Genomic DNA, 56,056 nt, shown 5'->3' with positions numbered 1-56,056 from the left:
GGGCTTAGTGACTCGCTCTCACCCCACATGTTTGATCCATCATTTATTTATTTATTATAGATCTGGAATCTTCTGTATTAATGCGAGACAGGGTATAATGATAAGTGTACGAGACAGGTGGCGGGGGGTAGGGGGGGAGACAATTCTCAAATTCGGGCAAAATCGATAGATATATTAGGGCAAAATTAATTACATTAAATTTTTTTACCATGTATTTTCATGATGCTACCCACAATATTATTTGTAATGTATGTAAAAATGTGTTTTGATTAATTTGCTACCCTATATAGCTGTTTGATATTAATGATAATATGAATAAATGTTGTTATCCAGATTCGGGTATTTTCGTTTAATTCGGGTAAAAAATAGCTTGCCCCCTACACAAATGGCAACCTATGTGTGTAATTCAATATTAGAACGCTCGCCTTAAGTGCAACGAGTCACGGGATCGATCGCCCTCGATAGTCTCGGGTTTTCCATTGTCTCATCCACGTCTGGTACACCAAAGGCCGTAGTATGCACTGTCCTGTCTATGGAAAAGTGCATATAAAATACCCCTTGCTGGTACCTATGTGGTGTCAGCGGGTATCCTTTCTCTTTCGATAAAATGTAGAAATAACTATATTATGTTAGACACCCAAAATAGCCATAGTTTAAAATGTGTTCAGGTATCATTAAACAAACATTACTTTCCTTTCCTTTCTTTATCGATGACATTGAACTACATTACTTCAATATTGTGCATTGACTCCACGTCCCAATTGACAACCTTAGATCCGCATAAAGTGAAATTCAAGATTGCTGACGACACATGTACACCAGCAACAGGTAAGCTGCGTGCCGCAAAGTGCTGACTGTAAAACTCAAGGCTGAATTCAAAAGAGCTGAAAATAGACACTCACGTGACAAACAGCTAGAAAATATGTTTAAAAAGAGACGGTTATATTATATATCAAAGTCAAAAGAAAAGCTAAATCATCGAATAACAGAAAGTTGAGACTATATTGTGCCCGATTGCGAACTCGCCGCAAGACTAGTTGTTAGATGGGGGGGGGGGGGGGGGGGGGGGGGGGGGTGTTATTAAAGCCCCCCCCAAAAAAAAAAAAAAAAAAAAATAATAAATTAAAAAAATTAAAAATTCTGAATCAAAAATATTATTGGTAGTGAATCTTAAGGCAGAGATTAATTGTACTTGTAGAATGCAAGAAATTGCAGATTAATTGTACTTGTAGAATGCAGGAAATTGCATTTCAAGACATCTAGTTTTCAATAATTTACGCGGAAGCATGCCCCTAAACCCACACCCCACCCCCCGAAACTTTGCTTTGCACCCTCGAACTCAGTCAGGCCCCCACCCCAGCCCTCCTTCTAATGTCTACTTGCTTCCGCCGTGCCTGGTAAATACAGTATTACATTAGAAAGTTTTCTTGTTCAGTTCAGCCATTTATCAAATACTAATTTAAATACTACTAATGACTACGATAATTATTTCGACGATGCAAATTACTTAAAGGGACATTCCCGAGTGTGCTGCATTGTAAGATGTTTCCGACTAATAAAATATTTCTACGATTAAACTTGCATATTAAATATATTTTCTTGTTTAGAATATCAGTGTCTGTATATTCTATGTGTTTCTGGTCGTCTTAATATTTGTAAGAAGCCCAAACTGGATTTTGTCTTCAAATAATTTCGTACGTACGAAAAAATCTTTTTTTAGAAAATAAAATGAATTTAACCTAGTACAAATATTAGAACGATCAGAAACACGTTTAGTATACAGCCACTAATATTTTATGCAGAAAAATATATTTGATATGTAATTACAGTCGTCAAAAAGTCTCTTAAACATTGCAGCAAACTCGGGAATGTCCCTTTAAATGAATTACATTAACGAAATAAATACAGTTACTGCGTTGGATGTGTTCATTGCAGATACATGTATTCAGTGTTTGTATAAATAATATTATTTTAGGTCGTATATATTTATTTATTTTTGAAAGAGAGAAATATTTATTTAATGGCACCACAAGGCATTTTAAATAGAGCTATTTGGTCCTAACCACTGGTTATTTAGATAATTGGTCTAAATAGTAGGAGTAAATCTGTTTCCCGTCACACGGGCAATTTCTACTGCGTAATAGTTTACGGTAGTCGGTGAGGTACATTGGCGACATCTTTCCCTGGATCATCAGTCGTCGGCCATAACACGTCGGGTGGTCTGTCGTTAACCTGCTGATCATCAGTCATGGCTCACTGCCCCCATTGCCAATCAGGCGGTGACACACTGGGTGACTAGAGGTAGGCGACAAACAGACGATGGAAGTTCATAAATTCTGACGACTGGAGATCATTTCTGGCGATTTGCGGAACCAGTTGCATATATACTAGTATTGCAACCCCACCCCACTCAACACATGTTCCAGACACATATTTCCTTTCAAACTGTATAAAAGGCGTTTTAAACTGAGCAGCACATTTTAACTTTCTTATATGCTTGGTTAAAAAATAATCAAAGTTAGTTGACATTATGTTCTTAGTAAAACAATAAAATCCAACATTTCGACAGTTCTACTACTGTTCGCTCCGGATATTCAAATATTCGCTCGCTAATTTGCTATTCGAAATTTTTGAATAGTATTTTCATGTATAAAAATATCTGGGGTTTAGGTCATATTGGGGAAATGTTTCTAAATAAGATGAATACGTTTTATGAATTTCATCCACCCGCATCGGTATTTACGATAACACGGAATTGTGGTTCATCTACACTAATTTCAAATCCTATAAACAAGAATTAAAACAAAAAATCTTCGATCAATTCACACAACGGCGATTTTTCCGATATTACAAACTCTTCTAGGGGCCAATTGTATACATGATTTAAAACTAAATTTACTTCGAAACATATTTAACGAGATTAGTGTGCCAAAATAGATACTGGAACTAAATTTCGTACGTCATATTTAAGATTAACGCTCGAAACAGGTAGATGGTATAACATTCGTAAAAGAAACACATGTTTTGTAAACTTTGTAATACTGATATTGGAGATGAATACTATTATACATGGGGGGGGGGGGGGTATTCCTTTTATCATCCATTATCATTCTTTTCATTTGCGACAGTTGTAAACAATGTCAGTAATGTGGATTGAAAGTCAGTGGTAGACTCGTTAACTAGCAGAACGGCAGTGGCGCGACGTCATTAATGGTAGGTTTTAGCGCTGAAACAAACACAGTGACGAAACAAAACATTATCTTGTGATTAAAATTTGACCTATCAAGATTATAAGAGATATCGCAGGAGATATCGCAAATTATAGTGCCAGCGATATCTCCTACAAAAGCCTTTAATGGATGATAATATTATATATATATATATATATTCAACTGATAAAACATTATTGAAAACAATAGAAGAAAAAATATTTTAAAATATCACAGAACTAATCCTAGCGTTTTTTAAAATGAAAGGTATGCTGTCTTTGGGTAATGCACCATTATTGAAAAACCTTGCTTTATTTATTAAACAATAGACAACTTTGTAATATTTCTCCTTCGCACCTTTAGCTATTTTGATTACGTACTCGATGTTCGTTGTTAACAATAGATATTCTGTGTTGATACGTGTTCTTGTTATGTATGTTATTGTTCTCTTGTTCCATATTGTACATAATGCGTCTGAGTGCTGTAAATATACTCTTCAAAAAAAGTAGAGGAACCTGAAATATTAATGTTATTAACATTATTATTAATGATATTAACTTAATATCAACTATTAGACCGAATATACGTTTTGACCACAGACATCCTAGTAAAGAACGACCAGGTCTGTTTATCAACACACCGAAACACATTCCATAGTTTGCACGTGCATCACGCAGTTGCCCCGTGCATGTACGTGGGGTGTCATTCTCGACTTTTTACAATTTCCAGGAAGGTCGATTAATCACTGTGGAACATTATTTCTGTAAATCTTTCTTTCATTTTGTTGACCATACAGTTGTTATTGTTTTGTTTTTAGTCATTTTTATTGTTTGAATTTACTATTTACTGATAAAAAAAACACACGTCAACTTTCAAATTTTACTTTTGACCCCAATCGTCCTTCAAGATCTTTGGTGGTCATAAAACCTTCTGTAATACTGAACTACCGGTTGTAATGTTTTCCCAATTAATTCACTATTATTATATAACCATTCCTCACAGCTAATATACCTTACAATTTTGGCAATTGTAAATTCTTATTAGAGTTCATCTACTTGTTTTGAAGAGTATTTATTCATCCGAATCATTTTCGTCAGCAGTCTTGTGCGCATATCGACATCGTTTATTAAGCACTGTCAGAACGCTAAAACATTTTGCCAAAACAAACAGAAACCAAAACGAAACAAAACGAACCAACAACGTGATAGTTTCCTGTATGATTTCCCGCCGCATATTCGCTTTCAATCATACTGTTTTAGTGTTTCTCATAATTTGACATTGATAATTTAGTAATATGTGACGGAACATGCCCTTAATTTTGTTTTCGCCTGTGGCGATATTAATTGTTTTAGAGGGCCGTGTGCAGTTCCAAATGCACTTAGTCCAGGTGGGCACCTTGTTACGTAAAACCTTCGCGCGACCGTGCATTCCAATATGCACTTAGTCTAGATGTGGAGGCCAGGTGGCCAGTAGTTACGTAATACCTCTGCGAGTGCGGTTTCGACGACCGTGATTTTGGTGACTGGCGACAGAATGTCTGGTCATCTAAGAAAATATACCGACTCTGGGAGAGGTGGAAATATCTGATGATAGGTGAGGTACCGCGTTGTGCCCCCAGGCGATATTCGCTGTCTCTGAGAGTTTTGAATAAATAGCTAGGATTTTAGATATATGAGGGAGAAACATAAGGAAGGCTCTAGGGGATCGCTGTCCGTCCGGACTGGTAATTATATATTTTCTGCTCTGTGTATAACCTTGATGTGATTGATGTGACTTTAAATATTTTAATACTGTATTATACCAATATTATTTAGACGGTGCTGCCGGTCATCTGACGCAGTAATCTGTAGGCTCACTGATCTAATATATATATAAAGCTTAGCCAGTCATCCTAGAGGACCTAGGTAAACTGTAGGTTATTGTCTTTATTGTGATAGGTACCAGTATTAAGTCTGTATTACAAGGTTATTGAATGAGTATTTACAGTTAATTAAAAATTAACCAGGTAGGAATAGAGTTGTAATTCCTTTATTAACTAAGTTCCCCTGGAAGCGTTTCTCAATTATCACACGTGTGGGTGTTGTGTCACGGTGAAGTGATTAGCTTATTGTGTAAACTAGACACCTAGAGATTAACTAATTAAGTGATCAGTTCTGGGTTGTTATTATTTGTTGTTGTTAATTAACTACTGCGGCAGTACATTTGTCAGCGTAGGTTAATACAGATTCCTAAGTGTATTGTGTTTTTGTTGTGTTTTCTAGTGAACTAAACGTGCTATAATAATATATACTTTATATAAGATCTTATCTCTGATCATACCTAGACGAGCCAGCGGGTATAACTGCCTGTTACAGAGAGATCTAATAGATATACAGTTAGGAGAGATATTTGGACAATCGTGTTTCATTCAGTAACGGGTATTATAGGATCCCCGTGACATAATACTAGACAAGAAGTTAAAATATTTAGCTAGGTTAACTACCAGTCACTACTGCAATTTATGACTTTTATTTGTTTTACTGTCGTAACTTGCTTTCTGGGTGTTATTTAAAGTATATTGTGCATTTCAAACTATTTGTTAAAAAATGTTAGTTTAATGAGTCCATTGTTATTTAGTTAGTATTCGAATATTGTCTTGTTATTTCCATCGAATATTCGAATATCATACTCAAAAGAATTTAAGTGTCAAAAATTTATAACCAAATAAGTTTCAGAGTGTATTAGATTGATGATGTAAACTACACCAAAAATTTAATTTATTGTTCCATATTTACAAAAAAACACATATAAACGTCACTGTATACAAGAAAGTCACATGACATGCTGTCAAAGTTGAAGGTTGTCAAACATAGATTTTACACATTAGAACATTCGTTTAATAGTGTGTGAATCCACCCCTGGCGCGAATACACTCGACACATCGTTGCCTCATGCTGTTCATCAGACGTCTGAAGAACTCTTGGGGAATGGCCTGCCACTCTGCCATAAGAAGTTGACCCAGATCATGAAGGTTGGCCGGAGGGGCATGGTTATCCCGAACTCTCCTGCCTAATTCGTCCCAGGCGTTCTCTATTGGGGCCAAGTCAGGCGAATATGCTGGCCAATCCATCCTGGCGATACCTTGTTGTCTGAGAAAGTCCGTTACCACCCTGGCGCGGTGGGGTCTGGCATTGTCATCCTGCAGAACTGCCCCGCCGCCAATCTGCTGAAGGCCTGGGAGAACCAACGGCCGGATAATCTCATTCAGATAGCGGATTCCATTCAGATTGCCATCCACCACATAGAGGGGGGTCCTGTGGTGGATAGAGATGCCGCCCCACACCATGACGCTGCCACCACCGAACCGGTGACGTTGTCTAACGTTAACGTCAGCGAAGCGCTCCCCAGGACGTCTGTAGACACGAACCCGACCGTCGTTGAACTGGAGACTAAACCTGGACTCATCAGTGAACATCACTCGACCCCACTGAACACGTTGCCACCGCAGATGAAGTGTGCACCAGTGACGTCTGGCCGTTCTGTGATGTGGTAGGAGTGGTGGTCGAACAGCCTGGCGACGGCAGCGTAGATTATTGGCTCTCAGACGATTGCGTATGGTTTGATCAGACACTCGAGTTCCAGTCGCAGTCCGCAGATTGTCACGTAATCGGCGTGCAGTGGTTGTGCGTTGACGTAGAGCCATATTGGTGATGTAGCGGTCCTCTCTATTTGTAGTGCTTCAGGGTCTTCCCGAACGTGGACGATTTCGAACAGAATTCGTTGCTTGGTACCGTTGCCACAGTCGGCCAACGACACTCTGACTGACACCAAGTCTCAGAGCAACATTTCTTTGCGTATTGCCATCCTGAAGCCAAGCAATAGCCCTTCCTCGATCTTCGATAGTCAGTTGACGTCGTACCATTGTCGAATTTGGAGTGTGCACCGTACACGAACGCAAGATCCAATTATACGGAAATTCAGCATTGGGAACATGGAATACACATGCAAAGCGTGCAAATGAAGCTCTTTGTGAAAAAGCAAGTTATGGGCACTTAGCAGATCTTTCGCTTTCGCCCTAATTTACGTGCAAATGTAAGCATGTTTCCGCCATTAGAACTAGTCGACAGTGTCAATGACAATGGATTTTAATTCATTTATGGGTTGCTTAGACCCACTTTCGTCAAAATGGAACAATACCATGCGTGACATTATGGTCTAGCTAATATAATTGACATTCAGAAAATAATGTCGAAAATATCGTCTGACCCTTAAATTCTTTTGAGTAGTATATATTAAACTGTTATGTAATAAAATTTAATATGGTGGAGAATTGGAGTACAGTAGTGTCGGAAATGGAATAAAACTGATTTTCCTCAGTTATGTCTTTCATATTAAACTGACAATTAAAAGAATGATGTCGGTAAAACAGGTGATTTGTGCACTTTATTTTGAAGAGTAAACACCACCTTGTACATCACTGAGAACCCAAACAAGTAAATGCTAAGTTAGGTAGAGTATCATTAAACAGATATTTAAAAAATATTTACTTGTTAGTTTAATATGAAAGAAATAATCGACGAAAATCAGTTTTATTCTATTTCTGACACTACTTTAGTATATATGTATTGTTTTCATTTTAAAAAAGGGGTATGGCGTAGCTCGATGGTATCTAGCGCTCGTCTGAGGTTCCATAAGTCGAAGGCTCGGCCGCCCGCTATGGACTAAGACATCATCAAAGGCCGTGGTATGTCCTGGCCTGTCTGGGAGAATGTGTATATTAAAGATCCCTTACTGCTTTATTAATACGAGTTGCCAAAGTGGCGGCTGCTAAGTTCCTCGTTTTCGCTATCGACCAAATGTTCATACAACGACTGTTTTGTTTAACGACATAACTAGAGCACATTGAATTATTAATCATCGACTACTGGGTGTTAAACATTTTGTAATTTTGACTCGTAGTCTTCAGAGAAAACCTGCCATATTGTTTCCATAGAAGCATGGGATATTTAATATGCACTTTCCCACATCCAGAACAACACATACCACGGCCTTTGATATATCAGTCGTGAGGCAAAACAAAAATCAAAGAATGGGTCCAACAAGGAGATTCGATCTTACGACGAAAGAACCTGAGGCAAGCGTTACACAAACATTCTCTTTGTTGGCCTTTTGAAAGTTTGTGATTTTAAGGGCGGGGGGAGAGTGGGAGCAAAAATACACGACCACAAGAATGTATGGATTGGTTAGCCGACCGAACATGCACATGTCGTTTAACTGTAATATGCAAGGAGTGCCACACTGCATGTCTACGTGCATGGATGCAAGGGAGTAACAAATTGTGTGGCTAATCATCAAGAATATCAAACATGTTTGATTTTGACGACTAGCTGAAGACAAGTTTGTATACTAGTATTTTGATCAGTACATACCACGCGATTATCGGCAGGCGATTTGTGGCACGCTTTCCTTGTCATCGGGTCGGCGATCGCTGCCTCAAGTCATTTAATGTGAATTTGCCGTAACAAATTTTAACTTCATTTTTAGTGAATGTATCCTCAAGGGTCCAATTCTTTTCTTTTTGTTAAAAAAACAAACAAAACAAAAACAAAACATGATCAAACAGATCGTAATAACTACAGCTGTATGACTATTATGAGTTATTTTACAAAATATTATCATATTGGTGCATACTTTGCCATATATTGTTCTGTGGCAGAAGTTGAGATGATGAGATTATCATCTCATATCCGCTGAAGATTCAGGCGGTTTTTCCTTCTGGAGCCCTAGTTGACTTACCTTAGTCAGCTAGGATTTCATGCATCAGTAATAAAGAACATGGTGCGAGTGCAAAGGCAAATTCGTGCAGTTTATTTACAGTTAGGTGTGGTGGGGTTCTTGATCCGTGATTGGTTGGATTGGACCACTGAGGGGTGCTGCCAAAAAAATAGGTGATATTTAGTGGTGTTCTATCCTGGTTGATGTTGATTGGCTGGTTATTAGCCAATTGGGTTGTTGCGATTTCGATCCTGTCTTAGTGGGGAAAAAAATAAATCTAATGTATCGCTAACGGACGTGGGGTATGCCAGTTGTCAATCACGGGTTTCAGAACATTAACACATTTACAGTGTTCTGTTCCCACCAAAGACTGAGAGAGATAAAGTTTTAGGAGCATATGAAATGCTGACTGGGCTGAACGGTTATTGGTGCTAATCCTATGGCGTATTTAACGTTTCATATGTTGTAGTATTGTGTAGTTTTATTAATTGATAATTATAATCACAAAGATTTGGAATGCAAAACAGATGCTATTATCTGTGATCAGTTTTGTGTTGTTGTATTTTTTTCCTGCTGTTTCTTCTTCTTCTTTTTTAAAGACCTTCACCTTTAGCACACATATTCTATTTTCTTAAAAGTTATAAATTATTAAAATCGTCCAATGGTTTCAAAAATAAATTTGTAACGCATGTTGTTAACTTATTTTTGTCTGGTCAGATGAATATTAGTATATAAATGTTTGCATTTTATAAAATGGTGTACAAATTTTGCTGTATGATTTAGACGAGTTTTGAAAATATATATTTTGGATCTAGAAAATATCCTATTGAAATTTCATAAAATCATTTTTAAAGCCACTGGCCCTTATTACGTACCTTTTCTGAAATGCATAAAATGCAGTTGGCGCTATTATATAAGGACACATAGAAACAATGAATTTGCAAAAAAATATTCATTTAAGCACGAAGTATTGTGTAGTTAAAGGGACATTCCTGAGTTTGCTGCATTTTTAAAGATGTTATCGACTAACAGAGAATTTTTAACGATTGTAATTACATATCAAATGTATTTTACTGCATACAATACTAGTGCCTGTATATTAAACGTGTTTCTGGTCGTTCTAATATTTGTATTAGGTTAAATTTCATTTTATTTCCTAAAACAAATTGTTTTTTTCGTACGTACGAAATTATTTGAAGACAAAATTTAGTTTGGGCTTGTTACAAATATTAAGACGACCAGAATCACATTGAATATACAGACACTGATATTCTAAACAAGAAAATATATTTAATATGTAAGTTTATTCGTAGAAATATTTTATTAGTCGGAAACATCTTACAATGTAGCAAACTCAGGAATGTCCCTTTAAAAGGGTAACAAAAAGTAGCAGTTATCGAAAATATTGTGCACTGTTTGTGATCAATGTTTCTAGCGCAGAGAAAGGTATACCAAACAAAGTTCTACTTTTAGAGTTCAGAAGATTTATGCAAGCCACGAATATTAATGTATTAGGTGAAGATAATGTGCAATAACAATTTAATATCACTGCTTTTTTAATTGCAACTATGAGTGAATAGAGTGGGCATTGTAAGTTCAAAGAATTTTATGGCCAATCCGTTTATATAATATTATATACAATAAAAAGTGTTTTGTTTTATTGTTGGTTCTTTCTTTTTTCTTATTGTTTCCTTCTTTTTTTGGTGGGGGGTGTTTTGAGGTGTTTTTTGGTGTTTTGTTGTCGTTGTTTTTGTTTTTGTTTTTCTAGTAAAACAATAGAACTGCACACATAACGTACAAGCGATACCAAATATCCTGCTGCTTAAAGTTGAACAAGCTGGAAGTTTTGGTCAAGTTCCTTTTGTGTGCAAAGAGTTATATCCCTTCCGGTGATATTGCGATGTGTTATAAAATGCATACGTGAAGGTTTTATGTTTTCCTGGGGGGGGTTAATGTAGGTCAGTGGTAGAACGTTTTCTGTGGTGTAATTGGTCGTAGGATCGGTCGCCGTCAGTGGATCCGTTTCTTCCAATGATCTATGGCTGGTACTAGTATTCCAAAGACCATGGTATGTGCTATTCTGTCTGTGATAAAAGATCCCTTGCTGCTAGTAGGTATAAGTAACCAATCTAGAGACTGCTGGTTTCCATTCTATCTAGACAAAGGTGCTGAAATAACCATATTTTAGACACAAAGTAGTAGGTCTTATTTTAAATAATTAATTGTTTCTTGTCTTTTTGTTATGCACAAAGGGAAGTAACTGTTGTGAAAACACGGTAAAACAAATAGAGATTACAGAGTTGTATCTCCGTACAGTATTGTTTCATTCAAAATAATATCTATCTATCTGTCTATCTATCTATCTATCGACCGATCGATCTATCAGTCTATATATCTATTTTAACCAAACCGAATTTTACATGTTTTGAAAGTTATAGAACGAAACGTAATGTGAATAGAGTCACAAGACAGGTAATGAGAAACACCTAAAACTAAACATAATATGCAGGTGATTTAGACCCGTCGCTATGAATTTTAAAATAAAAGTGAGGTATATATATATAAATAATGTTTAATGTTAATAACCGAAAGCCACAAACTACTGATGTGGACGGAGACGGGGAAGCATTTTCTTTTGTTTGTTTTTGTTTTGTTTTGTTGTTTGTTCGTTTTTGAAGCCTAGTTTACTTTTTGATACATTCAGGGACATTTAGCTTTCTATTATTTTAAAACTGGGGAAAACATGAAAGGTTTCAGTCATTGATTAATAATGATCATGAAACCGTATTGTTTGTCCTTGAATTTTCTTAAGTCGTTCATGCTCACGCTTTCACACTTCCATTCAATATTTCGTATATATATATATATGTATGTATGTATGTATGTATGTATGTATGTATATATGTATGTATATATATATATATATATATATATGTATATATATATGTATATATATGTATATATGTGTATATATGTTACAGTCAATCTATGAAACCAGTCATTACGCGTAATGCCTAAACAAATCAATCATTTTGAGAAGTGCCTGTGACCACCAGGCAATACACGAAATGACTGAAAATTCCAGGCATTTCGCGAAATGACTGAAAATCATGGCCAGCCATTACGCAAAATGACTAAAGTGCTATCTATTATACCACACCATTCAAGTTCTAATGTAAAGCTTTATTTAAACTCGAATCAAATCATTTCAGAAGTTGTACATGAAGATGAAGTTGAATGTTACCAAGTAGTCGGTGTCAAATCATGAAAGTAACATATTGGTATAGAAAGGTCACTTGTTTTTGCACACAAGACTACCATGACAACGGCTGGAACATTGAATTTTGCTTTTGAAACATTTTGCATCGACTGGACTCGCATCTCTTAGGACCAGCACAGTTACACCTAACATATCCCTGTCCACCACAGTTGGATTCGTGATTAACAGCTTGGTGTAAGGTCACTGACTTTGTACGGTTTACATGAGCATCAGTAAGTAAACGATGGGGGCACAAATCAAACTGATTGCGTGTAAACCTCCCTTTTAGAATCCCTGCTTTCACACAAATTGCGTACATATCGTTCTCATCACGGTCTATAATATGCAAAAATCCATGGAAATCATATAAATCTTCAATATGCACATTTTATTTAGTTTCTAGGTGAAGATTAGACTTTTGAAAAAAAATCCTCTCACTAAAAGGTTATTGATCAATCATAGTCATAATTTGGACATACATAGATTTATAATCAAGAAATATTTATCCTCTAAATATTTAGGTATAAAGTCTATTGTATGGAAGAACAGGCAGACTGTACAATTATTTAAACAGTACTAATCTTGATAGACACACACACAATCATCGTCATCTAGAAAAGTGATAAATATAATATTTGTAAAGATGAAAAGAAGCTCCTAGATGACAAGACGTCAGTAATATAGCAGATTCTGTGTTGTTTGTTTAAGAATAAAAAAGAGAAACATTAATTACCAGAACCTTTTGTTAGTAATATTCAAGTGTCATTAAGCATACTTTCTATAAGATTCTTTAATCTGAAACTATAGCAAAAGGTGAATATTAAGTTATTGTATAATAATAAATAATTAATATTAAATAGTATTTTAAATCGTATAATCAATACACTTATCCTTGTTTATTCTTAAAATGTGATTTTATCAATATTTAAGACCAAAAGCCTGAATACAAGTGTCAACAATAAGACTTGAATCACTTTAGTTATTTTGCGTAATGGCTGGCCATGATTTTCAGTCATTTCGTGAAATGCCTGGAATGTTCAGTCATTTCGCGTATTACCTGGTGGTCACAGGCACTTCTCGAAATGACTGATTTGTTTAGGCATTACGCGTAATGACTGGTTTCACAGACTGACTGTAACATATATATATATATATATATCTCTTCAAAAGAAGAAACGCAAAACCACATTGTCGTAACATTTGGAGAATTGATTTAATTATTGAATGGTGAGTCCGATAATTACCAAATGTTGCAGGATTGTTCACAATTCACTCTAGTCCATTGTGAGTAAGTGAATGGACACACCACCAAGGTCAAGGTCATCTGGAGTCAATACCGGGTGTGGCCTCCGCGTGTGTTGACAACTGCCTGGCACCGCCTGCCCATTGAAGCAACCAGAGTACGGATGACGTCCCGGGGGATGGTGGCCCACTCGGCCTGCAAGGCTGCTGCCAGCTCGGGCAGGGTCTGGGGCTGTGGTTGTCGCTGTCGGAGGCGTCGGTCCAACTCGTCCCATAGATGCTCAATTGGGTTCAAATCCGGTGATGTCGATGGCCAAGGAAGGACATTAATGTTGTTGTTCTGTAGGAAAGCCGTTGTGAGACGTGCTGTGTGAGGCCTGGCGTTGTCATGTTGGAACACTGCGTTGGCGTTGGCCATAACTGGAACGATGTGTGGCCGGAGGATCTGGTCAATGTAGCCCTGTGCATTCAGGTTGCCCTGCACGTGGACCAGGTCAGTTCTGCCAGTGTGTGAGATGGCTGCCCACACCATGACACTACCCCCGCCGAATCTGTCCACTTCCTGCACGCAGTTTGCCGCATAACGTTCACCACGACGCCTATACACGCGACATCTTCCATCATGACGTCGGAGCAGAAATCGGGACTCGTCACTGAACCACACCTGTCTCCATCGCAGTTGAGGCCATTGTCGATGAATCTGGCACCACTGCAGTCGGAGTCACCTCGAACTGGACAACACCTGTCTCCATCGCAGTTGAGGCCATTGTCGATGAATCTGGCACCACTGCAGTCGGAGTCACCTCGAACTGGACGTCTGGCACGAATTCCTACCTCACGTAGGCGGTTCCGTACGGTCTGGTCGGATATCCTGCGCAATCCTGGTATTGCTGCGGCTGTGGAGGTGGCAGTAGTCAATCGTTCCCGAAGGTGGCGTACCCGGATGTAGCGGTCCTGCCCGGGGGTAGTGACCCGTGGTCGACCGGATCTAGGGAGGTCACGTGTTGATCCATGTTGCTGGTAACGGTCCCACAGTCTGGAGATGGTGCTTGGGGACACATGGAATGCCCTGGCAACGGCCGTTCTGGATTCGCCTGCGTCTAGTCGGCCGATGGCATTGTTTCTCTGCGGTTCACTGAGACGTGGCATGTCCTGGATTGTCAACTGTCGGCCAGATACAGAGGCCAGGCAAGCGAACACCCTGCACTTTTATACTGTCGGTGTTCATGTTGCACGTGCAGACAACGCACGTGCAGTGGTGACATGGTTTGCACGTGGCTGCGTTTTTGCGAATATTCACATTTTGGAACTTTATTGTACAGTAGCTGCGTTTTATCGAATGTAACCGTGGGAATGTGTTTGGGACATGCAATGACCTTATATTCACAAAGCATGAACCGGTAGGAAACATAAAATCGGAGTTATAACCCATTTGTACCCTTTTGCGGTTCTTTTTTTGAAGAGTATATATATATATATATATATATACACACACAGACAGACAGACAGACAGGTAGACAGATAAATAGATAGACAGGTAGATAGACAGATAGATAGATAGATAGATTAGATAGATTAGATAGATAGATAGATAGATAGATAGATAGATAGATAGATAGATAGATTAGATAGATAGATAGATAGATAGATAGATAGATAGATAGATAGATAGATAGATAGATAGATAGATAGATAGATAGATAGATAGATGGGTGGGTGGGTAGGTAGGTAGGCAGTAGGTGGATGGGTGGATGGATGGATGGATGGATGGATGGATGTATGGATGGATAGATAGATAGATAGATAGATAGATAGATAGATAGATATAGTCGACCTAGACTAAAATAATTAGCGGGCAGTAACAAGTAACTTGGGCACAGTAATGAATGATAGGGTTTCCTTCAGGTAGACATTAAAGAGTACTTCTTATTTTCCGGGGGGGGGGGGGGGCAACTACCCCCTTGTCAATCGCTAGTTACGGCTCTGATATTATTTAATATGTCCGGGCGCTTCGAAACCCGGAGGTGGTCCGAGCCTGTCTGAATCCATTAAGAAGTCCTGTCAATATCTTCCAGAACTTCCTTTGTGTTTGTGCATCCACAGTTACACACACCCGCAACATCTCACGCTGTCAACGACGAATTGTAGGTCTTCCCTTGAGACCAGCACTGGACCCGCCATTGATTATGTGATTATTATGCATAGCCTAACACTGACCTCCTCAACGACGGCATTGTGTGGATATTTTCTCCTGGCTAAGCAAACGTAAACAATCGCCTCGAACAATAAGAAAAGAACATTTTAGCAGTAGGTTTTAGGTCGCACACGTTTTTTTCGTTTTGCTCTGCTGCTCCAGTCTGGCGACGCTATATATAATATTATAAAAGTCCTTCACATGTTTATACGTTCCTATATGCAGGCACCGCATGACGTGCGTTACGATTTTTCAAGGTCTTTTTCCTAAACACCGCAATAGTCGGAGAGTGCGTGTTTTGGTTTTTACGAAAACAAGATGAATGGAAAACTTAGGTGTCACGTGATATGTCTTATAACTGTGTCCTAGTTATACGTTAGTTTATGTTATCCCTTAAATTGTCCGTATCGTCTGCTCATTCATCCATGACAAATTTACACGGATGCACGGAAGCTTTTGTCAGTATCTTCTTCCAGATCGGTGTTCGCAGGAGGCAACGGTGGACCAGGGTTATCATATGAAGCGTTAACCGAAAGGAAACCAATCAAAACAGAACAGGATTTTCTTCTTTTATATAATCTTTTCGGACGTTGACCGAAAGACCTAGCTATTTGAATATTTATCAACTGGAAACCCAGTTGTCCGAATTTCAGAAAATCCAGAAGAAAGTTGCTCAATGGCATGATGTCTGGTAATCAGGCGGGGGACTCCGGATCAACACAGAGTGATTCACCAGCTCTGGATCGCGGGGATTCGCGGGAAACAAGACCTAAGTTAAGTCTTAAACTGACATGTAATAACGTTTCCAACAATGAGCGAGAGACTGTGAGTACCGTGGATTCCGAACTTTCGGCGATGATTCCTGAAGTTCCAAGCAGAGATTTAGGTAAGTATACATATAACGCCTGCTTTAGCCTGTGTACAAAATATGTTCCTTTCAAAACGTGATAAACGTATTGGAGATATATACTAAAGCCTCAGCATTTACTAGGGATGCCAAAATTGCTCTGGTCAAATGGACTCCAGCTATGTAAGTGACACATGCCACGCAAAGCCAATTCCGGGGTGTGGGGGTTATGAGGTGTAACATGGTCCCTCTGGAATTCATTAGACCGTGCTAGTATGCTTTGCATAACCCATTCCCCTCTCAACCCCCCCCCCCCCACCCCCACCCCCATCATCTCGCAAATTTATTTTTATTTTATCTGATTATACAAACACGTTACGATTGCGGTGAAAGGTAGTAATTTATAATGTGAATTGGTGTCACAAAACATCGTAAACTCTTTCTAAAATTCGATTGCGAAATGTGGGTCTAGCCCTTTTCGATTTGCTTTAGGCTGCTCTGGTTTACTATACTGGGAGCTGTTCTTGTTTTTACCTGGCATTGTAAAAATGCTACTCATGTTACACCCCCCAAAATCATTGAATCCAAATGGAAAGTAGTTGAGAATGCATCTTAGAGCATTCAAACTCTTTTCGGTGGGTCTTGTCCTTACCGCTCGAAATTGAATCCTGGTAATTTTTAAATAGTTTTTGGCGACTCAGGTTTACAGTTCTCGGTTTTTAGTCAGTCATCTAAACAAGTACAAACATAACTGACAGGAGTACTACGTTTAAGCAATAAAACACGTCAACAACAAAAAATAAAAATACAGAATGCCATGCTGTCAACCGACCTATTTAAAATGTGGTCAACACATTCGGTATGCATATAAATGTACTTGTTTATACACATGCACTTAACGGCATTCCATTGACAGATCACCACACATGCATCATGAAGTCTTGTATGTTGTCAGGTGAAAGAGATGACCGCTTGTAAACTTCGTTTAATAAATTGTGAACAGCTCCTGAGACCGATTACGTTCGTTTATTCAAGAAACAACAGGTCCCAGCATTCACAGTTCAGTGGCCACCATTAGAAAAACGACACCACTAGAGCACACATATTTATTAATCATCGGCTATTGTATGTCAAACATTTGGTCATTGTGACACGTAGTCCAAACAAAACGCTATATTTTTTCCATTAGCAGCAAGTGATCATTTATATGCACGTTCCACAGACAGGACAGGACATACCACGGCCTTTGTTATACCAGTCGTGAGACCATGTTTATTAAGGGGATGCAATCCTTCGACCAAAGCTAGAACCCACCCCTTTGTTATTATTATATTCAAGGGCGGTAGGTAATGGGATCGCACCTCAATACCGGCTCTAATCCTTAGTTATTGTACAGGTCTAGGCAGGGTTTTGTACTAACTGGGTGTGGCATCCATATATAATTTACAGACATTTTCCAGTTGAAATTGAACTGAATACATAATTAACGGCATTCCAGCAACAACAAAAACAAAAATTGACTATCGATTGCTAAACAAAGGTAAATAACAACCATTTCCTAGGTTAGGTGCAATTCATAAATTTACAGAAATTGCGATTTGTTTTCTAATGGGAATGGATGTATGTAGTGGTGTCATTAAAACTACTAAACAGCTTTGTATTGGTTCAAGTGGAACCATCTTCTTTTCAAATATATTTAATTAAGGTGATCGTACTTTTTTGTTCGTTAGTTCGGCACTTGCAGCCTCTGAGAGATGGTTGCTCACACCCCTCTTTATCAACCCCTGACTCAGTGACACATGAACTTAGAGCACCGATACAATAAGAAAAAGGTTGTTAGGTATTCTTGATTCCTTACAAAATCGTCACTCATGATTTGAATCATTGTAGCGATAAGTGGGAGCTTACTTGTAATTTCATGAGTGACAGGCAATGAACTACAGAGGGCATTTATTACATCGTCTCATCGTGCGAGTCCAAGGGCACTGGTGTACGCAGCTACTGAACCTCGAAATGCCCTCAAAATTCAGTGTGTTTAACAGATGTATATGATGCATTTATTTCCTATTTAAGGGATATGCTTTGTTGTTGTTGTTGTTGTTGTTTTCCAGGATGAGTAGCGTTTGGTGGCAGCAGGTACTCACTCTAGACAAAGTGTCAAAATAACCATATGTTAGATCCCAACTAACCGTAGTTTAAAATGTGATGGGGTGTTGTTAACACTATTATTTTCCTTCCCTATCCTTTTCCCCCCGAAACACTGCCTTAAATATTTGTATTTCATCACTTGATAGTCTGAACGTCGTTATTATGTTAGTGCGATGACAGGTTAGTGAAAATGTCAACTCGGTTACGACAGAACTAGGAAAACATCTTCTGTTACAGACCAGTCAGCATGAACAGGCTGTTTAGTACGTACATAATTACACCCATTGTCAGAAGTAGTCATTACTGGTACAAAAAGCCCTTGATTGGACGTCTATTCTGAAATGTCAAAGCTCGGGTATCTGAAGGCGTCCTTATATCTTATTAATTCATAGATTTTGATATATAGACTTGAATATCTTTAGAGCATCAGGCTATCTCCGTCGACCGTCCCACTGGACATATCTCGTTCCAGCCAGTGTACCACGACTTGTATATCAAAGGCCGTGGTATGTGTTATCCTGTCTGTGGGATTGTGCATATAAAAGAACCCTTGCTACTAATGAAAAAATCTAACGGGTTCCTCTCTAATACTATATGTCAGAATTTTCAAACATTTGACATTCAATAGCCGATGATTAATAAATCAATGTACTCTAGTGGTGTATTTAAATAAACAAAACAAAAACCTCTTTGAGTGTCCTTAGACATAAGGATATAACGTACCTTAAAGTACGCAAAGGACGTAAAGTGCATTTACCAGTAATTAACAATTGTTCTTAAATAACACACAAAACCAGTTGTAAATATTTGGATCAATTCGACCACAGCAAAATAGTTTTCAAGAACCGGAGAGACAACCCATTTAATCCCGCCTCTTAGGGACCCACAATGAGTAGGATCCACCGGCCTTGGCGGCGCAGTGATTAAGCCATCGAACTACAGGCTAGTAGGTACAGGGTTCGCAGCCCGGTATCGGCTCCAACCCAGAGCAAGTTCTTAAGGGCTCAATGGGTAGGTGTAAGGTTACTACACCCTCTTCTCTCTCACTAACCACTAACCGACTGTCCTGGACAGACAGCCCAGATAGCTCAGGTGTGTGTGCATGTGTCCAGGACAGCGTGCTTGAACCTTAATTGGATATAAGCACGAAAATAAGTTGAAATGAAATGAAATGAGGAGGATCCACGAGCCACATACCGATCACCCATAATAATTTCTCAGCCTTCTTAGTTTCTTTTAGATGGCAACTCCAATACGGTACCGTAAAAGTGTGGTCTGCACTGGTTCCTCAGTAGTAGTCCCCAATATAATTAGTATTAATAACAATAATTTATAACCCTCCCCTCCACTGTACGGGGTAAGGGGTAAATAGGGTCAATTATGCTCGTAAGCTAGGGTCAGTCTCATTTTCATCTATATATCCATTTTAGCATACCACATATACAACTGTTATTAATTTCATAACAGAAATTACAGATATCTTCAAAAGATTGGTTAATTTCAATAACTGTAATTGTCCAACAATGGCAAAGGCATTAATGGATTAATGAATGAATGAATGAATGAATGTTTAACAACACCCCAGCACGAAAAATACATCGGCTATTGGGTGTCAAACTATGGTAAATGGGAAAACATTAATGGATTATATCATAATATTTTCAAGCCGCTAACCCTAGTTTCCGAAGTACGTACCTTTTTTCTTTTTTTATGTTTTTATTTCGCATAAAATTTTTAGCTACTTGAAACACCAGGATAATCAGAAACACGTTGCATTTGCAAAAAAAACTTGTAAGCAATGTGCAAATTAACGGTGAATGAAATACTGTAAAGTCGAACAGAACCAGCGGCTTTACGTTTAATGAACACTTATTTCATACACCTATAGTCCGTCCCATCCTCAGTTTTGTTTGGCGTAAAAAGAAAAGTAAAAGTACTACCACAAAATACTATTTTTGTGTCCAATTTAGAAAATAATCGGTTCAGAAACAAATAACTTGTAGTAAATTCCATAACATGAAAAAAAGGCGTCCCCTCTGTACTATAAGTACACCTCGGACTAGTTCAGTAAATGGTGTAAAAATATTATATGCCTATCAATTCACACACATTTACTTTTATGGAGGATATGACACGGGTTCTTCTGTCATTATCGTATTACGACATGAGTGCCAAAACGTATTGTATAGTATTAAAACAGAGTATGATAAAAAATACAATTACAATATAGTGTGTACACTACCGTAAAGCAGATGTTTATAATCATTAGTAAACGCTGTAAATAAAAATGGCGAATGCTGTAAATAAAAATGGCGAATGATGAGACGTCGACTATAATAACATTTTAAAAATTGTATTACGACTCAAATTAACAAAATAAATAATAAATTAACTTTCGGCGTAAATGTTTTAAGAGTATGATTAATTAATTATATTTCGAAATACTTTATTACTAATTAACAATTCAATAATTTTATATCATGTTAAAAACTCACTTATTTGGCAGACAGTTGGTGGAGAAATCGAGGAAGGAATCTGAAACCGGTCTTCGACTGGAAGTTCATCTCTCTCTCTTACTTCCGCTGTTTGTAACATCATTTTGTTATGCATTCATATATATATATTTCTTTGGAAATCTCCTGTATACACGCTTACTTTAGTGTGGAATCAATGGATTTGCCATAGCTTATCACAAATAATAATAATAATAGATGAACGGTGATATGGTAACATTAAGTACATGTAGCTATAAACAAAGATGCCGTGATAGTAACATAATAACATAAGTGCAATATATTTGTTTTGTTACTTTTTTCATATGACTTTTTATCTGTTATAATGTTATCTTTATGTAACAGAATCGAATACGTTACTGGGATAATTATTTATATTTACTAGTACTAACATGTTCCTCCGTGGTGACTAGATATAGAAGTACAAAGGACGTGGTATGTGCTATCCTGTCTATGGGATGGTGCATATAAAAGATCCCTTGCTGCTAATCGAAAAGAGTAGCCCATGAAGTGGTGACAGCGGGTTTCCTCCCTCAATATCTGTGCGGTCCTTAACCATATGCCCGACGCCATACAACTGTAAATAAAATCTGCTGAGTGCGTCGTTAAATAAAACATTTCCTTCCAGATATAGAAGTAAAACAAATAATAATATTGTAAAATTAAAAATAAATAAATAAAGCAAAAAAACACAACATTGCAAATATAACATTGTTAGATTCCCTTACCCCTATTCGGTCCAGTGCGCTTTGCCGACAACCTTCACCCTACACCAACCCCTAATTAAACCACATCGTGTATATACTGAATGGATGACCCTTGCGAAGAAAATAAACAAAGCGTTGCTCTGCCTGTTCTCGTAAACGATCAAGTAGACGAATGTAACGCTACTCCAAACATGTATCACCTTAATAAGAACAAAATACTACTTACGAAAGATTCATCGGAATTTTTTTTAAGTACGTGTACAAAAATGCGTATACATGTATATACCTACAACACGAGTGCCAAAATGTCTAATATTACAGGAGTACAGCTATAGTGTGACAAACACACATATGAACTGTCTAAATTTATATCACGGAGCACGTTACGACCTACAAAGGGTACAGTGGAATATCCCCTCTGCTAAGTCTTACAGTCGTAGATGTTCTTAGGTTCATTCCGGGGGACTATATTTTAAGTGGTCTGTTGCATGTTCAGTTTGAAACTAGACTGCGGAGTCGACAGGAGAATGTCATCGGATAGCAGATGCAATATCGGCGTCCTTGAAATGTTGTTACAGACAAAGAGTTCCGTTTCTTTCATTAGGATAGTTTAAAATTATCTAGAGTTCATTGTTCATATATATATATATATATATATATATATATATATATATATATATGTGTGTGTGTGTGTGTGTGTGTGTGTGTGTGTGTGTGTGTGTGCATGCATATATATATATATATATATATAGGGATGTATCTACTTTGTCTTTCTTCAGAAATGGGTCGTCCAAGAAGTGAGACTATGCCAAGCGTCGTGTCAGAGGATGTTTTTCTGTTGGACTCTCCGCTGCCTTCCACACCTTGTAGTATTCTGAAACCAACCAAGGATAACATCGTCAAGGACCCTCTGCTGTAAGTTGTCCGGTTTATTCAGAAAATAAGTAGTTTGGCGTTACTCGCTTAGATTGTGAGATACAGAGGCTTTCTGAAACCTCATCACATAAACGATAGTATCTCACGCGGATATCAAATATCATGGTGTATTTATCATGATGGTGGTGGTGATGTTGACGGTCCATATTATGTGACATTGTATTAATGTAATCTTTATTTCTGGTTTATTGATATTTTCCAGCGAAAGTCTCTCGATTCATCTTAGCGGCCTTTATGCCATGCTGCTCGTTATCATTGGTGCAGTTATTCCTGTATCAGAACCGTTTACCTTAGAGAGAAGGCCTTACCTATTCCAGGTTTGTAACATAATATTATTATCCATATGGTTAAAAATATCTGTGTTCATATCAATGTGATACGTCCCACTAGAACGCCAAGTGGGACGTCACACTTCGACGTCACACGTTGACGTCATCGATCGACGCACTCCAACCTTACATGAACGTCAGCCAACCGAGTTGAGTGATGTACATTAAGATCGATTATGGGTAACAATAAGGATATTAAACTCGTTACCATTTCATATAATGTTTATGTCCATCGTGAAATATTTTTCATTGTTACTCGCTAAAGCTCGTGACAATTGATTTTTTTTTTTTCATTCGAGACATAAACATGATACGAAATGAAAGCTCGTTTAATATCCTATAAATAACTGATAGCATATATACTATTGACGATAGCATTTATACTATAAGTCAAGTAAAAAAAAAAGGTGTCTGCTTTTAAAATGTATTCAGAATGCGTACATAATACAGTTGCGAAATTGTTTAACGGCCATAGGAATAAAAGTGCACGTTGTAGCCAGCGGATTGTCTAGTTCTGTAGTTGGTTGTGTTGTGTCCTATAAAATAATATAGTCATTTGCGTTATTGTACACCTGTGTGGTTAAAGTCACACTTCCGGTTGATTTTTGTTGTAAAGGTTTTGGTGGGGTTTTATTTTTGTTTCATAATGTATTGTTTTATTTTGTTTTGTTTTGTGTTGTTGTTGTTTTAATTTTGTTGAGGCGGGGGTGGGGGAGGGGGAGTATGTGTTATTTGGTGGGGTTTGTTTTTTGTTTGTTGTTTTTTGTGGTGGTGGTTTTTTTGTTGGTTTTTTTTTTTGGAGGAGGGGGGGGGGGTATGGTTGTATTTTTCTGGAACATAATAAAGGCAAACAATTCCAAAGTTGCCGTCATTATCAAAATAGCATAGCATAGCATAACATAGCATTATGTTAACTTATTGCTTTATTGTTTGGGGTGGGGTTTCTTTTATTATTTCAGGGTTTCTACGTTTACCTGTATTTTGGAAGTCTTTCCTTCTTACTGTTCATGTTCATACATGTGCTGAGGAAAACGCATATTTATGCTCCATGTCTGAAATCTCAATGCGAGGACGCTAACCCTGATTTACACCGGAACTCGTTCCACCAGAACTTCTCAATCGATGATTCGCCGCACTCGCATACCGGAAGTTTCTACCTCAGACTTGGAGCTGTAGGTAAGTTTTAAACCTTGTCAAAACTTAGGCCTACAAAACAAGGGAGTGTGTTTCACTTTTCATCCCTGAAAAAAAATAGGGTAGGTAGGAACTTTTTTTTTCTTCTTTTTTTAAAAATCGAATCAAACCGAGAAACCGTAATCGGCTGAAATGTTCCTAATCTAGTTTGCTGTTTAAAAAAAAATCAGGGATCATATTTTTTTGTTTTTTTGTTTTTTGTTTTTAGCTTCAAACAAATTCAGGGTCGCTACATAAAATTAGAGTAGGTCGGGCCTTACTGTGACTCTACTTTGTGTCCTGAGATACGATTTATGATTATGGTAACTGTTTTATCGTTAAGATTCATCAGTTGAAGATCACTGAACCAGTACAAGTATTTGTTTTCTATATGTTCATTTTGTATTAGTGATGTTCCAAAGATGGATTATAATCGAAAATTGATCGGTTTCGCCCTACCGATTTGATGATCGATTATAAAAATTCATAATCGATTGTGTGGGAAAATGTTAAATGTAACTATTCGGCCAATAACAACATTGATGTAAATATACAGTGGTTTGGGTTTGTTTTCATATGTATTATATTAAATAGTTAATAAAGGTACAATTAGCTATTTGCAGGGTGCACACGACAATAGGTGCATGGTCGTTATAATTCAAAACGTTCTTATGGCCATAAATTGCTAATCGATTGTGTAATCGAAAGTTGATCGGTTGGTGTCAACCGATTATAACCGATGATCGATGATGAAATCCCAACCGATTCCCATCACTGTTTTGTATACCTAATGGGTATGCGTATTGCTCATCTTGTTTAACAAGCTAAGATAGTATTTTTGCCGACTACCCGTTACGGATCTAGTATGCACATATGCATTTGTTGTTGTTGTTTTTGTTTTTGTTATCTTCTTATCACTTTATAAGTAAATATTACGTTAAACGGGTTTTTTTATTTTTTTTACAGCGTTTGGCATTGGCAGCATGATAAAGAGTGGCCTAATGTTTGGATGTTATATAGAATCAAACCTCCAACAGTTTTGCAAAGAGGCCATCTACGGCATACGTCCTGTTGCTCACTTTATGTTTACCTTTAGTCAGCTCTATTTCGTCTTCCTCCACTCCAAGGTAAGCTTGTTACGTTTTATGTACCACGTGTTTCTCATTCTCTTATTCAACACATGGGGCGGGATCTAGCTCAGTCGGTAGAACGCTCGCCCGAGGTGCTTGGGTAGAAGGATCGAATTCCGTCGGTAGACCCATTGCCTGACTCAGTGACTGGTGGGGGGGGGGGGGGGGGGGGTTTGTTTTTTTACTGGTCTATCAAAGACCATGGTATGTGCTGTCCTGTTTGTGGGAAAGTGCAATAAATATCCCTTGCTGCTAATGGAAAAATGTAGCGGGTTTCCTCTGAAGATTACACGTCAGAATTACCAAAAGCTCGACTTATTCAACACACTTTATATTTTGTTTTCGATGCACATTTTTTTCCACAGTATTATGTTGCATGCTTATCTTATTCATTTTCCTCTAACATTTTCTTTCTTATGCTTATTTCCTATTAGGGTTTGGGTTTTTTTACATCTTCGTTTTTCCCCATGCTTGTTTGCCCATCCACTTTTTTCATCCTCTTCTTCTCTATGCTTATTTTTCGATCAAATTTCCCCCAAGCTTTTCTTTCCCATTCATATTCCACAACCTCTTCTTCTTTATACGTATTTTCCCATCTATTTTCCACAACCTTTTTTTCCATGCTTGGTTTTTCCCACTACCTTCCAATAGTGGTTTCACTGAAACCATATCTCATGACCTCCGCATGCCTTATATCAGATGTACATGTAGTCGTCATTAAACAATATAATGGAGTATTACGTGGAGTTCACTATCCATCCAGAATTACTTTATTCACAACATATTGGATATGACAAACGAAAAATGTGAAAAATTGCCCCTAGAAAAAAGAAATATGAAAAAGAAAAAAATCACTGCCTGCAAATAGTGTCCTTCTATATGGGTGGGATGGATATGGGACAATTTTTGGCGTGCTTTCATCAGACGTTTCCTCCAAATAAGGGTATACGTTTTTATTACCCATAATATGGTTATAAATATCTTGGTATATATTAAAGTTTTACTAGAACGCCAAGTGGGACATAACACTTCGTGCTGCCATCGATTGCCTCACGATAACCTTACAGGAACGTCAACCAAATGAGTTGAGTGAATATAAATTAAGATCGATTATGGGTAATAAATAGGATATTAAACTCGCTACCATTTCGTATCATGTTTATGTCTCTCGAGAAATACTTTTTATTGTTACTCGCTAAAGCTCGTGACAACTGAACATTATTTCACTCGGGACATAAACATGATAAGAAATGGAAGCCCGTTTAATATCCTATAAATATATTTCAGGTTTGTGTTCATAGCTGCAAGGTGGTGTCGCGGTTTGGCTTTATGCACATGGTGGCCACCAACCTGTGTGTGTGGGTTGGAAACATCGTGGAGGAGACTCTGTCTGCGATTCGTGAGAGCGATCTGATGGAGAAGGAGGCCATCATGGCATCGTCCTTGAAGACGAACGTGTCCTTAGTTCTGCTGAAAAACACCTCACATGTAGGAGCGCAGACAGTGCTCACGTGTGAGTATTATTGTTTTAATAAAGCCCTAAACTGACCTCGTACCAGTGGTGTGGCGATTGAGCCACCTGACTTAAGGCATCCCGGTACTGGCTCCCACACAGAATGAGTTTTAATGGCTCCATGGGGAATACAAAATACATATTTTATTTAACGAGGTACTCAGCACATTTGTTATACATGGTTATACAGCATGGGCCTAGACTACATCGACTAACCCACAAGGACTAAACATTAATCTTTGACCTAGAAAAAAAGCCTGGCACATAACTACAATAAGTTCCAAGGACAGCATGATTGAATCTCGATTCGATATAAGAACCCAATTAAATGAAATTAAAACAATTAATAAAATTAAAATAATAATAATAAAAACAGAAAAAAAGAAAATTCCAATCATACCTACTCCAGTTATTAAACTGTCTTCTAGTCCATTGTAATTTTGATAATTTTTTTAAATTGTTTTGCAGCTCTACATACAGCGACACTGCTAGTCCTGGAGTGTGAAAGAGGATCGATAATGCAACGTGTGGTCAATCAGTCGGCTTCCTACCTCTACCCGTGTAGCATTGAATACAGTCTCATATGTGCAGGTACGTGTAACTATTAGGACGAGTATTAAAGGTGCATCTTCAGCTTTGCACTCATTCAAAGATTGTTCCACGAGAAATGTCGTAACACCACAACAGTCAGGCACGTGTACAGGGAAGAGTTTCGGGGGTCGAAATAGTTCTGTTTATGTATCATTGTATATTTTTATGACTATGAGCCGCAAAGCTTAAAGCAAATAAACTATACCAAACTATACTATACCGTTTTCAATTAATAATTATATTTATTTTGCAACTTAACATTTTAATGTTTCTGTGTACTTAAGGAATTGGTTATTATTAATTGTCCAATTCAAATCCTAACTGTAGCTGTTCCTCATTAAAATATTTTAAATTTATTATATGATATGACAGGACACTAAATTTACTTTTGATCGATTGACTAGCATTGACAACAATGCACATTAGTTTTAATTTCATAAATATTAGCTGTCGATTATCGATATGAGCAGTTCTTGCAGACTGAATTGTTCATTTCATGTCTTATTTTTAGGCATTCTGTACATCATGTGGCAAAATATCGGCAAGAAAGGCATTAGTTACGACCAGGAAGAAGCTAAAGTTAAAGCGAAGAGGCTGAACCTCGATTGTACAGGCTCCAGTCGAGGTCTGTTCTTGGGTATCCTCGTCCTCGTCGCCGTCATCATCACCGTCGTCGTCTTCTTCGTCCTGGGTCGGTCTGAGAACGGCCACGAGGCTGCCGTCATGCTGGAGCACCTGTCTGAAATCGTCATCTACGTCATCACGTCGGTGACCGTCATCATAGCCTTCTACAAGATGCACGGGTTGCGGTTCTTGCCGGGAATTGGGATGGATCTGGAGCAGAACTTGATTGTTGTCGCCCTTGCCGGAATATACATATTTTCCATACTCAGTATCATTGCAGGGTCTTTTCTTTCGGGAAAGATACAGAGTGTGCTCATTATCGTATCCAGCGTACTGCGCATGTTCCAGGCAACAGTTCAGACGATTTTTATGTTGAATTCCTTACGGCGATGTGCGCACCTCAGACAGCAGGAGAAACAGAAACCAGGAAGGGAGTTTGTGACGTTTCTGTTGATGGTTAACATTGCAATGTGGATCATCAACACTTTCGAAGTGCAGCAGGCTGAAGCAAATCCAATTCAAATAGACTTCTATGGAGTACTTTCTTGGAACATCTTTACGCATCTTTCGAGCCCGCTCGCTATTTTCTATCGCTTCCATTCGACAGTGTGTCTGTCAAACATTTGGAAGCATGCGTGGAAACGAAAAAGGGCTTAAAGGGGCTGCTTCAAAGTTACATGATGCCCAAAATTATTTATTAAGTTTAGTTTTGAAATGCAAAGATTGTGCCTTGAAATCAATACCAAATAACATTGTTTAACATTAATAAAAACATAACTATTTCATTGGCAAATCTAGAGAGGGTGATAGGCAGGCTAAACGTTTCATGTTACAGAATTTACCGCATACCTGTATTTGACAGCAGCTTGGTTGCAGTTTTAATGCATAATGAATATGTGGCGTTTGGTTTTCTGTTTGGTATTTACTCCTAATTCTTGATAAGTCATTGTTTAAGCCGAGTGGCAGCCAGTGATGTTCCAGTTGATCTATCAGTGTGACAATCGATTATGAAAATGCTTAATCGATTTTCGAAAAACGATATTTACTATATTGGTACTACAGAATATAATTTTGTTTAAATATGCTGGGATTTGTGTCTATTTTCATGCGTAAAGATGATAATAAACAAAACCGATACTGAGTAGGTACTAACGGTAAAATCAGCGATTTCTAATTGTAGTCTAGCCCAGGAAAGATTATAATTCCAATCTTTCGTAAAATCATATAATTATATTCAATTGTATAATCGAAAGTTGATCGGTTAGAGCAAACTGGTTATGGCCGATCATCAACGATGAAATTCAAACTGATTTTCAACATAAGTGGTAGCTCATTATAATATCGATATTCTCAGTTAATTATTCAAATATCATTCGTGGGATAGGGAGCTAAATACGAAATAAAATGTCAGAAGTATTATATAATAATTGTACAATATATGACATTTGTCTATGTTTGTATTCGGATTTCCTTTTCTATTTACTGATTTTTAAATTATTTGGGGGGGGGGGGTCTCTTCGGTTTTGTTGTTGTTTTGGGGGTTTTTAGAGCAGAGGGGTTTTGTTTTGTTTTGTTTTGTTGTTGTTGTTGTTTTCTTTTATGGACTTCCAGCAAAAACATTTGTAATTCTAATATTCATATTTTATTAATAGATGACAGAATGTTGCATTTGGAATTTGAAATATTCTATCGAGATCATGTTTTCATTGATCATAACGGGTTATGATTCAGACTTTGTATGACTAATTTGTAAAAGATTTGACATATTCACACACTTAGTGATTGTCTGAATGGTATACAAATACACGATTAACCTAAAATTATTATATCTTTCTTTTATTACAGACTCAAGCTAGGTCATTTAGTCAGTTAGTACTTGGAAGAGCATAATTTGTATAAAGAGCGGGTTAGTGTTTCTAATTATATTATTGGGACAGTGTACCTTCAATGGTATGTGCATAATAATCTAAAGATGTGTTATTTAGTTTAATTTTACACTGTAATAGAAAGTGTATGTAATGAACCGGTTGCAAATTAAAACTATATCAATATTTTATATGTACATAATAATAATCTAAATATCGGTTGTTTTGCTTATTTATACACTGAGATAGAACGAATTAGTTGTGTAATGAAACGGTTGCTAAGCACACTATTCAATGGTATTTCTTCCTCACCCTCATTATTTTTTATAACACACTCTAATAACGCACATACGAGTGATAACAATTTAAGACATACGTCGTGGCTGTTCCTAGGTGATGACCAGGTCACCACTGCCATACCATCCAATGAAAACAAGACACCACACAATCGAAATGAATTGCTCTGTAACGTCAACGTTAACCTGAAACTGATTTCTCTGTGACGCATAACTTATCTACAAGCTCTAGAGATTAGTTTAAAAATACGTTTAAATGTATTTTAAACGTGTTTTTTACGATATGTAAGAAATAGAATAATACATTCCTGTCCCCTATATACCATTTATTTCACAACGCGTTTAAAAATGTATCTAACTCGATTTCGATCGTTAGGTACGTTTTTTTAAAACCAACTCGTAAGATATATGGTATTTAACGGCCATGCATGTAGTATTCTCTCTAATTATGTATTATAATCTAAAATGTTTAAACTCAGGGACTGTTCCAGAGTGGCTTACATATTATTTAGGCCTAAAACAAAATTATATGTTTCAGGGAAAATGCAAACAAAAGGTACGGTAGGTAGATTTTTTTTCCTTCTTCTTTTACTACCTAATTCTTAATTTTAAAAATTTGAATCTGTCGCTGTCATGTGGCACGATATACACGTGCATGTTTGTTAATTAGATTACTTCAGTCCAGGTTTTTGTTACATCGTTTATACTATACATGTACATAACTTCCAAATAGACGATGTGTATTATTGTGCTGGGGTGTCGTTAAACATGCATTCATTCATTCCAAGTGTCTGATATCAAATAGAGGATGTGTATTATTGTGCTGGGGTGTCGTTAAACATGCATTCATTCATTCCAAGTGTCTGATATCCAATAGCCGATGATTAATAAATCAGTGCGCTCTGGTTGTGTTGTTAAACAAAACAAACGTCAACTTCCAAATGAGCGCTATATATCGGTATTTCGCGTATAACGTTACACAGTGCAAAACTCTAGTGCTCGCTAGATTGCATATAGTGCTAGACTGATTGTATATAATCTGTGTATTTTTAAAAATTGAATTGATGATGTAATATCACGATTATGGCATAGCTGTGAGACCGATACGACATTTTATAGAGAACAATAAATAAATATCGACCTCGGCCCATAAAACCTCCCATAAAACATCGTATTTTATTATCGGTCTCATCACTGTGCCATAATTACTTATTATTGTATAATTTCTAAAGAATCTGTATACATACATTTTATATGGAGAGTATTTACAGTTGTTATTATTACTCGGGGAGGAATTAATATGGTTTTAGATATTGACATACATGTATGTTTGCTTTGGCCAAAATAAACCATTATTCCATGTTCTTGTTGTTGCGTTACTCCTTGAAATGAATAAGGGTGTAGTTCATAGGAGGAACGCTGGTCTGAGATGCGAGGATCGCACGATATCTCTGTCACCTCTCTCTCTCTCTCTCTCTCTCTCTCTCTCTCTCTCTCTCTCTCTGACACCCCATCATCATATTTAGGTACCGTTTAACACGTATGCAACGCTCGAGGGTTAGCTTTATTGTGGAATCTAATATCCGTCTCTAATAAAGTTCAATATGTCACGCTTTGTGACAAATGCTATTGATGATTTTCTATTTGAACGGGTGTTACACTTCATACGGTTTTCTATTTAAAATGGTGTTACAGTTTATAAGTGACAGTGATGTCCTAGTGTACAATCATGTACATGTGCAGCTTGTCATCATGCTTATTCCGAAAATGTAGTACCTGTACACAGCAAATCTTGGTACTTAATATAATTTCCATGCAGTATCTGCACAATGCAAAGTGGAATGGGCATTTGGCAAAATAGTGCTTGATTCTATTATTCTCTAACTAGTACCTCGTATATTAGAGGACAGCCACTCACTGTAATGGAAATTTTACCCCTCTTGTACTGCCAAAAAGAGGACTGCAACTCCCAGACTAATTTAACAAATAAGTACAGCAGTGATGATATGCACTCAAAATCAAATTTGTATGAAGGAAATATTATCAAGTTAGTTGTATATACATGTATAGGGAAGAATGAAACTATTTTTATATAATTTTTCATCCTATATTCATTGCAAGTGGCTGTAGAAGATATGGCCGGGAGAAGAAGATATGAAAAACCTTTTAAACTGACATCTTCTAGAGTTTCCAAAAATAAACATAGAAACACTCCTGGTTTGACATGCACTATCCATTACTCCACAATTCGTCAGACGGGAAAATAAAGCCATTGTCTGGAACTTGTTAAATTCAGGACGTTTTAAGAGAACTCAAACGAAACATTAGATGTCATTTGTTTTACAGTGCCAGAAACCTAATTCTCACAAGGAGAAGGTGGTGCTACACAAACTTTACAAACATATCCAGGCTCTTGAAACCAAAGAATATGCCCATTGATGACAATGATCCATGTTTGTTTTGTTTTTAAAAACAGAGCATCTTCAGAGAAGTCTTCAAGTACCCTATTGTTTTGTAAACAGATGTTTATTTTGTGCCAAAAATCGGATCAGAAAACATGGAAAAGAGAAACGACTTGTGAAATGTGTAACTAACACATCAGAAGTATCCATACAGAGAGCTGCAGGGAAACAACAAAATAAACGCATGCTACTAAAAGTGCAGGACGTTGGGTTAGTAGCTAAAGAAGCACACTATCATGATTCTTGTCGGAAGGACTACACACATTGGCAAGCAAGTAAAAATATTAAGGGGGGACATGTGCACAAAGCAGCTTTTGGGTGCATAACTCATTGTATGAAGGAATGTATCACTGAAAGGTCCAACGTTGTGTGGATGTTAACGAAAAGGGAACAGTACCTTCAGTTCATGCTTAAAAACAATCTACAATTTGACAGTACAGACTACAAACCACATAAGCGTAAATCCAAACTAGTAAAGGAGTTTGGCAGTCAACTACACAATTAAGAAGTAAACTCGTTTATTCATCTGGAGTCCCAAAGGAAGGTGAGGCTGCATTTGAAATCGCAGCTTGACTCAAAAAGACTGAAAGAGGCACCTTTGGTCCTAGTTTATTATAAGTTCACACAATGAATGCTTTGGCCAACATCGGCCACCAGCATATCGTCAATATTTTGTCATCTACCTCATGCCGGAAGGATGAAATAAGTCTTGTGTCGTGCTTGCATCGGTCATACATACTTTACCCATTTATTTATCTTGAAGAAGGATCCTTGACCTCTGTCTGTGTACTATGACTGTACGCCACATTTTGGTGGAGTGTACTCATCCCAAAGAAATTAGATTATTTTTATTTGGACAACGCAATGTGATGTCGTTAAAACTCTATTCTATTCGTTTTACCTACCTCATTACTGGCAAGAATATTAAATATTCATCTGAGAAAAAACAAAACTGATTTGTTCAGGATGTGTACCAAGGACAGTGGACAATGCCAAAACACATCTTAGTTTGAATAACATTGAGGAACATTAGGTAATGCTGAAAGTGTTACCCTAATTCACCTTTTTGGTCTCTAGTCACTGTGCATTATATTATATCCTGCTTGAGTTGGAAACAGCAATGTGTAAGAGAACTGATGACAGAAGTAGTGTACTGCCATCTACAGTTCATCATTGAAGGAATATTATCAAATACATGTGTTGAGAGATTTTGTCTTGAAAGAAAAGAAAACATTTGGCTCAGGAACAATGCATACAGCCCATGAAATCATTATCCAAAAGGTCTCAGAGAATAGTGGTGGAACTTTAGCCGACATCCCTGGATCGGTCTGTCACATGCAAACAACAGGAAAGTACCCATGACGGGTGCCACCAGTGGGGCAGGATATGTTCACCTTTTGCGAACACCTGATATCAGTACTGTTATGACAGTGATTCGTGAGTGCATGTCATCACAGCTGTATTTATTCTAATGAGTTCTGTCGGGTGCTAGTTTTTTATGTAGTAAACTAGTCTGAGAGTGGCAGTGATCTTTATAGCAGTGCAAAAGAGTTGAAATATCCAGTAAATGATCTTCTCGGGAGAGGCTATCCTGTTATAGATGAGGCACTAGATATAGAATCGGAGAATCAACCACTACGTTGTCAAATGCCCATTCGACTCTGCATTGTGTAGAGATACTGCCCTGACCAAGAAACATCAAAAGAAGTAGGTCATCAACACACGATTGTAACATTTGATTTGACTGTAGGCAAAAACGCGTAAACACTTGTATGGCAGCACCCGCAAGTCTTTGGTAATATTATAATTAGAATGGGTGGATGTTACATCACATGCTCACATATGAGTGCATTTGTAATGAGTATGAGGTGCAGTGAATTTTAGGATCAATCGAGAAGGTGATAACAGGTAAATACTACAAAGAAGCCTTGCGAAGTCACAAGATTGTCTTAGGGGCATTAGAACGCTTACTATCATAGGTTTTTAATTCATCACACGAAACAACACGAAACAAGATTCGTTCTGACCCAATTAGCTGAATACCCATCCAGTTGTGCAGCTCTGAAAAATAAAACCTATATGAACAAGCTCTTTTGTCAGAGTTCAAGTGAAACGTTCGTCGGGGAGAACTGGGTAAAACTGCCCAGTTCTAGCTCCCTTACATGGACAGAGTGGCTCATCCTTCAGTTTCAAGAAGCAACTAAAGAAAACAACTTGCAATTGGAACTGCACTTGGCAAGTCTTCAAGTCTTTGCGCGTTCTTTAGCATGACCACCTGAACTATGCCAGATACACCACAGTTTCACCTAGGAGCAGATGAACTTCTGAGGCAAAATGGATTCATTGTCAACATATCAGAAGTCCCCTCATCAGGGAATGTAGTTGACATCACCATAGAGCAAACAATCAGTCATCATGCAAAATCCCATGGTGACATTTTGGGATTGAGTCGTAACATGACTAGACTCGCTAGAGCCAGTTACTTACAAGCAACATTGGAGCTGCCAAGTGTACACCTCGCATACGAACTTGAGGTACTCACAGATTGCGAGAAGTGACGAGGACACAAGCAAGATGTTACAAGCGATAACCAACTTCATCAAGCTATATGAAATAGACAACAAGGATGTACTCTACAGTTTGTCCTCAGATTCACCAAGATATCCTACAAACTCACACATTTGGAATGGAAGCCAACAATACATTTGTCAACACATTTGCAAAACTCATCAAATCAACTACAGTCACAGAAGGCAAAGCAAATCATAGGGGAAAATGTCTTTGGCCACCTTATCTTGCTTTCGCTGAAGCATGACATCAGTATGTAAAGGGTTTTTAGATTAGCTTTCCACTGGGTCTTCTACCTTGGGCACTGATCACAGCTGACGGAATTCCCGCAAATTAAACACGTCAAAGCTGATGCATATCTTGGAAGGTGATTCTCACAGAGCACAAATACCAAAGCAGTGCATGACAACCTATGTCATTGGTGGCAATGCTCTTCTGCTAGTATAGGTGGCATTTCCAGGCACATTTAGAGAGCTGTCGGATAGCATCTTTGATCAGCCCCCTGAAGTACAGCGAGTGGATTTTGTAACGGGCTCTTACTTACCGTAAAGGGGATTGGGAGAGCCAGAAGCGGTTTTTCAAAAGCATTCTTGATCAAAGGAACCTATGTTAAAGGTCCCAAGAGATTGGAAGACATGTCTGTCAAATGAAGAAATAAACATCGTTAGATAAGTAGAAAAAAAGGCAAGTATGGCACCAAATGTTTTCTACTCGACACGGAAATTCAAACAAAAAGTTCTGACCACAAGAGGCGTCTCGTAGATATTCATAGTACCATCAAAGACGTAGGAGAGGACATGTGCCTGGCAGTCCCTGTAGATCAAGACACACATCTCCTCCCCATCCCAACCCCCACATAATCCCCCAACCCCAACCCCACCCCTATTGGCTGCGATCCCACCAGTGACTTTTTATGGAAGGGAAAAATTATGGCTTTTAACATCCTGAAGCAGAATCAAATTTCCTGAGGTCTTTGAAAATCAGCTGAAATTAAAAATGATATATTTGACAAGTTAAAGCGTTAAATCATCAATAAACTACGGCATAAAAAGTTTTTAGAAAGGTTTAATACCAAACTAGGGATGCTGTTATCGAACTACAATGGAGTAGACACGAGCCTTCTTCCATCTTGCAGAGAATCTGTGCGAATGCAATCAAAAGAGAAAATGGCCAGGCTCTTATTTAGTATCGGTCATATAAGGATGTCCCCAAGTATTCCACAACCAGATGGACATGGCTGGGATTTTTCACAAGGAAAACAGCAGTTGACGTGGACAGATGGTAATCTGATGCCACAAGAGCTTCTGATTATATTGGTGGATGAATTAGAGCAGAGCCTACAGGATTAAGACGAAATGCCAGAATTTGTTAATTTAACAAACATATTTGAGCCAGATGATTAAAGTAAGAATTTGATTCAAACCCGAGACCTTCACGGTGCTAGATATATCTGATAACAATAGTTTATGCCGATGTTAATTATATACAGTGTACCTCAAACCAAAACAAAATAAATAATTAACTTTACTTCCCGCTATATTGATGATGTTATACCATTCAATAATAGCAGGATTACAGATTTCCTTTCATTGATTTACCCACAATAGTGCAATAATGAATGAATGCATGAATGAATGAATGAATGTTTAACGACACCCCAGCACGAAAAATACATCGGCTATTGGGTGTGCAATAGAGCAATAAAAGCATATGAAGGTATTAAATCAGTTTCTTACCTCAGTCTATGCATAGAGATTCAAAACGACACTGGTCTCCATAGTAAGCTGCATGACAAAAGAGAGGATGTATTCAATTTTCCCATAGTCAATTCGCCCTTTATGTTAAACAATATACCTTCTACTCCAGCTTTTGGCGCCTATACATCGCAGCTTCTAAGATACCTTAGAGCTAGCTCATTGTATAGAGATTTCAAACAACGCCGTATCATTCTAGAATAGAAGATGTTGCAGGGAATCCTGGGTGCATTCAAAACGTTTTAAGGAAGACATTTGGAGGCTATATCTACTAGATATGATGCATCACTGGCCAAAATGATGGCTGCTACTATTCCATATTTTGAACTCGGGCATACTTTTACATCTCTTTGGTGAACCTCTTGAGGATTTATTATTTATTCATATTTTAGATGAAGTGACAGACGACAACTGTGGTTTCAGTACTCAAGACGGGTGTCAGCGGTGGGGCAGGATATGCTCATCTTTCGCAAACAATTGATATCATCACTGTTATGACAGTGATTCATGAGTGCACGTCACCACAGCTGCGCTTATTCTAATGAGCTCTGTCCTGTGCGAGTTTTGGTTTAATAAACTAGTATGGCAGTGGCAGTCTTCCTTTTGGCGGTGCAAGAGGGATGAAATTTCTAGTAAACGATCTCGGGAGTGACTGCCCTCCTATAGAGGAGACACTAGATAGCGCTTGGTAGAATCAACCACTAACGTATCCTGAGGAGTATATCATTTTTATATCATATATTTCTTTGCTATGTAGTTTGCTGTTTAATATGAAGATCTAATTTGGGATGAATATTGTAGCGTCGATTAAAGTTCTGTTAGTCCTGGATTGGGGGGTCTTTTAGAGAGGTAACTTAAATTTTCTTGTTCTATATCCAAGGCCTTCAGAAAACGTTTGGGTAACACTTCCAGGTTAAGTACGTTTGCTCAGCAGAGCACATTTATGGTTTTTGGTCGGCCGCAGAAAGGCTAAAATGACGACATTGGAGTTTCATGCAATAAATAATTATTTCACACCCATAGATGATTCGTTTTTATTTATGTCAATTGTTTGGGTGTTACTGATTATAATTGAGCATTATTCATTGCCTGGTTTGGGGACACAAAATAAACTTATTTTACATATTTTTACTCGGAAATCGCTTTCGATCTGAAAGTAGCTCAAAGTCTAATGACTTCGCAGTCAACAAATACTGTAAGCAAAGTTCCACAAATTGGCCAAAAGTTGCTTCATTAAGTGCTCAGAGCAATACAGTTTTCAATTTGATACCTCGTGTTGCTGGATGATACCCATGGGGCCCATTGTATTCCTACTCCTAAAATAAACACTAATCTTTTAGGGAATTTCGTCAAATGACCATATTTCCTAAAGTAACTTAGTGTCATACGAAGTTAATCTTTGTGTCTTTAAATATGTTTTTGACCCCAAAGAATTGATTGGTACCATTACCGTGATTTTTTGGAGTTGACCTAATTAGCATAATTCCAAAATGGCGTCCAAAATGGCGTCCAAAATGGCAGCGGAATACTGAATTAGAGATAACTTTGCATACAGAAGAACATTTCAAGTGATTCTAAAAAAGAGAGTCAAATACACAAACTCTCCACCCCACCTCTTCCCTACCATATTCCAGATAAAAAAAAATTAAAAACCCATCCAATCAAAAAGTCCACGTTGGTAAAGAATGATGTTCAGTCATTAAAAACATCAGGCTTATGCATGGTGTTTAATATAGTACAAATGAACCCTTCTAATAGTGAAGAAAACAACATGTTGTAGTGTTTAAAAACTAGGGTATGTCCCTTTAATTTTGTAAGTCACGGTTTGTTTATTCAAGAACGGTTCATAAACATTTCATCTACAAACTCATTTAATCATAGGCTACGCGTTAAAATATAGTCCACATTATAATTTATGCAACGACCTAAAAAAAAAAAATTAACAAGTTAACGATAAATATAAAGTTAAAAAATAATAATTTGTTTAAATGTTTTTAAAACAATGGTCTAACCTGAAATGGCAGATAATTAGGAGATAATATCACTATTTCATTCTTAACTATAAGAATTGATCCCAAAATTTGGATTTAGGGACGAGACGAAGTGATATTATCCCTATTCTAATACTACACCTATTAGGAGTATCTGTAAGCACTTTTGTTGTGGTTTTATTAAAGAAATCCCACAAATTTTTAAAACCTAATTATCTATTGTCCTTACTTACGATAGTCAGTGAAAACGTTTGTAAGTAAAATTATGACGTAGTCGTAATATAGATATTTTTTCTTTCCTTTGACATGACGTCACTGACTTTTGACATGACGTCATTGACTTAGGAGTGAAGCAAAGGCAAATTTATTAGTATTGTACTAGGCTGTATTTTGAACATGATAAAAAAAATTATAGAAATAAAGGATGCACTAAAAAATATTCTTTCGTTTTCTACTAATTTTGTTGCAAAACGTATGCATATGATTGTGAAGTGGTGTTTCAACCTCATATTGAATTATTTCGAGGAATTCGCCTGAATTAATTTTGGCCAAGAACCACGTTGAAGGGGTAGGTCACAAGTATCCCCAAATAATGACATCGGATATGTTACACTTACATTATATAATAAAGAGTATATCATAGGCGTCGGAAGATGGCAGCAACTGGGGACGGGGGGGGGGGGGGGGGGGGGGGTGATTAAATGCGAGTTCTTATTGTGCCCCCCCCCCCCCCCCCCCCCCCCCAGTTTTAGAGTTGGGGGCAGTTAGTTCACTAAGGTAAACATCTACGGTCCGTTTTTTAACATTTTGACATTTATTGGACCTCGAGGTAAACATCTACGGTCCGTTTTTTAACATTTTGACATTTAATGGCCAAAACAAGCGTGCATTTTCCGCCCAATTTTCAGGCGGAATCGATACAATCATGGAATTAATTATTTCATGGCGAAAAATGAGATGTACCAACACATATAAACACTTACTGTATAAAGAAAACCTTTCGAGTTAAGTTTCAGGTATAAATAGACAGTTTGTCTAAATAGTAATCCAGCCCAGTGGTAAAACGCTCACTTGATGCGCGATCGGTTTGGGATCGATCCCCGTCGGTGGGGTTATTGGGGTAGTTCTCGCTCCAGTCAGTGCATCACGACTGGTACATCAAAGGCAGTGGTATGTGCTATCCTGTCTGTGGGATGGTGCATATAAAAGATCCCTTGCTGCTAATCGAAAAGAGTAGTTCAGGAAGTGGCGACAGCGGGTTTCCTCTGATATATCTGTGTGGTCCTTAACCATAATATGTTTGATGTCACATAACCGTAAATAAAATGTGTTGAGTGCGTCATTAAATAAAACATTTCCTTCCTTCTATATCACGTATTAATTCCAATAAGTGTTCATATGGTTGCGAGGCAATCCTCAACAACACAGTTACTGTTAAATCGGTTACGGTTGGGGGTTGTGTGAGTTAATTAAAAAGTATTTATAATAATAACAAATAATAAATAAATAATGAATAAAACCCTTAAAATAACTAATGACCAGTAATGATAACTAAACAAATATAATTAAAACAAAAAGGTACAGTAAAAACGAAAAATAAATAAATAAAACCCTTAAAATAAGTCAATGATAATTAAACAAAGATTTTTTTTTAAAAGAAGTAAAAAAAAAAAAAAAAAAAAAAAAAAAAAAGAAGAAACCTTTGAAATAACTAAAACTAATGGCCTGTAATAATAATATTTTGTAAAAATACTATAGGAAATAATAATTAAGAAAAAAGTAAATAAATGAAAGTCTTAAAATAAGTAATGACCTGTAACTCACAATTATTATTTTTTTATTTATTTATTATTACATACCTATTCAATCTTACTATAGTACGGAGCCCCGGAGATGACAGACGTGAACATATTTTTATTATGTTTCCTCATAATCATATTATGTTCCCTCATAATAACATTATGTTCCCTCGTAATCATATTATGTTCCCTCATAATAATATTATGTTCCCTCATAATAAATATTGTGTTCCCTCATAATCATATTATGTTCCCTCAATAAATATTATGTTCCCTATGGTTTGGGCATGTTCCCTCATAATAATATGTTCCCTCATAATAATATTGTGTTCCCTCATAATCATATTATATTTCCTCATAATCATATTATGTTTCCTCATAATAAATATTGTGTTCCCTCATAATAAATATTGTGTTCCCTCATAATAATACCATGTTCCCTCATAATAATAGTGCGTTCCCTCGTAATAATATTGGACTTCCATAACGCGATTGGCCCGGAGATGAGAACACGTTGCCAGGTGGGTATACCCATCTATTGCAATTACTTACTGGTCTATATATCATGTAGACACATGCGACAAAAAGGCACGCGCGCACACGCACACATATTACATGTAAGTGGTGTTTCGATTAATCGAGTTTGTCGTGCATTACTCACTTCCCTACAAGTTCAGCATTCTAGTCAAATATAGGCCATTCTGCTACCTCATAATAAATGTGTACATTTATTTTCATTTAGGTTGATGAAAATGTACGGGAAATTATTTCTGATGAAGATTTGGCAAAGTGTTTGCCTAAGTATGGTGACACACCAGCATCAGGCAATTTCGCCATAATACATTTTACAAAGGACATGCCCCACTGGAATGAAAGGATAAAAAGCTAGTGAAACGTCTACAAGATGCGCTAAATGGTACACAAACAAAAAACGCAGAACATAAAGCAAGATCTAATTCAAAAATTTGAAATATATACGCAAAACGGGAACACAGGCGTATAGATCTGGGCTGGATGGATTACAGTGAAGATATCTCGGACTATAAACAAGTTCGCAGCCAAAATATTCGACAACGCACCGTAGCTACGTATATCAAAACGAGCCAAAGATTTACTCAAGGAAGCAAAAGAGTTTTTTTTTTCCTGGAGGAACGTCTATGAAAGGACCCGAAGATAACTTTGAATGTCATAATACTGACTTTTGTAAACGAAAAATCGATGATGAGATCACTGTTGAAGAATTATATGAGAATACAAGAGTCAAAATGCTACGGTTATACATGTGTACAAAGAAACAGCCAGGAGGAAATTCACAGGACAATGACATGACTATAGAATTTGGACCAGTTCCCAGTGACAACACAATAAACACCTTCAATGACACAATAACTTTGCAACAGCCAGTCATCAAGTAGTACATACAATGGAAGAGTTAGATAGAAATGAATTTCAAGAGTTACCGAAAGAAGAAATTTGGAACGAGTTGCCAGACTTATAGAATTGCACTGCAAGGGAAAGCTGCACGCCTAACAGTACCATTATCAGCACTGAAATCGAACACTTCTAGGAACTGCAAGACGGGTACGAGGTGTTAGATGAACTGTCACGTTTTCTATCTTCCCAAGTACCCACATCATCACCATTAAGAGAATCTGCAAGCCAATCTCCTTTGTTATATATCTAAACACCAATCCCGACTCTCACCCTGAACAGGGTTAACATTTTAAACGAAATGACTGGCTATTTCAAGGAGGATAGACTGTTACATGAAACAATTAGAATGCCCTTGAGCAGTTCATACAGAAACCAAAATATGCATTAGACTCCATAGCAGCTGTAGCCCAAACTTCACTAACAAAGAACTACTTTAAAACTGTGCAAGAGCTCAAATCATTCCTCGAAGAAAGGAAACCTACAGACCCACGGGTGGTAACTATTTAAACCAACACTAAAGAGCCCTTGCGAAACAACAACGTTTCAATATTTAACCCAATATGTGAAAGCTCAAGACGAAAAAGGTTTGGCACGGTTTTTGAGATTCTTCACAGGATCTAACATGCTAAGTGTAAAAGACATTGAAATTAATTTTTGCCCAATGGATGGTCTTGAAAGACGCGTCATAGCACACACTTGTGGACCACTTATGGAAATACCAACCACCTACTGATCCTACAGGGAGTTTCGAAACGAAATGGACGATATCCTAAAGTCTGAAGAAGCTTTGAAAATGAACATTGTATGAATTCAGTTGTGGACTGTGTGCAGTAATATTTGTATGTCTTCATTGTGTAGTACTTCGTTTATTTTCCAGCCACCACAAAGCAGGTGGTAGCTGTGCATACTTTTTGATAAATGGATCATCAGTAAACTTTACGTTGGAACACATGACATTTACAAATTAAGAGAAGATAGTTCAGTTCATTTCAGTAGGCACTGATATTTAGGTTAATTTTTGGAAGTCGGCTTAATTACCTTTGAAGTTATAAACTTATGCTCCTTAAAATGGCTTAAAATGTTATCAGTTTTTCTCTCGTTTCATTTCCCTTCATGGGGTACACCTGTTTAAAATTATATAAATTAGATGAGCGCTCTATTTTTCAATTATTGTTACGTGGGTGACTGGTTCTCTTGAATCAGTTGTATTCAAGTTTACACGAGCAACTACGCTTAAATAAACAAAATTTGAGTTTTCTTCTTTTAATAAATATGTTGTTTCTATTTCATTATGTTAATTCAAACCCAGAGCGAGTTTCAACGGCTCAGTGGGTAGACGTGTGACCACTACAACTACTTATCTCTCACTAACCACTAACAGCTAAACCACTGTCCTGAACAGAATTCCCAGATAGTTGAGGTGTGTGTACTAGGAAAGAGCGCATGAACAATAATTTGATATAAGCGTGAAAATAACTTTAAAATATAGGCGCAAGCGGCAATAACGGTATCCAACCTAATATTAGCCACCTATATGCAACAAAGATAAACAAAAAACTAGTTTCTTTGTTCGTAATTTCTGGTGATAATTTTGTTGTTGGAAGAGAAATTATTGTAGACGCTTACAGTTAGCGAAAATGAATTAGGCATAGTCAAAAACATACAAGTACATGGTTTTGTTACCAATATCCATAATGTTTGAGATGCTCAATTAGCATTGGTCAATGCTGACAGAACCAACGATGTTGAGCAAAGATTCCTTTCATTTTAATACATTTATGAATTATGCTCTATTAAAAGAAGGATGTTTCATGAATGGTTAACAAAGTTACTGTTTCTGAATTATGGCCCTGACCCTGTCACTGATTAAGTATTATGCGAATTGCCTTTAAAACATTCATTTTCTTTTAAAATCCAAGGTGGCCACCATATGCTTCAACCTTTGAACTTTCAATTAGAAAAAAAATGAACACTGCATACCCAACAACATATATGTACATTTTTTTGGCACTAAAATCTGTAATGTTCGAGAAGCACAGTTTTCATTGGTCGATGAGCAAACATTCCTTTCCTTTGAAAATAATACAGGTAGTCTGAAAGCTACTGTGTCTGAACTTTGACCTTCCCAAAGCAGCTGGTGAAATAATATGCCGTTGTGTCTTTAAACAAACATTTCTTTCCTTTTTTATATAAATTGATGCATATGCAAAGAAAGTGTTTCTCATTTCATCCATGTTGCAGCCGAAGAAACAATGTGCTGGTTTGCCTTTCCTTTTTATAAATTCATGTATATGGTAAAATATAATAACTTGGTGGCTCTTTTAACCTTTGACATTTCCATTGACAGAAGTGTTGACAAGTATAAACAATTGCTGAACATACTGTGACACATAATTTGCACTCCCCAGTCAACATTATATGTAGAATAAGCACTCCCCAGTGCATATTATACATGTAATATATATGTATAATATGCACTCCCTCTGAATAATATGCACTCCCCCCATTACAGGTAGGGTATAATATATTTTTAAGCACTCACATAATTATATACTTGTAGTGTTTTTGACGTTTGTATTGCCAGTGCACTTTGAAAAAGTTGGTATAAATCTCAGTAGCGAACCTAAACGAGGGTGCTGGGCATATGAATCAGGGGAGGACCCAAAGAGGTTAAAACTCTCCTGGATCCGCCCTTGCAAATTTGCAGAATAAAACTAATAACTCATCATATGTGGTGATCGGGTGGATCCCAGAATCTCTTCACCCATCACTGGCTTCTCTTACTTCCGATTAATATGACAGAAATTATTTGGAGATAACATTGCAAAGCTTGGTCTTAAACAGGTTCATATTGTATAATCACAAAATAATTACATCAGACCCACCCCACCTCAGTTAAGTGCCACCTTGTATGCTTAAAGATCCGACATGAACAACCATTGTTTGTTTAACGACATTTACAATGTTTTAACTAAAGGAAGTTAGATGGACGATCTGAAAGACAATGGAAGAAAAGCGAATTTTAGACGACCTTGCAAACGATTTTCCGTTAAAAATGGAAAATGATTGTACTTAGCAAAACAGAAGAATGAAGATCAAATAAAGGTAACTTAATTGTGGTGCATGTTAGTAACATATGTGGGTATCAGTGTATTAGACAATAATATACATATAACCTACCCTCAACATTCATTATTATACACATAATCTACACACACCCCATTCCTTATTAAGCGACAAATCTACTCTCCCCATTCCTTACTATACATATAAGCTGCACTTTCCATTCATTATTATACATAAATCCTGCACTCCCCATTCATTATTATACACATAATATACACTCCGTTTATTACCATATATATAATCTGCACTCCCCATTCATTACTATATAAATATAATCTGCATTCCCCCATTCATTGCTATACATATGATCTCTAATCCCAATTCATTACTATACATATAATCTGCACTCCCAATTCATTAACCGGCCTCGGTGGCGTCGTGGTAGGCCATCGGTCTACAGACTGGTAGGTACTGGGTTCGGATCCCAGTCGAGGCATGGGATTTTTAATCCAGATATCGACTCCAAACCCTGAGTGAGTGCTCCGCAAGGCTCAGTCGGTAGGTGTAAACCACTTGCACCGACCAGTGATCCATAACTGGTTCAACAAAGGCCATGGTTTGTGCTATCCTGCCTGTGGGAAGCGAAAATAAAAGATCCCTTGCTGCTAATCGGAAGAGTAGCCCATGTAATGGCGACAGCGGGTTTCCTCTCAAAATATGTGTGGTCCTTAACCATATGTCTGACGCCATATAACCGTAAATAAAATGTGTTGAGTGCGTCGTTAAATAAAACATTTCTTTTTTCTTTTTCCCAATTCATTATTATACATATAACATACACTCCCCATTCATTACTATCAATTGACAATCATGCCAAATGACATTTTGTGTTTTTAAATATACATATAATGTGCACTCCCCATTATAATCTACACCCCCACATGCATTATTATACACATAATCTGCACTCCCCGTTCATTATTATTCATATAATCTAGACAACACATTCCTTTTTGTTTGTATAGTAATAAATGAAGAGTAGATTTTATATACAATCATAATTGTGGAATGCAGAATACATTTATATTAATGAATGCAGAGTGTAGGTTATATCTATACTCAACAACGAAAGTTTAGCTAATGTTAAAAGAAATGGCATAACATTTATAAATTAACCCATTTTTATTAATTAGTATTCACATCTGAAATGTTTACCATTTACAAACAACATAAACTCATCAACCTTTGCCTTAACACAACAGGAGGACCTGTTTTTCAACCATGGCAAATTTAGACGTCATAATAGATATTTACTAAACTTTCGTTGTTGAGTATATATAATAAAGAAAAGCGTGTAAATCATGTGTATAATAAAATATGTGGATTGTAGATTATATGTATTGTAATGAATGTGAAGTGTATAAATATGATGTGTACATTATTATTATTATGTACATGTATACTAATGAATGAGGAGTACATATTATAATAATGAATTGTAATTAATGTGGAGTAGCCAGGGATATTTTATAGTCATCACCCCATAGACAGGATAGCAGATACCACGGCCTTTGATGTACCAGTCATGGTGCACTGACTGGAGCGAAAAAAATAGCCCAATGGGCCCACCGACGGCGGTCGATCCCAGACCGACCGCGCAGCAAGCGAGCACTTTACTACTGGGGTACTTTCCTTCCCAAATCGTCATGAAAGTCAAACTTGATCTGTAATAATATATAATAAAGCTTTATACAAAATTTTAGCTCAATATCTTGAGGCATTGCAAAACTAAAGTCCGGAAAAATATATTTCGTATCTCCTAAATTCATTAATTCAAGGGACATATATCTGACAAAAATAGGTAAATATGAAACCAAAGTTTTTGTAAGAGACAATGTATTCAGTATTCGACATAGTAGTGGAGAGTGCATACCGGTCTAGGGTTGATCCCCGTCGGTGGGCCCATTGGGCTATTTCTCGTTCGAGCCAGTGCACCATGACTGGTATATCAAAGCCGTAGTATATGCTGTCCTGTCTGTGGGATGATGCAAATAAAAGATCTCATGCTACTAATGAAAAAATGTAGCGGGTTTCCTCTCTACGAGGAGGCGAGACGTAGCTCAGTGGTACAGCGCTCGATGCGCGGTCGGTGTGGGATCGATGCCCGTCGGTGGGCCCATTGGGCTATTTCTCGTTCCAGCCAGTGCACCACGACTGGTATATCAAAGGCCGTGATATGTACTACCCTGTCTGTGGGATGGTGCATATAAAAGATCCCTTGCTGCTAATCGAAAAGAGTAGCCCATAAAATGGCGACAGCGGGTTTCCTCTCTCAATATCTGTGTGGTCCTTAACCATATGTCTGACGCCGTATAACCGTAAATACAATGTGTTGAGTGCGTCGTTAAATAAATCATTTCTTTCTTTTTTTCCTCTCTACAACTTTATGTCAAAATGACCAAGTGTTAGACATCCAATGACTAATACATCAGTGAATTCTAGTGGTGTCGTTAAAAAAAAGAAAAAATGAAGAAATTGATAATGTCCATTTTAGGAGTGACAAGTTATTTGTTGTAGAACGTTTAAATATTCTTCAGTCAAATGACACGGGTCACAAGTGCTTACATTTAATATTAGGACAATATCCTGTGATGTTAAAAATACCATGTGTCTTCATTTTAAAATGTGTATATAGCTATTTTGAATTATGTTTGTATATATTCTACGACGAGCTCCTGTTATCTTATCACTGTAATTACCCATCGTACAATCATTCCTCAGATGATGTCACTCCACGGCCTGAGTGTACGGAAATAAAGTTTCAAGTTTCGAAGATTCAAGTTTCAAGTTACGTATACCCATTGAGGCGAACCCAGTACCTACCAAATCTGATGGCTTAACCACTACACCACTCCGCCAATGTCGGTATCTCACTGTCGATGATGGATCATATAAGACGCACATATTGTCTATGGTAAACTGCTATGAACAATCTTAATGGTCTATCTTGATCCATTATCAACATTGCGCAGACACATGCTCATAAAATATGGCCTGGCAACATCTATAGTGTCCAATTTCAGAGGATTAAGTGGGAAATCTGCGTATTTACAAACTCGAGAATTGTTGCATATTTTTCATTTGTACAGAAAAATAAAACACTTATGCTAATGTAATGATTGTTAACACGGTAAAACGGCACATACATTTCTAGCAATAGCTTGTTCTTTTGGAACTAATGTTTCAAAAAGGCAGACGACTCGCTAAAGCCTACCAAATGTATATTATTCTACCAATGTCGGGAAAATTACGTTTAGTATTAGATTCTGTATAAATAAAACCACATAAGAAGTTAAAGGCTATGTATTGTAAACATTGTGCATACTAAGTTAAAGTTTGTTTTATTTAACGACATCACAAGAGCACATTGATTTATTAATAATCAGCTATTGGATGTCAAACGTTTTGTAATTCTGGCATATATTATCAGAGTGGAAACCACTACATTTGTTCATTAGGAGCAAGGGGTGTTTTGTATCCACCATCCTACAGACAGGATAATAAATACTTGTCGTCGTGTACTGGATGAACCCACGGACGGATAAATATATTTTTGACGGCATGTTCCTTGAAACTATCGTTTGTGCTCTCAAATAATGACTGACTAGTATATGATAAAATATTGATTACGTAGAGCACGAGGACAAACAAACTGAAAACATCAAAGTATAATATTACTAAATGAGTGCAACAGTCGCAAAACTAACTTTATTTGCTACCTATATACTACAGACAATTCAGTATTCTTCGTCAGTATATTGTAGACACATGGTCACAAAAGCTTAATAGCTGAAAATTAAACAGAATGATACACAGGTTGAAAATTCAAAATGGATCAAATAGCACACTAGGCATATGTAACACCATATATAGTGAAAACCTGCAGCAGTTATGGAGATATACGAATACCATTAGTTGTGTGGAGTTTCTTTTGGAGGGGCGTGCAATCCCGTACTCCTTGTCAAAAACCGGCGTAACGAATTTATTACCTTTTAGATCTGTTATAATTAAACACAAATTACAGTCAAACTTTTAAACAAAGCACACACATATTTTGAGTTGAAATATATTTTAATAACATAACATATTAAATTCTGTAATATATAATATAACATATAATCAAATTCTTAAAAAAAAACTTTTTTATAACAAATAACTATGTATGATATTTACAGCGTTTTGTTAGCTGCTTGGGTATGAAAAGTGTCAACATTCTAATTTCAAAAGCAGACGATTTGTAAACAAAGGGTGGACAACTTTTATCACCTTATTATTTTGCGTGTTTTAAACGTTCATGATTATTCATAATTATTCTGTAATCGTGTCGGGGGGGGGGGGGGGGGGAATTGAACACCCGCAGCCGAAAAAAAATATTTGTCGGGTTATACTAACTTTTAGAACCTGTAAGAAAGAATGTCAAGTCATTACTTAAAATATTTGCATGACAATTACAGGCACCGCGGAGCACACCCCAATAATTCTGTTTCAAACATATTATTGATAGTAAATGTTAATTAGGGCAGAGATGAATTTTACTTGTAGAATGCAGGAAATTGTATTTCAGGATATCTAGTTTTCAAAATTTTACGGGGGAGGATACCCACGAACTCCCTAAAATCCGAACCAAAGTGTTAACAACTACGTTTAATTATCGTTAGATTTCCCCCAAATTTTGTCCAGACACAAATCGTCGAAAATAAACCATTAGTATTTACAGTGATAGAGATTTCACATACGAGACTAACGATGTCACGGATATCGACTTCGCTGAGATTGCATCGGGCAAAATAAATGCAGTCTTCTGCCGTCTGCCATTTTGCTTGTTTATGGAATACTCTTCCTTGGGGATTTAAATGTTTTTATAACACAGTCAATAAATTTACAAATATTATATAGTAACTTAATATTCGTACTACGAAACAATTCACGGTCTAGTAAAGAAATACTTTGGTATATAGACGCATGTTGCTTTATTGAACAAAAATGTATTGAAATAAATAGTGATATTCATCACCAACGACATGTTCATCACATAAACAACAGTTACGTTTATCTCTAGGAATATTCTCCAACCTTCCAACTTTGTTTGCTAGCTTGTGGTTGGTAGTACGGTACTTAACAAAAGTATATCTATTGTTTTTATTTAGTAATAATAAATAAGGTTCCAAGTTAATGCTGTCTTTATGTAATTAGTATCTTTGCTTGAATGATAAACAATATCTTTCCATGTTTGCAAATACTAGTCCTTCAGTGTCTCTAAAATAACGTTACTTAAATGACCGCAATTAACATAATTTTGCGATAACCATACACAACTAAATCTAGTTTCATTAAAAATAGTTTCAATAAATTTAAATCATTTATATGTAAAGATTCCATTAGCATAATCAGATAGTAATGCCATATATATTCTAAGATATAGTTTATTCACATTACTACCACATTACACCAACAACTAATCATTATAGCTTTCACATAGATAATAAGTGGAAATCTTCCAAGCTCATCATATACCATATACATACAATGTAGGTGTACTGCGTTTCACGCCAATAATACTTCTTAGGAACCTAGTATGTACACTTTCAATAATAGAACAATTTTCAAAACTTCATATCTCATAACAAAATTAATAAAATAGGTAAAATGGTTTGGTCAAAACGTTTAAGTCGGCAATTAATAGGCAAACTGAGGTTACATATTCGAGATTTAAACAAAAACGTGGCTTTTGTGGCTTGGATATGTTTCTTTGCTAATGTGTGGTTCTTTGAAAAATACAATCCAAGGTACTTATAACAATCAGTTACCTCTAACATGCTATTATCTATAGTAAACACAGGAGGTCTACGACCTAACAACTTTTGTTTTTTCTGTATTAAAAGTCAGTTTCCATCTAACACAGTAATTATGGAATACATTTAACACAATAAATTTCTTAAATAAACACAAGACAATTAGACCATACGTTAATCTATTTTTATGGATATCCGAATGAGTCCCATGTCCTCATTTTGTATGCACCGCATGCAATTATACTGGGTCAAGATTAAACGTTGTTCAAGTGCATATTACATCTTAAAATAATATCTAACATGAAATGTGTAGTGGACATTTATTTTTAATAACAGTAATAATAAACAACAAAGAAAAACACTCGAAGGGATGTTATAAGCGTACGAGACAGGGGACAGGGGTCAACTGCCTCCCTAGTTCTGGAGCAAAACTTTAAATTCGGGCAAACATTAGAGACATTCGAGCAAAATGTGTTAACCTAAGACCTTTTTACCGTGTATTTTCATCATTCTACTCTCAAAATTATTTGTAATCCATGTAAAATGCGTAGTGATTCGTTTTCAACCCTATATAGCTGCTTGGTAATAATACTAATATGAATAAATGTTGTTATCCAGATTCGGGCATTTTCGTTTAATTCGGGCAAAAACCAGCCTGCCCCTAGAAATATGGGAACCCGTACGCCTATGAGGGCTGTTAAATTTACCCTATCGTATCAATGTACAAATAGTGACTATATTGGCACTGGGCTATATGGTTTACGTGTGACAATAGGGCTATTTATTTTAATCGTGTTATTTTAGACGTATATTATTAATATGGAATTTATGGACTACCACACACCGTTTCCAGTTGTTTTGAGTTTTGTTTTTTAATATTGGACATTCAGAAGTTATCTGGATGTACCGTTTCAAAACCCATACTGCATCAAAAAGGTTAGAATATTACAGTATACACTAATAAAATAAAAATAAAAATAAACATCGCACTATATATTGAATGTTCATATTTTAATGATGTAATTTTATATATACTCTTCAAAAAAAGTAGGGGAACTCTAATAAGAATTTACAATTGCCAAAATTGTAAGGTATATTAGCTGTGGGGAATGGTTATATGATAATAGTGAATTAATTGGGCAAACATCACAGCCGATAGTTCAGCATTACAGTAGGTTTTATGACCACCAAAGATCTCGAAGGACGATTGTGGTCAGAAGTGAAATTTGAAAGTTGACGTTTTTTTTATCAGTAAATCCAAATTCAAACAATAAAAAAGACTAAAAACAAAACAATAACAACTGTATGATCAACAGAATGAAAACGATTGACAGAAATAAAGTTCCACAGTGATTAATGGACCTTCCTGGAAATTGTCAAAATCCGAGAATAACACCCCACGCACGTGTACGGGGCAACTGCGTGATGCATGTGCAAACTATGGAATGTTTTTCGGTGTGTTGATAAACAGACCCGAACGTTCTTTACTAGAATGTCTGTGGTCAAAACGTATGTTTTAATATTTCAGGTTCCCCTACTTTTTTTGAAGAGTATACATTAGGTTATGTCTTTGTCAATAATAACAAGAAAAACATCGTTATTTCTACATTACGCGAGATCGTTGCTTATCGGCTTCACAACTCATATCGCGAAGATATAGGCTTTTAATAAGCTAAAAACTACACAAACTACATAAAACAATCTAGCGCATTTTGGGGCCAAGCGTGCAGAAAAAACATCTTCAAAAATAAAATGTTCCGATTTGTGGTATTCCCATTCAAAATGAATTCAAGACTCAACAAATTTATCCAGGGAGGCGTGTTGTTCGCGATGGAAAAAATATGGTCGGTCTATTCCAGTTTGTACTTTCGTACATTCAGTCAAGCAAATCACGTGAAATTTCGTACACCCCACCCCAGCAAATACTTTACTTTCCGGGGCGGGACGTAGCCCAGTGGTAAAGCGCTCGCTCGATGCGCGGTCGGTCTGCCCATTGAACTATTTCTCGTTCCAGCCAGTGCACCACGACTGGTATATCAAAGGCCGTGGTATGTACTACCCTGTCTGTGGGATGATGTATATAAAAGATCCCTTGCTGCTATTCAAAAAGAGTAGCCCATTAAGTGTCGACAGCGGGTTTCCTCTCTCAATATCTGTGTGGTCCTTAACCATATGTCTGACGCCATATAACTCTAAATAAAATGTGTTGAGTGCGTCGTTAAATAAAACGTTTCTTTCTTTCTTTCTTTCCTTTACTTTCCCGCAAATACTGTATCTTCCCGCAAGTAACACGATGTACGTGTGGTATTAGTTATTCTCCAAACAAAACGCATGATATTTATCTAAAAGGTAATAAAGTGAAATACAAGGATTTAAACGCGCTCTCTCACAGATGGTTGACCTAATTATTGACCCAACAAGGTATTATATGACAATATATACATTTGATTTGTACCTAAAAGTACTTTATTGAACCATCTACATAACCACCATATCACACTTATTATTGATATTTTATAAATTAAAAAAATAACTGAATTATGGGTACGGTCCATAATTCTGAGAAAAATAACGTCTATTTGGAGAGCAGAGGTGTGACGTATTATTTTGAGTCACGTGATGGGCATTCCCCGAATAACCGCAGTGTCAAAACGATTTACCAAGCTCGTGTAACGAGAACGCTTGACCGTCCTCTGCGACGTTGGGTAAATAGAAAACAAAATTGAAATAAGTTATTAAAATATAATAAAAACATGTACTGAATGATAATAAGCTTATACATTAATTTTATTTTAGTAACAGAAGCATGTTAAAGCCGCACACCCTAGTTCCATCCAGCGAAAATAAATTATAATTTGGTTAATCTACAAACCTGTAACACACTTAGATCACGTTTTTATCAAATGGAGTGAAAAAGCAGGTTTTATATCGATAAATACCATGGGAATCCCCATGTCCCAATTGCTTGAAATAATTCTGAAAGTTAGTATTCTGATGTCACCGGTAGATGTCGCTCGAAGCACAACAATGTCTACGTCACGACAAATTTCATAGACTTGGGGTGCGTTCGTTTCACCTCTCCTGGACATGTTCCAACTGTTCTGTCCTGGTTGTATCCCCTCTCCAGATATCGTAAGACTTAGCAAAATTATTGGTTTTAAGGGTTTGTAACGTTTTGTATTGAGACATTTACTTGTCTGAACTTTATTGTTACTGAAAATGTTCACGAACTGTGAAGAAAAATCTCACAAATGAACAACAACAAATCGGATGTTGATTGCGCGAACCGTGCACGAGAAAACAAACCGAACCAAAATGATAACGGTCACGTGATATACCAACGTCTGTGACATTGAAATGGAAATATCCCCTCTAAAAATAGATTGGACCTCGCTTGCTTAACGGTTTTTTCTCGACAACACGTCTTGTGAAAAAATACAAAAAATGCATTTCGTGGTTTTACAAACATCAGGATTACCAAAAAGCACTTCAGGTGAATGGAAATGTGTATTCTAAATAATAAAATGTAAGTAAAGTGCAATTTTATTTGTGAAAAATGGGGTTTAATAGCGAAAAACAACGCCGTAATGGTTAACAAATAAACGTAACTAGGGTGTGTCCCTTTAAACGTCGACAATCCCGACTAGTTAGGCCTTGTATCTATAGGTAAATTTATCGTTAGTCGTACGCGAAAAACTCTAAACATCTGGATCACAAACACCTTAATTATTCACCTTGTCAAATTCATTTTATGCAAAATATGCCATAACAGCTGACTTGGGATTGGCATTGTTACATTTTTAAAGAATACTCTGAACTAGACGGTGTTTATATACGATGTGACTATATATACGAAGGCCATTTATATAGCCTCCACTAATGAGGGCTGGCTATATTCACAGCAAAAATGTATATAGGCGGTAAATAAGTACATGTATTTGATTGATCCATATTACCGAACCATCTGGAACAGGAGGAATACATACTAAGACTAGTACTGTACGAACAGTGCATTTTCTGAACAGGGGAGGGGGTGGGGGAGTATATGAATTTAGCGGACCCTTTTGTTTAATTTTGTGTACGTTTTCCATAGATATATGAATAGCGTCATATTGTCCCTACAGTACTAACAAAAAATTAATAATAATAAATAAATAAATAAATAAATAAATAAATAAATAATAATAATAATAATAATGAATAAATGAATAAATAAATAAATAAAATAACAATTACAAATTATCAGCTGCTGAGGTAGATTAACTGAAAGAGAAACTAACTACGGACGGTACACAAACTAACAACAGGGCTTGAGCTTAATAATTTTTCACTGATTGCAATTTTGAGGCTGCTTACGTAAATTTTGTAAAAAGGTTAATTTTACTGCAAATAAATATGACCAAAAGGTTATTTTGCTGTATTTAGTCACATTTCAAATGCTCAAAATTGCAAGGGGCAATAAAACTCAAAATACATTTTTTTAATAGGCTACTAGTAAAGCTGAGACCACTCCCGGGTCCCCCTCTAAATCTATGTAACGTTTCTGTAACAACCGTCCCCACCCACCCCACCCCACCGTGACGTGATTTTACCAACATTATAATACATGTAATAATGATAATAATAATAATAATAATAATAATAATAATAATACACAATTATTATTCCTATTACTATTATTACTACTACTACTACTACTACTACTACTAGTAGGGGTGGTGGGGCGGTGTTTTATTTGGAGGAGTTTTGGCTATAAAAATGCAAGATAGCGTGCGTGCACATAGGCATAACGGCAGGCTG

At 36.9% G+C, this 56,056-nt stretch overlaps 1 protein-coding gene across 2 annotated transcripts; it reads left to right on the top strand.

The window, feature by feature from the left end:
* The first annotated feature begins 15,753 nt into the window (after nucleotides 1–15,753).
* LOC121375519 (proton channel OtopLc-like) lies at nucleotides 15,754–31,692 on the top strand. 2 transcript variants are annotated; one of them, XM_041503010.1, is made up of 8 exons: nucleotides 15,754–16,544; nucleotides 22,653–22,788; nucleotides 23,012–23,126; nucleotides 24,098–24,314; nucleotides 25,278–25,438; nucleotides 26,729–26,954; nucleotides 27,423–27,545; nucleotides 28,057–31,692. In XM_041503010.1, the coding sequence occupies exons 1-8, from the start codon at nucleotides 16,340–16,342 to the stop codon at nucleotides 28,824–28,826; spliced, it is 1,953 nt and encodes a 650-aa protein (XP_041358944.1). In that variant the 5' UTR covers nucleotides 15,754–16,339; the 3' UTR covers nucleotides 28,827–31,692. The 2 variants fall into 2 exon arrangements, with proteins under 2 accessions (XP_041358944.1, XP_041358945.1); XM_041503011.1 differs by lacking the exon at nucleotides 15,754–16,544 and adding an exon at nucleotides 22,291–22,458.
* The last annotated feature ends 24,364 nt before the right edge of the window (nucleotides 31,693–56,056 follow it).

Source organism: Gigantopelta aegis, chromosome 6 (genome assembly GCF_016097555.1).
Source record: "Gigantopelta aegis isolate Gae_Host chromosome 6, Gae_host_genome, whole genome shotgun sequence".
NCBI classification, from domain to species: Eukaryota; Metazoa; Mollusca; class Gastropoda; order Neomphalida; family Peltospiridae; genus Gigantopelta; species Gigantopelta aegis.
Note: the sequence above shows the minus strand (reverse complement) of the source record. Positions and strands in the feature narration are given on the sequence as shown.

What these genes read in the sequence shown, in the direction of transcription:
- LOC121375519 (XM_041503010.1), top strand. Translation starts at nt 16,340, where the DNA reads ATGATGTCTGGTAATCAGGCGGGGGACTCCGGATCAACACAGAGTGAT. An exon ending in ATCGTCAAGGACCCTCTGCT is followed by an intron (nt 22,789 to 23,011) that starts GTAAGTTGTCCG and finishes GATATTTTCCAG; the next exon opens with CGAAAGTCTCTCGATTCATC. An exon ending in TCGTCTTCCTCCACTCCAAG is followed by an intron (nt 25,439 to 26,728) that starts GTAAGCTTGTTA and finishes AATATATTTCAG; the next exon opens with GTTTGTGTTCATAGCTGCAA.